The sequence below is a fragment of the Lathyrus oleraceus genome, chromosome 4, assembly GCF_024323335.1.
Source record: "Lathyrus oleraceus cultivar Zhongwan6 chromosome 4, CAAS_Psat_ZW6_1.0, whole genome shotgun sequence".
Lineage (NCBI taxonomy): Eukaryota > Viridiplantae > Streptophyta > Magnoliopsida > Fabales > Fabaceae > Lathyrus > Lathyrus oleraceus.
The window spans coordinates 46,228,919-46,301,007 of NC_066582.1; the positions used below are offsets into that span (position 1 = coordinate 46,228,919).

At 33.6% G+C, this 72,089-nt stretch overlaps 3 protein-coding genes across 4 annotated transcripts; 1 reads left to right on the plus strand and 2 right to left on the minus strand.

Annotated features, from left to right (window-relative positions):
- Nucleotides 1-13,066: 13,066 nt before the first annotated feature.
- Nucleotides 13,067-19,830, plus strand: LOC127138804 (alkaline/neutral invertase A, mitochondrial). Of its 2 annotated transcripts, none has more exons than XR_007808845.1 (6): nucleotides 13,067-14,164; nucleotides 15,220-15,385; nucleotides 15,593-15,804; nucleotides 18,085-18,677; nucleotides 18,851-18,899; nucleotides 19,137-19,216. XR_007808845.1 is itself a non-coding variant. In XM_051065340.1 (6 exons), the coding sequence occupies exons 1-6, from the start codon at nucleotides 13,418-13,420 to the stop codon at nucleotides 19,461-19,463; spliced, it is 1,995 nt and encodes a 664-aa protein (XP_050921297.1). In that variant the 5' UTR covers nucleotides 13,070-13,417; the 3' UTR covers nucleotides 19,464-19,830. The 2 variants fall into 2 exon arrangements, 1 of the variants encoding a protein (XP_050921297.1); XM_051065340.1 differs by having other exon boundaries at nucleotides 13,070-14,164; nucleotides 18,085-18,578; nucleotides 19,137-19,830.
- Nucleotides 19,831-20,797: 967 nt separating this feature from the next.
- Nucleotides 20,798-23,970, minus strand: LOC127138805 (gibberellin 2-beta-dioxygenase 2-like). The gene is made up of 3 exons (XM_051065341.1): nucleotides 23,559-23,970; nucleotides 21,738-22,089; nucleotides 20,798-21,316 (listed from the first exon to the last, which is right to left on the minus strand). The coding sequence occupies exons 1-3, from the start codon at nucleotides 23,933-23,935 to the stop codon at nucleotides 21,068-21,070; spliced, it is 978 nt and encodes a 325-aa protein (XP_050921298.1). The 5' UTR covers nucleotides 23,936-23,970; the 3' UTR covers nucleotides 20,798-21,067.
- A 27,159-nt stretch (nucleotides 23,971-51,129) lies between these two features.
- Nucleotides 51,130-53,386, minus strand: LOC127138806 (transcription initiation factor TFIID subunit 9). The gene is made up of 3 exons (XM_051065342.1): nucleotides 53,220-53,386; nucleotides 52,567-52,849; nucleotides 51,130-51,591 (listed from the first exon to the last, which is right to left on the minus strand). Exons 2-3 carry the CDS (start codon nucleotides 52,834-52,836, stop codon nucleotides 51,313-51,315), a joined length of 549 nt encoding a protein of 182 aa, XP_050921299.1. The 5' UTR covers nucleotides 52,837-52,849; nucleotides 53,220-53,386; the 3' UTR covers nucleotides 51,130-51,312.
- Nucleotides 53,387-72,089: the final 18,703 nt, after the last annotated feature.

A 72,089-nucleotide genomic window follows, 5' to 3' on the forward strand; every position in this document is an offset into this window, starting at 1 on the left:
AAAAAATACTCATCCTTCTTACCTTTCCACAAACAAGGGTACTTTAATCACACAAACAACAACACGATGCATTCAATTCACACATCGATACAATAATTCAATTCATATAGCCTTTATGTATACAGAGTGACTCATAACTCGACTATATGCATGTGGTACCAATTTAGACATAAGAGGTTTGTTATTGATCTCACCTACTCAACAATGGTTCCTCATTCAAACCGGATCCCCACTTCTATAGCCCTGATGATCACCAGTCCCCACTTTTAAACTCACGAGTCGCCTATTTCAACACACTGACACCAAATGATACATGACATACATGTAATGCAAGAACACAACACAACACTTATGGTTCCACTTCTAACCATAAACAACAATGAAATACAACATTTACAGTAGTTTCCACTTCTGAACTACTCACCTTAACATAACCATTATAATTACATTCACAAATTGACAACTCACGTGTATAATCATATTTATACAACACATCACAATTTGCACATATAATTATGATTCACTAATTATAATTATACAAATAATTGGAATATTATTTAACTCATCATAATATTCCATCACAATAATTTAACCTCAACAAAACACCTCAAACAGTAGCTAAACTGCACGCGAAAACAACATAAAATTATAACCCATCATATAATTATACACATATTTCAACAACATATACTCATACATTGAATAAAATATTCACATGATACTTAAGGAATATCGATTCTATTCACCACCCTACAAACCACGACAAAACAACAACAAACAGACGCTGGAATCAGAGATAGACGACGATTCAAGTCGATATCAGCAACTTTGTGTTGTCATGCTCGCTAAACGCAGATTCTGCTAGCTAAACGCAGGCCTGTTAATCGCAGTTTTTGTGGGCTAAACATAGACACACAAAACAACAAAACTAAAAACGTAAATTTCACCATTGGAGCCTCATCAAAGCTCCGATTTTGACCCCCAAATCAATCAGAAAATAACAAATACATGTTATACACAACACGACCATCGGGAGAAGAAATCTGAGAAATATACACAAACAATAACTGCATTTTTAAACCTGTTTTAACAATAATAGAATATAAGTTTATGATTTTAGTTGGCACCAATGGTGGAAGTCTAACCCTAGTAAGGTGATGCGTGATGATCATGTGGTTGGAACTGCACTACGAACTTGTAGATTTCTGCAATTAGTTCTTCTAGGAATTTAATGTCTTTGCTTGCAAAACATCTTTTCGAAAAGGAGTCGCAACAAATTAATATGTAGTTTGGTTTGGGGAATCTTCTATGATCTAGCATTTATTTCTTTGCAAAATTATTTTTTTCTTAATTCAATTCTTCAAATACTTCACACCAAGGAGATAATATAGAAATAAGGGTTAATAATATAGGTGAATTTTGGTTTACCCCATGTAAAAAAAAATGTAAAAATATCATTGTTGTACAAGACTTTATTGTTTTATTCTTGTAAAATTGTTTTTTCTAAAATTAACATTGTCATACGAAGTTTGTGTTGTTTTAGACTCTATGATTATAAAACTAATATTGTTTAGCTTATCTTTATAACTCTTTGTGTAAAAATACACACAAAGACACATCTACATTTTCTGGATGTGTTGTTTTGCTCCAAGCATGGGGTTGGTCCAGACTACCGTCCCTAGCGCCCGTCAACCACAACCCGCTTACATTCCTGTACGCAAAAAAGTAAGTTCTTAAAAATTGACTATATTTACTTACTTTACCAATTATTATCTCTAAATAATATTTTTACTTTTATGGTGCAGATGGTCGACACGTGGTATGAGTTACAACAAATATCCTAGACACTATATTACCCAGTATCGCAATCTCTTGGATCACCTTCGACCAACAGATGTATTCTCATTAACCTAATTAATTTGTAATAATTTGTTAATTTCTTCTAACAAATTTATAATCTAGCATATGTTCACATTTAAGTTCATTTGGCGTCCATATCTAAACTTGGATCATGACCATGAAATCAACGAACAAGACGCAGCCGTTTGTACTGCATGCACACCGATCATAAGATTCACCACTGTGGAGATGCACAATAGTGATTATGTTAAATTGTAGTTCGGTATGCTTCAATACATCCCAGATCCCCCGACAAACCTCAGATAATGGCATCTACGAAAACTTAACGACCAAAGGAACTTTAACCCTTGGTAAAGCTTCGCTAGATCTGAGTGTCGAAAATTGAAGTAACGCCAAGACCATGTCTTAACTGACACTGTGATGCCAACCAGAGAAAAACTAAGTCATAATTATATGGTTTGGTACAGATCGATTGGATTTGAGTTCATCGTCGATGATATTACCTATACAACCCACGCCAGGAAACTTACGCACAAGAAGGTTCAACATCTAACCCCCAACAACATTGTCAGACCGGTTACTCACAACCCCCTATCCATCAAACTTTCTGAACCACAAACACACAAACCTACGATCATAACATGTCAAACACCCAACCACAATACCAAGAGTATACCCCATACCACCACCAACAAGTAGATCCTCATCAAGACACTTAACATCGCTATGCACCCAACACATCACCCTACCATAGCCTCCTTAGCCAAAATATCCAACGATCATTTAACACCAAAGGGTCCCTCCTCCTACTATAGCCAAGAAGCTCAAACATCACAAAATCAAAACCTGCAACAATCATATGAATATCAAACACCACAACAATCATTTCACCATTTCCTCGATGCTTCATTCACACCAATGTCGTCATTCAATCGTCCCGGTCGCCCTCCGATAACTCAAACACAATCCAACTACTCTGGCATGGGTCATGAACTCAGTTATGGCGGTAGCGCTTCAATGCATACAAAGACTATGCGGATTTGTCTAAATATCTTAGGCAATCTCTTGTAGTTGGTGGTGATGTTCATGGCCCCCCAAATACTCAAACACCTGGGGTGAATCATTAACGTGGGTTAGGGTCATGCGTTCGGATAGTTAGGGGATGTGGGACCCGAGGTCGGTTAGGTCATCCTGATCAACGACATTAGCCTTTTTGTGTAAACGCGTATTAATATCAATATCAATTGGTTCGATTTCGACTTTCATCTAAATTGTACAATTTTTTTCAAAAAAAGTTATGAAACACACAGGCGACAGACCAATTGGCGTCTCCTTTATAATTTAATACATAGGCGCTAATTGGATTGACAGCACTAGGTGCACTAGTCAATCCAATTGACCTCACCTCTCTATGTTTAAGAGCAGACGCCAATTGATCTGGCGCCACCTCTTAAAAATGGGTTGTTTCGAAAAATAATCTAAAAATTAAATTATTTGAGATTTTTTTTTTAATTTAAATTATTCGGATAACAAAGTCGCACTTGTGACCCCATTTACGACACGATAGATTCAAATACTAGTGAGAAGAAGTCTTTTTAAAAATAGTCTATCACTTTAAAAACTTACAAGCATAACGTCTCCGCATAAGGAAAAATTTTAACCAATGAAGATGGTTTTACAATAAAGTACAATCAATCAACAACAGAGAAGCATATTTCAAACTGTGTCCTATCGACATGCAATTTTTTAAATGACTATTATTTATTGCGTAATTATGTACTATATTGTCCACAGTTTAACCTCTTTGTCTCTATAAACTCTTTCTCACTCCTCAAAGCTTCAAGTTTAGGTATCTTCCTCTTTTTATTTTCATTATTTCCTACTATATGGAATGAAATTGAAAAATATTAATTGAATAGCTCAGTTCTCATAATTGAAGACCATTGACACTTGAATGTATATCACTGTAATTTTTAAAAATATTCGTCAAATTCAATGAGATGGAAAAGAGTTCAAAAAAATTTACTAAATAAAACCATTATATTTCAGAAATCATAGAGCAAAGAAAATAAAAGCATGATAAACTAGTGAAAGAATGATAAACTAATTAGTTACTATTTTATAATGAGTTTAAATATGATTATTAACTAGTTAATTACCTGAGAAGTGTTTTTAACCGAGGAAGTTCTACCCCATCTCTCAGAGTCCCATGAAATGTAGCTATTGAAAGCAAAACTTGAAATGTGAATGCAACTTCAAATTCGTGCATTACATATGTGCAGCCCAATAATATTGAAAGGGCTCTTCAATTACTTACAGATCCAAAAAGTATAATCCACCAATATATTATCAAAATTGTAATTAGGAAAACAAAACAAGATCATTGGTATATTAATAAAGGTAATGTTAATTTGTATTCTATCTTATTAGCAAAATTTGTTATAGCAAAATTTATATTAACATAATTAATTTTATATTTTTATTAAATTCAATTCACAATTTCCAACATAATATTATTTTATTTAATTTTTATCTTGTGCCCCTAGAATATAAATTAGCAATAAATTAAATAATGAGTAATGATAACTTGTGTCCTAAAGACACATGTTAAGAAATTTATTAATAGAAAATTTATATTGAAAAAAATAATAAAAGAATTAATTACAAGTTTTTGATAAAATCAATACACAATTTTCAAAACAATATTTCTACATTTAATTTTTAATTGTGTTCCAAGACACAAATTAACATTACCCTTAAAGAATATCCAACAACTGAAGAATCAAATGCCCAAATCCTTGAACTAATTTAGTAAATAAAAATATTAAACAACATGAAAACTTATATCTAGAGGAGAGGACCCAAAGTATAATCAGCGGTGAGAATAAATGTTATGATGTCAAATTTTGTGAGAGAAGCATAACGGATACGTATGCACTAATCAGACATTGTACAATTAAGAACTAGCAAAATTTTCACTGAACGCAACAATGGTTGACGCTGCTACAGGGTTAATAAGAACAGAGATGTAAACATTATTACAAAAAGTGTTTTTAAGATCGGACGCGAAATGCATTTTAAACACCGGAGAAAAGTAACTGCTTATCACCTCGGTTTTTTAAACACCGATGAAAACCAACTGCATATCACCTTGGTTTTTTAAACACCGAAGAAAAAATTAATTTGCACATGGGTTCGAACCCCAACATCTACATTTTAATTATCTACAAAACTAGTATTTCATACATCTCAGTTTATAATAAAATCGGGGGATAAGATAGATTGTTTTTCTTTAATTGAAATTCATTAAATTATTTACATAGAAAATAAATAAAAATAATTTGTTTACAAACTATAATGTGTATCCAAAATATTATATTATTTATACAGAATATTAAAATAAAAATTAATTTATCTTTGAAGATCATATGTTGGATCTTCGACTCCTTGATATTTGGGCAAGATCAAATGCTTCACCTTACAGTTATTTGTTTCTGATATAAAACAAAAAAAATAATTAGAAAAAAAGGTTAAAAATGAATATTTAAAAACACAAATCTTGAAACCAAAGAATTTTATGCACTTGCAATCCATTATAGAGAACTCTTAATGACAAAAGTTAAAGTGGAGGATGTAGATAGTTTCAAGAGCTTGATGATGTTTCTTTATGAATTATAGATTTCATAAGGTCTTTATAATGGAAAAAATTTAGGTTTCACGCAGATCATTAATGATAGTGTCTTGAGCATTGATAATCATGAAATGGACGGCAACGATTTGTTTAAGGACGGTGATCAATATCGAAAATTATCATGCTAAGTTATCCTTTTGGTTTTGTTAAAATATGAGGTGAACATGATTTTTTTTAAATTACATTGTTTACACAGAAGAATTTTGGTGTAAGAAGTTGTGTTCCAAATATTGCACGCATCCAATTTTTATGAGTTATCTGTTCCAACCATTTAATGCATCCAACTTCTAAAGAAATTATTTGTTCTAACTTTGAAAAAATATTTTTCTTTTGAGTTTGAAGTGACTACATATAAGTTAGGATTGAGGTAAAATCTGTTTAACGAGTGTTTTTATAGTAAAATCTGATTATCTTATCCCTTAGTTATTAAGGAAACCGACGGGATAAATCATTTAGTTTACAAAAAAAAAATTATAATAATAATAAAAAGTTCTTGAATTGTTTTTCATCAGAGTTTATCTTCCTCTTACCATTTTTAACTTCTTAAAGGAAATGATAATCATCTCTAGGGAGGAAATGACTTTCCTCATACCATATGAAAGAGTTTTTTTTTGAACTTTTCTCTTGGAGTCATAAACTATTACTATTTGTTGTCGTGTTTTTAATTAATGAAATATTTCCTTTCATATTAAAGGTTATTCGTTTCTATTGATAACAAAAATTTTGAGAACTATTAATTAACAAGAAAAAAAGAAGAAAAAAAAACTAAGAAAAAAGAGAAGATCGGAAGGCGCCAAGTGAGAAATCATTAAAAAAAATGTTAAATGTAGTTACAAAGATTCGAAGCGTGTCCCCATATAACTATATTACCTCGGTTTGATAAAAATTATGGAAAATGTTATTTTTAAAAAATCAAATATATCGCTCTCAAGATCTATACACTCGATTTTTGGCATGTTCGTGGTGAAAACTTCGTCATAAAAAATGTTATTTGTTGTAGTGAGAACTTAATTGAGATTGAAGAACTTCGAGAGATTGAACGATTCTAAAAGATGAACATAAATGGAGAGATGAAAGGTTTGGAAGAAATTAATGGATAGATGAATGGAGCGATTGAAAATTGGAATTTAGGATTTTCAGTGAAGTTAAAGACAAAAGGATTTTAATTGTGGTTTGGTAGACATCATGAAATTAAAGAGGGAGGGATAAAAATTTAGGATTTTCAGTAAAATATCATCAAGGAAAATATTAGAGTTTTATGAAATTGGTGAAATATTCGAGAAACTGAGATATAGATTCATTAGGATAAATAAAATGTTAAAATATACTAGTTCTTTGCAACCAACCAACGAATAGTAATAGGTTATTATTAACTTCGAACACACTAAAAATATAATAAAAGGGAATTAAAAAAATAATATAAATAAAATAAATTTTTTTATTATATGAAAAAGAAGGGGAAAGGTTAAGGGTAGGAGGGAAAAGAAAATTATTCAGAGAGAAATGAAATTTTTTTCTAAATTTTTAATTTCTTTATAGATTTTAATTTAATATTTAATTTATAAAAAAATCAATTAGAAAGGATGTATTAACATAATTGATTGTGACACATTTTTTATTTAATAATTATTATAAATTTAGAATAAATAATAACAAAGAATAAATTATTATTACGAAAAAATGAAAAATAGCGCATTTCTATAATATATTGTTTATTTTAAAATTTTATGGTAAGTAATGTCGGTCTAAACCGTCGATATACGAGCAATCTGTTTTAAAAACCGCCATAACCTACATAAATAGTGACAGTTTTATTAAAACGCCGTTATCCATGTTTGTTTTAAGTGTTATATTTTTATTTAATAAAAAAAATTAAAGGCGTAGAGTATTTTTAAAATTATGTAGTATGATAATATGTATTTTATTTATCTAATATTTAATAAAAATGTTAGTGATTTAATGGTGAAGGTTACGTCCTTTCACCCCAGGATTTGGGTTTGATCCCTAGTTTAAGGATAATCTTACAACAAAACTCTCTTTTATATAAAAAAATATGATGTCCAAAATTTAAAAAAGATTAAGAAAATTCTAGAACATTTTAAATATATGGGTCAAAAGGTGAATTTTGAAATGAGGGGAGAAGAATAATGCCTCGTTTTGATTAAAATATGGGGACAAAAAATATATATAAAGGTACATATAAGCCAAATAAATTAAATATTCCAACAATATTCTCAAAAAGAGTTAAAATATTTGATATTTACTTATGATTTGAATGCAGTGATTAATCATACTTTCAAGAAAATCAATGTAAATATGGTATTCCTATTTTAAAATATGACGTATATATATTAGTTAATTTCACCTTCCATTATGAGACATCATAATCACATTGGACGATATCTTCGGCCTCACGTTCATATCATTACAAGGTGATTAATTTTTAAAAACAAATATGAATATTGAATTGGTTGTAGATTTAGTGCTAGAGTTTTTGAAGCTCTTTAGGAGTTTTCCTTCGTAACTATAAGTAGGTGGGTGGTTATATGCCCCGTAACAGAAATGTTATTTTTTAAAAATATTTTTTCTTGATTTGTGGCTCTAAGGATGAGTTACATAACATATTGAGGGGGAGATTAGAACGGTGTACTAAATTTAGTGATGTCAAGATATATATAAATAGTGATATGATGCTTTCTATAATGTATTCATATCTGATTTGAGTCCCAACTCTAATACTTTTTCTACCACTTCATCATATGACCGACTCTTTAACTTTAATATTCTCTAATGCACGTGAACTGCATCCAATAGGATTGAAACTTCCTTCATCTTATATTGTACCAATTCGCAAGTGTAAGATAAACCATGTTTCGTTCTAATTTAAAAACCTACCAAGCTGGAATTATTTTCTTAGGAAATGCATAGATGTTTTTTAGATACAAATCCATGATAGCTCCCATTAAATGGAATGTTGTTAATATGCTCTATGTGTACTTTTCTCAAACTATGTTTGTAACTCTATCATATTGTGGGTGCTCTCTATCATATTGTGGATGCTCTCTCAATATTTAGACAAGTCTCCATTCCTATGTTGCAACAATATCTACTAAGGTTAATGTGCATACTTAACTCTAATATATCATGTAGTGTTATAATTGTAAATGGTTTTGCTTAGGGCGATTCCTTTAGAGGTTCCATAAAAGACGACATAGAAATGTTGCGTAAAGGAAGGTATCGCGTCGCCTCAGAATTATGTGGAACAAGCTATTGAAATATAAACAGATATCTCGCGCAAAGGGTGGTATGCCTTTTCCCATTGTTATGTTAAAAGAAAACATACAACAACACTTATGAAACAAGCTATTTAAACATAAGCAAATTTTGAAACAAAACAGCATCAACAACATACAACAATGTTTATCAACAACATATATACCTTTATCAACAACATATATACTTTTATCAACATACATAACAATAACATCAACATAACTAACATAAACTAGCATGACATTGTAATCCAACAAAAATTTATCAACATACATAACAATAACATCAACATAACAACAACATACGCGAAGAAGAGAAAATAAGAAAAAAAATATTTGTCAACAACAACAAGCAACAACAAAACATGTGAAACCGAAGTAAATAATATGAAAAGAACAACAACAACAACATACACAAAAATATATGATTACTTCTCGGCAAGTGTATCAATAATATCAAAGTAATAAAACGATCGAATCCACATGGACTGCCTCTAAGCAAGACAAAATGTGTGCAATTTATAAAAACTAGTAAAAAGGGGGGTTTCGAGTTTCAGTGCGAAAAGTAAATAAACGAGTAAACAATGTCACGAAAGCAATCAGATTGTGTTGTAGAATCTCATATTCCTCTATTATTGATGTTTGATGCTATGTATGAATGATCTAATCACTATAAACTCACGGCTAACTAACAAAACCGTTAAAGTCGATCCCACGTGAAATAACTCACTAACCACTACTCTGAGTTTTCTATCGTTAGTCTACCAGCGTAAGCAGGGTTAAGCGGTGTATAGGACGTTAATTCTATATGGCACTACTTGGGGTCTCCTATCCATATTCAACCAACAAAGGTACAACAATTGTCCTAGGTCCAACACATAGACTAATGATCAGTATTCTCTATGTGCCCCAAATCATATTAAAAGAGTATCTCATATAAAAGTATTACGAACAAGAAACAATTGAATAAGATTATAGATCAATAGGTTAATACAATGGTCAAATCAACATAGAATCCGACAATATAGAAATAGGTTCATCATAATACAACCTAACCTAGAGGAGTTTAACTACTCATAATGCAATTAATAATACTACAATTGATAGATAAAAATAACATGAAAAGTCCCTTGAAAATATGGCATCCAATGGCTTCAAATGCTCTAAAAATCTTCACTTGTACCCTCAAATTCGTGCTTCAATCTCCAAATTTCACCACCCTTGTGAAAATGAAGAAAATCCCCTTTTAAAGGCGTCAGAATGGACCAGAACGCGTCAAAAAGAAGCCCAGAAAAGTGTCATATCGTGTGTGCGATGTTGCACGTGATTATTTTAGTAACTGCAGGCTTTTGCTCCTTTTTTCACTTCAATTTTCACTAAGTCCATAGTTTTTACACTTAGCTATTTTTTCCTCATTTGTTGGTTATTCTTCTTCATTTTAGCTTAACTTTCACTTGCTTTGCTTCGATTTTTCGACTAAATATATGTAATGACGGGCTGTCATCAATAGGTAAAATTTGTATTTATTCATAGAATGGTAGCACATAAATGGTGTAACTCCGGGAAATGTTACAAATTGAAAATGGCAATGGGAAAGGGGTTTATATTGAATCACAATGACCATTATTATCCATAATAACCATGACTCCACAAAACCTTGCTTCTAAAGAGAGCGGTTGGATTGATCTTTCCGCCTTTGACTCTTCTTGTGTCAATCAGTCTTGCTCGATGCAGTCTTTGCCTTTTCTCCCTAATTTTTGCATGGACCGTCCTTTCGGATTTTCAGTCCACCTAGATGCTCTTTTTTTTGCCTAAGTCGCCCTTTCGGGTTTTCAACTTAGCGAGCGCTCAATTTTTTTTTTTGTATTTATCCCTAACTTTTGCCTATACCGTCCTTTCGGGTTTTCAGTCCACCGGGATATCCATTTTTTTCTAAGTCTCCATTTCGGATTTTCGACTTAGTGGGATTTTATTATGCATAGTACTTTTTGACTGCATCAGAGTTCACGGGGGTGGGAGAACTCTTTGTCATCCATAGTTGTAAGGATTGGGGCTCCTCTGGAGAAGGTTTTCTTTACAACGTGTGAGCCTTCGTAATTAGGAGCCCACTTTCAACGTGAATCCTTGTATACTGGCGAGATCTTCTTGAGCACGAGATCTCCTTCTCTGTTTCTTGTCAAAAACCGTCTTGAGTCATTTCTGGGATAACTGTCTATGACATAAAGCGGTCATACGCTTCTCATCAATCAGGTTTAGTTGGTCAAATTTGTTATGGATCCGCTCGACTTCCTATAGCTTGGTTTCCATCAAGATTCTCAACAAAGGAATATCTACTTCGATTGAGAGAACTGCTACCAGCCCATATACCAAGGAGAACAGGGTTTCCCCTATTGAAGTGCAAATGGATGTCTGGTATTCATGCAGTGCGAAAGGTAGCATTTTGTCACAATCCTTGTAGGTTTTCACCATCTTCTGCATGATCTTCTTGATGTTCTTGTTCGGAGCATCAACAATGTCATTCGCCTTTGGAAGATATTGAGAAGAGTTATTGTGCTCAATCTTGAAGCTCTCGCATAACTCTTTCATAATTTTGTTGTTCAGGTTCGTCCATTATTGATTATGATCTTGCTAGGAACTCCATAGCGACAGATTATTTCTTTCTTGATGAACTAGGCGACCACTTGCTTCGTCAAGTTGGCGTAGAAAACAACTTCTATCCATTTGAAAAAGTATGCATTTTTATCAGATATTTCCAAAAATCCCGAAAAATGTATGCATATTCACCGAATTTTTATCGAATATTTCTATAAATGCGGTAAAAATGCATAAAAAACCCGATTAACACTAAAATATTACTGGTCATAAATTTTATGTCTGATAATCTCTATAAAAAATCCAAAAATCGTCAGAGATTTTGAAAAAATTCAAAATGTAACAATGCTTTTGTGAAATATCTTTTAAAATATTACAGAATTAAAATGGTAATTGCTTAGGGATTATGGGAGTGCTAGGTCAAATTGGGTGTGTGAAGATAAAATCTCTCTATAGCCCTATAGTGGAAAGAAATCTCATATCTAATTGCCACATAAAAACCCACATAGGCCGAACCTAGATTAACTTGCACCCCCACATATTTTTAAAATGACAAAAATATCTTTCTCAAAATTTAACAAAAAAAAAGGGAACCAAAAATTTGATACTACAAATGAAAATTTCAATATTAATAGAAAAATTCAATATGCGTTTTAATCTGATTTTTTTAAAAATAAATTTAACATATCATTTTTTCTTATAAATTCAATATTTTTGATAATATTCTAGATTTTTAAAAAATTTGATAATTCATATTTAATAAAAAAATTAACACTATCAGAACTTTTAAAAAATCTTATTGTTTATCGAACTTTGAAAAAAATATGGTAAAGTTGAATTTTTTAAAAAGTGTGGTAATTTTTCAAAATTTTTAAAAAATATTTAAAAAAAAAATTCTCGTTGAATATGAATTACCTGCAGTTTATAAAAATTTTAAAAAATTCTAAAAATTCGGCATTTTCTTTAAAAAAATTGATAAACACAAAAACAAAAATTAAAAAAATATAATAAAACTATAAAGATAATAACAACTCCATATATGACGGTGCCAAGTCAAAGAGACGGGTGTCCGGATAAAATCCCTTACAGCTTGAGTATGGAAATGGATTTTAGTAACTTCAACGTGCGCAAAATGATTTTTTTGTCCAAGACAAGATGGATAAGCCACGCGTTTTTGTACAGAGCCTTAATGCAGCACGTGGAAAAATAAAAACAAAAAAACGTAATATTTTCAAAAAAAACAAAAATTAAATAACCAATACAAAGACGACACGTAGACAGTTATGCGGTGTATACCGTTGGATGTGGTAGTTGCTTGTTTCTTTCTTTTTCGCTGAATAATAATAACTCGACGCTTTTTCAAAGGTGTCTCACTCATCATCCATTCAAATATTTAGTTAGACGCTTTTACCCTCTGTCCTTCGAAACACGTCATCATTTCACGTGGTTTTCCCAATTTGTCCTCTATTCAAAAGTTGCGGAAGATAGACGCAAGCAAATCATCCAAGCAAACGTGATTATTTCAATTACACATAAACTCTTTTGACTTGATTCAATGAATCAGAGATTATATCAACCTACGAAAGGGCAGAATTGTAAAATAGACAACCCAAAAACAAAACAACTTGGCATAATAGGGACAGTCAAGTAATTACACCTTTTCCCTCAACGTCGAAGTTGATACGAACTTTCGCTTATAAAATAGCGTTTTCATCTTCACTGTTCGTTTCCGCATAAATCTCAGATTCAACCTATTTCATTTCGTTAATCATCACCATCATAATCGCTTCAATCTCTGTAAGTATATTACAAAATCACTGTAAATTTTCCATTCCAATTATCTTCAGCTACCAACTTAGAAGTTAGAATAATCAATAATCACTTTCAAGATCTATTATTACTATTTTACCAACTTAGAACTTAGAATAATCACTTTCAGGATCTATTAATAGCATTCCCAAATTGCTTCATTTTCTCAACTATTTTTGTTTGATCCTATAACATGACTACTGGTAGTTGTATTGGAATTTCTACCATGAAGCCTTGTTGTAGAATCCTAACTAAGATTAGTGATTCATCAATGGTGAGGGTTTTGTCCAGATCAAGCTATTCCAGTTCAATCCATAGGCATAGATACTATAGATGTAAGAATACTAAGATTGTAGGTTATATACATGTGACTAATTTGAATCGGAGAGATTTTAGCATTATCGATTCGAATTGGGTTCACTCTAGGAATTTTAGCACAGATTTTTGTGTTAGAATTGGTAGTGTTAGACCTAGGGTTGTATCATTGATACCGAATGTAGCTTCGAATTTTAGAAACCAGTCTACATCGGTTGATTCTAATGTTAATGACAAAAGCTTTGAGAATATTTTCATTCAAACCAGTTTGAATGCAAAGCCGTTGTTGTGTGAAGAAATTGAGACTCGTGATCAAAGGAAATTGGAAGAAGATGACGGGTCGACTGTAAATTTAGATTATAATTTGAATGATTTGAGTGAGGATAAAGTTGAGAGGGAGCTTTCTGAGATTGAAAAGGAAGCTTGGGAGTTGCTTCGAAGTTCTGTTGTTACATACTGTGGGAATCCAGTGGGGACTGTTGCAGCTAATGATCCTGCTGAGAATCAACCTCTGAATTATGATCAAGTCTTTATTCGTGATTTTGTTCCATCTGCACTTGCGTTTCTGCTCAACGGTGAAGGGGAAATTGTCAAGAATTTTCTACTTCATACGTTGCAATTGCAGGTATGTTATGGCTTCAGCAACTCATTTAGTTTGTTATTACTTGTTGTTCTTCTACATTATAGTTTTTCCTGGACTATGTGTAAAGTTTTATTCAAACTTTTTAAAATAAATGCCCTCGTTGCACATTTAGAACGGTTAGACCGACTTGATTCTGTCAGCCTCTTTATCTTAGGCACTAACACTTCTGAAAAAAGGCATGTTTGTGTCGGACATCGATACGACGTTGACACTTGTGATTGCGTTTAATTTATTTATTTTTTCAAATTATTACCGGTGTCGACGTGTCGGTGTCGTGCCCGGTGTCCATGTCTGTATCTGCATCATAGTTGTGAGCACTGTTAATTTACAACTTCTATAATTTGTATAGATGATGCAATGCTATTGTCTATCAAATAATTGGACAATTCAATGGAGTTTAGAGATGTTTTTTTTCTTCTGTGTGTATATGTATGTGTCAAAGAAAAATAAGCCATGTTTCTAATTATCTCCGTTGCTTTTCCCTTTTTGAGTTGTCCCACGGATGGTTGAATAAGATATATGTCACTGTTGAAATATATAAATATATAAATATTTTCAAGCCATGAATGCATTATCATTATTTCATCAGATCTGGGAGGAAAAGTGTATTATTTTGGAGCATATTAGTTCCGGGCGGCAAAGTAGCCTTCACAATTCACATCCATATTGTAGAGCACGATAGAGGTGATCTTTGGATCGTAGGTAACCGAAATGATTCACGTAAAGTAGACACTTTTGTATACATTGACTTTACGTGTCAGAGCTCTGACAATAAAAGAGACACCTGTGTCACGTCCCGACAAGGTTGGATGTGAATCATTTTCCGGTTACCTACGATCCAAAGACCACCTCTGTCATGCTCTACAATATGGATGTGAACTGAAGGCTACTTTGCCGCTCGAAACTAATATGCTCAAACAAAAAAGTACCGAAAAGTGGGAGGAAAAGTGTATTATTTTGGGAATTGTCAACAAATGATATTAGTGAAGCTATTATGCAACTTAATACACACTTGTTCCTCATTTAATATTTGCCAGAGTTGGGAGAAGACTGTTGACTGCTACAGCCCAGGGCAAGGATTGATGCCAGCAAGCTTCAAAGTTAGAACTGTTGCTCTTGATGGAAGTAATGAAGCATTTGAGGAAGTTTTAGATCCCGATTTCGGTGAATCAGCAATAGGCCGTGTTGCTCCTGTCGATTCAGGTAATTGTTTTTCTTGTGGAAGCTAAGACATGGTACTATCACATGAAAAGTTATTGCACTGTCATTATTTGTTAATTTATCAGCTTCTTTTCCTGGGCATCTTATTATCATTTTGTTTTTCAAAATTTTCTTCACATTACTTCTCAATTTTAATATCCAATGTGAGGCCAAACTTTTAAAACTCATTTGGAAAACTGTTGCTATCAGGATTGTGGTGGATTATATTGTTGAGAGCATACGGGAAATTAACGGGCGACTATTCATTGCAAGATAGAGTGGATGTCCAGACAGGCATAAGACTGATCCTTAAGTTGTGTCTAACTGATGGATTTGACATGTTTCCTTCTCTACTAGTCACCGATGGTTCTTGCATGATTGATAGAAGGATGGGAATTCATGGTCACCCTCTTGAGATACAAGTAAGCTGATTGCTCGCTATCACTATTTATATTTGGAAGTAGTAATGGTAACTATTAAAAAATATAGTTAAGTTGGAGAGTATTAGTTTGTTAGATTTTTTAAATATATTCGATGTAAATACCTTCTAACTCATTTTAATCATATACCAAATTCGTTTTCTCCAATTCTCTCTTTCTCTTTCCTCTAAGCTGTGTTTTCTAACATTGTATTCGTTCTTTTCTTCTTTTTCCATACTACTTGATGTGGGACTTAACTTAAGAACTCCATAATACTCAAGTCCTTATGAGTTTCTTCCTTAAGTTTTAGCTTCTGCCGTATTTTTGTTAAGCATAGTTTTTGTCTCTTGCTGTTACGAAGTGGTTAAGCCTTGGGTTGTGGATTATGTGGTTCTTCCTAAATTGATGTTTGATGGTTGCTCTTGTTGGTTGGATATGATGTTCAATGTCTAGACAGGAGTTGAATAGACAAAATTCCCTTCGTTTGATTTTCAAAAACAGAGTAACTTTGCGAAAGCTTTATTCGGGAAAATTGTTTTGAAATGAATATAGGCAATTGAAAGTTTTGAATGTAACGAATCAAACACGAAAAAGGATAGTGACAATGACAAAGCAATATGTGAATTAACCTTCTACAATTCAAAGAAGGAATTTGAAATATATTAGATTAATCAACTTTACAATTTAGAATTACATCTCCACAGATTTAATCAACAAAAAGGTCAAATGATAAAGATAACTTGAAAATTTTATGTTATGATTCGATTCATGAGTCTACTCATGTGAGTAGATTCAAAAAAATACTTTGAATCGGATCACAAATCCGGCATTGAGACAAGACATGGAATTTTTCAGTCATGAGTCGATTCGCGATCACACATCCAGTGACTAAATGAAAATTTGCATAAACACATTTGAGTCAACTCATATGCAGTCTTGAATCGATTCATGAGTTCAAAATCAGTTGATTTGATTCACCAACATTCTTGAGTCGATTCATTTAAGGTTGACTTTAGTCAAACCTACATTTTATGCATGAAAATACCATTTTGACCTAGTATGAGTGTGGGGTTTCATGACCAACTCAATTATACGATAAATTTAACTAAGACAAAACATCAAAATATAAATTAACCGATAATACGCTTATGCAATTTCAGCTCTCAATATTGGGGCTCTCATGAGTCTACTCATGTGAGTAGATTCAAAAAAAAAAATTGAATTGGATCACAATTCCAGCATTGAGACAAGGCATGGAATTTTTCAGTCATGAGTCGTTTCATGATCACACATCCAATGACTAAATGAAAATTTGCGTAAACACATTTGAGTCGATTCATATGCAGTCTTGAATCGATTCATGAGTTCAAAATCAGTTGATTTGATTCACCAACATTCTTGAGTCGATTCATTTAAGGTTGACTTTAGTCAAACCTACATTTTATGCATGAAAATACCATTTTGGCCTAGTATGAGTGTGGGGTTTCATGACCAACTCAATTATACGATAAATTTAACTAAGACAAAACATCAAAATAGTAATTAACCGATAATACGCTTATGCAATTTCAGCTCTCAACATTGGGGCTCTGTGTTAGTGTTGAGGAAACGCTATAAGTAGTTCAAAAGGGCCTAGAAGTTGGTTGAATACTGTAAGGAGCTATGTGCTTTGGCCGCTACCCCTTTCATTTACAAGCTTTTTTATTAGTCAATGTGATTCAACTTGTTCCTTTCTAATTTCTAATGACTATTCTATTCTTTTTGAATTATATTGTACAAGTACAACCCAAGCTAGAAATACTTTTTTTAACTCCTTCCAGAATGCAGGGCCCGGTTATAAATATAGTTTGTTGGAGATTATCAGATTAATAATTAGTTAATATTTTGCTAGTGCCTATGAATAGGTTTGATATAATCACTTGTAAAAGACCTTTCTACTCATTTTAATCAAATACGAAATACAGTTTTCTCATAATTATCATGCTCTTTGTTATGAACCATATTTTTTAACTTTAGTTATATGCATTGTTATGCTCTTCTATTTGTTGGTACTAAAAGGAAAACTCGTGCGCTTTATAACATGATCTTCTGCTCAATATTTGGAGCAACATCCCCTTCTTTTAGTTAGATTCATTGAGTAGTCACAAGTGATGTCACTGGTTTTCTGAAATCTTTTAGTCAAGATTGCAAAACGATAGCCAACATTTTTCATATTAAAATTTAAGATTACTGTCTGAATGAACATATGCCTCTTCGCTTATAAATTTGTGTTTGAATATGCAGGCATTATTTTACTCTGCTCTACGCTGTTCCCGTGAGATGCTGATAGTGAATGATACAACTAGTAGTCTCGTGGCTGCAGTTAGTAATCGCCTTAGTGCACTCTTGTTTCACATGAGAGAATATTATTGGGTTAACATGAAGAAGATTAATGAAATTTATCGGTATAAGACGGAAGAGTATTCTACTGATGCCGTCAACAAGTTTAACATCTATCCAGAGCAAATTCCTTCATGGCTTGTAGACTGGATATCCGAGGAGGGTGGATACTTCATCGGAAATCTGCAACCTGCTCACATGGACTTTAGATTTTTCACACTTGGGAACCTTTGGGCCATTGTCTCTTCTTTAGGTACAACAAGACAGAACGAGGGCATTTTGAATTTAATCGATGCTAAATGGGATGATATCATTGGTCAAATGCCTCTCAAGATATGTTTTCCAGCGTTGGAGGGTGAGGAATGGCGTATAATTACTGGCTGTGACCCCAAGAACACGTAGGGCTCTTAAAATCTCTTGTTTTTTCACGTTTTATATCCAAAAGAGTAATTCTACAGCCGCAATCCTTTTGAAGCTAGCATTCACAAACTTTTCATGTATGTGAAACATTGAAATTAACAGCCATTATGATCCGATAACCCGCCATGCATTTTTTCATTAAAATGGTTTTGGCCGTTGCATTAAATTCGTGCTCAATATATTCGTATGTTATATGCTCGCTTTTCTTCCATTGGAAGCTACAATAATAACTTTGCACAACTCCTTGCAGCCCTTGGTCATATCACAACGGCGGATCTTGGCCAACACTTCTATGGCAGGTGAGTTCGATATTTGTTTGGATAATACCATTCATTCTATTTGTCTTCTATACCGAAAGAAATTGAAACTTGAAAGCCTATAACTTTGTTTTCCTTTCATGCACTCCTTTTCAATCATGCTTATTATGTCAATCCAAGAAGCAATTACTTACTGATTTTGGTCAATTGAGTCTTTATGATCATAGAAGAATGAGACCTTTTGCCTTAATGAGCTGACATGATACCATTAAATTACAGTTCACTTTAGCATGCATCAAGATGGGCAGGTCTGATTTAGCACAGAAGGCAGTTGATTTAGCAGAAAAAAGACTTAATGCAGATAAATGGCCAGAATATTATGATACTAGAAATGGAAAGTTTATTGGGAAGCAATCAAGGTTGATGCAAACATGGACAATTGCTGGTTTTCTTACATCAAAGATGCTTCTAAAAAATCCAGAGAAAGCATCTTTGTTGTTTTGGGAAGAGGATTTTGAAATTCTTCAGAATTGTGTCTGCCTGCTTAACAAAAGTGGTAAAAGAAAGTGTTCCCGTTTTGCAGCAAGATCTAAGACTCTTGTTTAATAATGACATGTCTTCTTCTTCTACAGTCTCTGACTTGTTTAATAATAACAGTACTAGAGTTATTACTACTACTACTGTTTCAACTTTCTTTCAACTTTCAAGGTGTTGTCACATATACAAAAGTGTTGTTGTTGATACTATAGTACGATGATGGACTTCACTTTTCAGAATTTTATCTGTATGACAGAGTTCTGTAACATCATTAACTATGTGGGGGTAACTCATTCCACGTAGATGCATATTCCTTCACTGTTTTTTCTTTCTTACTGTAACTGCATGTGCCATGTGGCTTCACTGTGTATCTGACTAGAACAATAGTCGAATTATTTTTCTTGCTGAAATAAATAGTACTCACAATATTTATTTATTTCAATTTGAAGTCACTCATCATCTATAGATTAATTAATCATATTATCTTTAATCTAACCTCTTGATCAGAATGTTTCTTGTTTGTAATATATATATATATATATATATATATATATATATATATATATATATATATATATATATATATATATATATATATATATATATATATATATATATATATATATATATATATATATATGTGTGTGTGTGTATGGAGTACTATACAAACTCTAACATCACTTACACAATTTTGCCAAATCGAATTGTAAAAATATAAGGTGTCGGTTGACTAGCACCGGATTCTGAGTAGCGAATGAACTCGACCTCGACCGCCATATTTCGGGAAGAAAAAAAATGCGTGTTTATATATGTGTCAGACATTAATATTGACATTTGTGATTACGTTCAGTTTATAATTTTTTTGAAATTATTATCGGTCAATGTGTTAGTGTTTGTGTTTCACAAATTAGGAATAGACACTTCTGAAAGAATATGTGTCAATATTTGTGATTACATTCAATTTATTTATTTATTTATTGAAAATTATAACCCGTATCAACATGTCATTATTTGTGTGTTAAAAACAAAATCACCGAAAATCATTGTTTGTGTGTTAAAAACAAAGTCATCGAAAATCATCCGTTAAGACCAATAGCCATCCGCAAAACTTCCGGCATCTACCATCATCCAAGGAGTTTAAGGGTCGAGAAGCCACTAGGAGTGCGCTCACCGTCTGCGTAATACTACATGAAGGGGGGAGAAATTTGACTTGTTTGGAGGTCAAGTTTTATCATGAAACTGTTGTAATATCTTCTCAATTAATCTCACTTTTAACAATATCAAATTATCAATAGTAGATGATAAACTAGAAAGAAAGTGGCATCCAAAGGGACACAAAGAAACCCTTTGGAGGTCTGAATTGAAAACATTAATAAGAAAAATAAATGTAAAGACAAGAGAGATCAGAGAAAGATTGTGATTGATGATTGAAGGCAGACAGGGTACAGAACTGGCAACCATCTATTAGTACTCAGTCTTACATAACTGAACAGTAGCTTTCTTTGCTATGTCAAGTTAACTTTGCAACAAATTTAGGCAAACAAAAGCATACAACCTTTCCTAGGTCCAAAAAGAACACCAAAACATGGGAACAAACAACAACAACCTTGTCCTTTACATTACACAACATTATATTCATATTAGTATTGCTAGAAACTCAACTTTTTGAATACTCATGACATGTTTGCTCTAAAAAGTTGAATTCTTGTGTCACCAAGCCTTAGAGAGTAAGTAGCTTTTTTGTAATCGGCCCAAGTAAATTGTCTGAAGAGTGAGGGCCTGTGAGGTGTAACCAAAACTGGTGGAGCAACAATGGAAGCATTTAGAGGTGGAGCCCCAAAATATGCCATTGACATTCTAGATTTGTTTGAGTTTGTCATTGCCCTATGTCTCACGCTTACAAATCTTCCATTTGTCATTACCTATCATCACATTCACAGTACACATGTATAATATCAGATCAGATACATCCATCATTCAAGCATCAGACCAGCGTGTCTCCGCAGTATAAAAAATAATTATGATCCTTATTAGGATAGATAGCTAGCTAGCTTGCAAATTTGTCTGAGATGATTATGAACAGCAAATTTGATATTCCAAAAATTCAATCTAGTAAACACTAAGTCAATAATAATGCATGTCAATTCCAATAAGTTGAAAAAATTTCCCACTTTTTCATGCTAGTGTGAGGAGGCCCCTAGTTAGTGTGAGACCCTCCCTTATCTTATGGTACAAGCAAAGTGAATCAAGAAAAGCATGTAGGGTGTATATTTTCAATACATTGAATAATTAATATAGCGGAACCGATAATAATATATAGATCAGATACATTGACGATGTTACCTGAAGGACATCACCAACATTAACACAGAGAGCTGAGGGGTCAGGGTTAATAGGAATCCATAGACCATGTTGAAGAGAGATTTGAAGACCAGAAACGTCATTAGATCTAAGAATGGTCAAGATCTGAGGGTCAGAATGCTCCCCAAAGCCAACATTGTTGGAGTGTGACTTGTCCTTGTCCTTAACTAGTGTAGGTGGGTAGTGATTGAGCCTAAGAATAGAGTCACTTTCAATATCCTTTATTAAACTGCTGAATACCTTTCTATCAGGGACCCCCAAACCTTCTGCCATTAACTCTAATATCTCACATGCCACCTCTTTCACTGCTTCTGTATATTCACTCACCCTATACCTACAAACATACCATAATGTCACATATCCAACACTAGACCAACATCTTATTCAAAAATCAAATCATGCAATGCAATCAAGTATTGACCTCTAGACCAACAGATTATGTTATACATAAATGATATTTTCTGAGATTGAACTCTGGACTAACACCTTATCTTATACATAAATAAAATTGTCCGAGATTGAACTCTAAACCAACATCTTATGATATACATAAACGATGTCATCTGAATTGAACTCTAGACCAACACTTTATGTTACACATAAGTGATATCGTCTGAGATTGGACTTTGGACTAACAACTTATGTTACACATAAATGATATTGTCTGAGATTGAACTCTTGAGCAACAACTTATATTATATATAAATAATATCGTCTGAGATTGAACTCTTGACCAACAATTTATACTCGTCTAAGATTAAACTAGTTGAGTTACCGGATTAATTAATTAATTATGGTAAGATGAACATGCATGTTCCTTAGCTGGTGGTGACTAAGATAGAAGTAACAGAACTCAAGCTTTGTCAGTGTAACTAGTACTCTATCTGCTTCTGTTTTTGACTACTCACTGCATATTTATTTATTTTTTAATTAATTTCATTTTCACCTTTTATTTACTCAATATGTCATGCTTCAAACCTTTGCAAATACTCATATATTTACATTATTTATGAATATATATATATATATATATATATATATATGGTGTTGATATACATAGGGAAAACGTTGAAACTCTGAAACTTTACCTATTCTCTCTCTGTGTATTCTTTTCTGGTCAGATACAATACAACTCATAGGAAGGTGTAGTAATTTCAAAAGAAAACGTTAAAATTGTTCAATTCAATGAAATAAAATAGTCACGGGCAATGGCATATATATATTTATCTATATCCTAGCCAATTAATATAACCTACTATAGCATGGTCCAAAGTAAAAATAAATAAATTATATATATGCATGATTTCACGTTTGTATTTTGAATTTAAACGTGTTTTTTTTAACTTATTTTTACGTAAATATAATCTAATTTATATTATATTCATCTATAAATAAAATCAATCTTAGCAAAATCAAATCGTTACTATGCCGTTTTTAATGACAATAATTTATTTTAACAATTAAAAAAATAAAGTTATGAAATTAGACTTTTAATCTAAAAAATAAAAATCAATGGTTTCAAAAAAAGTTGAGGTCTAAACTTATTATCTCAAGCTGAGTTTCAAATTAAAATGATATTTATTTTGAAACAAAAACTTTTATTTTAAAAAAAAGAGAGAGTATTTTTAAGAAAAATTCCGCAGTTTATCGTGATTATTCACGATCAACGTTGAGGATACTCGATTTCTACTCGGAAAATCGATGGTTTGAAATGAAGTATTGTAAATAGAGAGAAAGTTGGTTATATTCTGACATACTGGAGAAGAATAATGAAAAACAGAAAAGGTAGTTTTGATGAGATACCTGAAATTAGAATGTGGATCATGAATGGAAATAGTTTTAGATATTTGAGCAATGGAGGAAGTGTTAGCATTAAGAAGAAGATACTCAACTTCACCAATATCACCATTGAATCCAATATTCTTAGAACCATAAGCAGGTGAAGATAGTTTCTTTTGATTCATTGGTTTTGCAAAGAAACTAAAACCAGCTTCTTCCATTTTATCAATAGTTTCATCAAGAATGCCATGGTTTATGACTTTGAAGAAACCAAACTCTTCACTTGCTTTCACTATGAGTTTTATTACCTCACACCTTTCACCTTTTAGGTCTATTATTGGAATCACATCATTTGGTAAAATTGTTTCACTCCTATGTGGTTTTGGTGAAGCCAATACCATACCTAAACTTTCAGAGTATATGTTTCTTTCTCTAAGAGTATGAATAAGGGAAGAACTAACAGATATATTTATAGAGAATAGCTATTAAAATAATTTTAAAATATAGTAGATTTTCACACTTTTTAAAATAATAATTAATTATATTAATTTTAAAAATAAAATGGATATTATTTACTAAAATAACATTATTAATAATAAATATTTGAATAGTTATATAATTTAAAATATAATTAATAATGATAAATTAATGAAAAAAATAATAAATATCAGATATTCTAAATTGATAAATAATTTAAAATAAATAAAAATAGAATAAGAGACACTTATTATAAAATCTCAATTTTTTATTGATTTATGATTTATAAATAATTCTTTGAATCTTTGAATTAGTTTTTATAGAGTTATATATTATAGAATGATAATTATTAATGGGGATATTATAGAATAATAATTACTTTTATTAGTTAGATATTACTAGAAATATGATTAGAGTTAGATATTATAGAATGATAGTAATTATTAAAAAATATTAATTATTTTTCTGTTTTATTTTTTTGATGATAATGGGGATTAGTGAATGTGGTACTTTAAAAGAGAAGTACAAGTAGGAAAATTCTATGTTAAGGACATTGACTTTGTATACTCTGTCAGGAAGATTCTTACTTTTTTCACTTTAATTAGGATTACTTTAATAGGTTTATTACTCCAATATCATGTCTTTCTTTCAAACAAATTTTATTTTTTAGACTAACTTTATTACCATCCTTTTGACTAATCACTTCACTTTCCCCTGTCTTTCCTTACCAACTTTCACGTGCCGTTTTCTTTTTTTAATTATATATTTTGATAGGATTCATTTAATTATAAATTAAAGAATTTAATGAATATGATAGGGTAAAATAGTTTTGTATTATTTTTTTTATTTTATAATAATTAATTTATTTAAAATAAAAGAGTGTCCGAAAATAAATAAATTATTTCAATTTTTTTTTAATTTTATTCTCTAATTAATATTACTTTTATTTAATAAAAATATTATTCTTTTTCTTTCACTTATTTTTTTTAATATGCGTAAGATAATCAAATGTGTTATTCATTGTGAAACTGAGAGAGTATTATTTAATAGAAAACTAATAATGAAAAATGTTATTAATTTTTTTAAGAATATAAGCGTGATATAACGAGATATATGATCGTCATTGACCGTGTAAATACATTTACACATTGTTAGTATATCACCTTTTTTTCTCAAAATTAAATATTATATTAAAAGTAAAACTAATTTAAAATGAATTGGATATTTAATTTTTATTTCACTTTTAATATTTTTATAATATTCTATCTTAAATTGATATCCGAACTTTAAAAGTAAATTTTATTTCTTTAATTTTTTTCCAATTTTTCATCTCAATGTAAAAGAGGAAATAAAAAAAATTAAAAATGATAAAGGTGAAAATAGTTGGTGCAAGAGCGTTTTTTGCGTGGAGAAAGAATGAGAGACCGATTGAGAATTATTTATGAAGATTGTTATTGCTATATTGAATTACACTATGTACATGTATATATATACAAGTAACTAACTTCTAACCCAAGTAACTAAACACAAACTAATCATAATCGATCTGAACTATTCCTAATTTCTTTCTCAAAGTTATGAATCTATCGATCATTAATCCTTTGGTGAAAATGTCGGTCAACTGTGATTCACTCGTGTAATGTCTCGCTTCAAGTTCACTTTGATTTACCTTTTCCTTAGGAAATGAAATCTCGCCTCAATGTGCTTACTCCTTCCATGTAGAACTGGATTCTTTCCGAGATTAATGGTTGACTTGTTGTCAATCTGCAACATCAAAGTTTTCTTTACTTCAACCTCTATCTCTTCCAGCACAGATCTGGTCCAGATTGCTTGATAAACAACATATGATCTTGCTATATACTCAGTCTCACACGATGATAATTCCATCATATGTTGCTTTCTCAAGCACGTGAGATTAAGACACCAAATACTTATTCCATGCCTTAGGTGCCTGTTTGAGACCATAAAGAGCTTTGTGCAACTTGTACACTTTCCTCTTTTCCTCATGAATCGCAATCCCAAGAGGTTATGTGATATACGCGACTTCTTCTAGGGAACCATTTAAAAATGTTGATTTTATAACTAATTGAAATGTCAACCAGCCTTGCTTGCATGCCAAGACAACCACCAATCTAAGGGTTTCTAATCATGCTATGTATACATATACTTCAGAGTAGTCGAATCCTTCCATCTAAAGAAAACCTCGAGCTACTAGCCTTTCCTTGTGTCTTGTAATTGTGCCATCAGGATTATGCTTCATCTTGAACACTCACTTCACATCGATAGCTTTTGTGTGTGCTGGTAATTCAACTAGCTTCCATGTATTGTTTCTGTCGATTACTTGTAACTCTTCGACCATAATTGTCTTCCATTATTTATCCTTTAAGGCCTCACTCTAGTTGAATGGTCCAACACCTACAAGTAAAGCGAAATGAACCAAATCTCTACTGGTGTGACTTCATCATCAGTAACCACTTCACAATCTTGAAGCCTTGTTTGGAGAACACTGGTTATTTGAGGTCTTTGGCTTATGTTGGCCACACCCTCTCTATTGTCTACTTCGACTTTGATTGTGACTATAATGACAATAACTAGAATTTCTTCGTGCTCACCACTTTACTCATCAATGCCATAGCTCATCAATGGATTTTTAGTTGTATCACCTGAATTCCAATCTTAGGCAGAGTTCTCATCAATCACAATGTATTGACTCGTCATGATCTTATCATTCATTGGATTGAATAGCCTGTATGCTCCAGTCTTATGATATCCTACCAGAACCATAAGTTCACTTTTATCATCGAGTTTCCTTCTCCTAGCATCAGGAACATGCTTATAGCAAATAGAACCAAACACCTTCAGATAACTCACTTATGGTCGTTTGTCACTCCATACTTCTTCAGGAACCTTGTTTTTTAGTTTCTTGGTCGGGCATCTGTTCAGAATATAAACAACAGTAGTAACATCACGCCATAAGGATTTTGGCAAGTTCTTTTGTTTCAACATGCTTCTTGCCATATCCAATATGGTCATGTTTCTTCTTTCTGCTATTCCATTGTGTTAAGGTGTGTAAGAAGCAGTTACCCCATGATCAATACTATGTTCTGCACAAAACTCTTCAAATATTTTGGATGTGTATTCGCCGCCTCCATAAGTTCGCAGAACCTTGATCTTCTTTTCACTCTGGTTTTCAACAAGTATTTTGAATCTCTTAAAGATTTAAAATACTTCGCCTTTGCACCTGATCATATAGATCTAAATCTTTCGACTATACTCATCGACAAATGAGATGAAATACATGTTTCAACCATTTGTATGATCCCCAAATGGGTCACATACACGTGAATGTACTATTTCTAGTATGCAATGGGATCTCATTGGTATAGTTGAAACGAAAGACTTTCTGGATTACTTTCCTACTAAGCATCATTCACAAATTTTATCGGGCATCTCAAGATTTGGTATACTAGTTACCATATCTTGAGTAATCAGTTGATTGAGTGACCGAAAATTTAAATGGCCAAACCTCAAATGCCACAATCAGTTATGCTTATGGTCGACAACTGTTTTTAGGAATTGTACCTCGGTCGAACTGATCATGGTCTTAAATGTCCCGTTCTTCGACCAAGGATATTTTAAGACTAAGTTATTTTTGGTGTCTAACAATTTAAAGGCTCCATATTTCATAACCACTGAGAAATATTTTTCGATCAGTTGTCCAACACTAAGAAGATTGCACTTCATGTCAGGTAAATAGAGTACATCTATGATAATAACTTTTGCTAAATTACTCCTTTGAATGATTATTTTTCCAGTACCTTCTGCTTGTAATGAGATATTATATAAAAGCCTAACCTTGCTCTTCTTTGACTCGTTGAAATTTGTTAACCACACTCTTCAACCGGTCATATGATTCGAGCAGCCCATGTCGAGGAACCAGATCTTAGGATCGACATGCTCATCTACAACTGCAACCATAAGTACCATGCCATCAGAATCATCTGAATCTTGACGTGCAAGGTTTACTCCTTCACCATTATTGCCTTTTGTCGCTCCATTGTACTTCTTGTACCAGAAATTCTTGACCAGGTGACCCCACTTTTCACAATTACAGCATTGCACAATTTTCTTCTATTGTTGGTCTTTCTGATATGAGGTTCTTTCTCCTCTTTTCAAGGATTCAGAAGTCATATCATCAACCTTATGATTTTGAGGATTCACCCAAGACTTCTTGCTCCGAGTCTTGTCTCTTTTGCCCTTGAACTTATTAGAACCTCCATGCTTCTTCCATGTTTGAGCTTGCATTGCTTGTATCGAATCTTGAACCCCATTTTCTCTTGACAATCCTTAACTTATGTTCCTACAACGAGCCAACCAAATCTTCCAGTTTTATGGTTTCAAGACTGTTGGATTCTTGAATGGATATGATAACATGATCAAAGTGAGAGGTCAATGTACGCATTATCTTCTCAACTATCATTTTATTAGTTAGGACTTCACCATAATCTTTCATGATATGAAAAATATTTTGCACCTTCGAGACATAACCTGCAATCTTTTCATCTTCTCTCATATGCAGTAACTCATATTGTCATTGCAGTGTCTGCAATTTGACAACTTTAACCTTATCACCACCTTCATAATACTTGACAAGAATATCTCATGTCTCCTTCGCTGATTCAGTATGAAAAATTCAATCAAAATTTATCGCATCTACTACAGATTAAATACAAACACAACCTTGCAATCTTTCTTTGTCACATCCTTGTAAGTAACTCTTTGAGCATGTTTGCGTTTTGAGCAAGCTCGGGGACGCCATTAGTAATCACTTTTAGAGTTTCTTAAAAACAAACAATGATTGTATCTGTTTTCTCCATCGGACATAATTTTTACCATTAAGAATTGGAAGAGAATTGGGAATACCATTGCTACCATTCATCTTTGCAGCAAACACGATTCACGATTTCTGAAAACACAACCACTAACGTGCAGTTCTTGAATTCTCAATCAAGAAAAACGAACCAAAAACTCTAGATTGAGAATTGTGTATGAAGACTGTTATTGCTATATTAAATTAAACTATATACATTTATATATACAAACAACTAACTTCCAACCCAAATAATTAATTTGAATTTGGACTCGAGGAATTGAAATTTTGCAAGACTAAAGTAAATTCAAAGGAAGGAAATTTTGAGTATATATCTATCTATGTAGTTTTCCCGTTTCCAAATGATAGACATGTGTAGACCCAGCATTGATGTTTATGGTTACCAATATATACCAATTGTCACATTAAAATCTAGCAAGTCCTTATCATATATTTAAGTACCATTGAGTAGTAACTACTCACATATCTTTAATGGGTCATATTTTCAAATTGCAAATGTTATTGTTACACATGCCTAGCTATAGCCATGGGAGCATTCAAACATTTGTTGATTTATATATCGTTTTCTTCATTACCCTATTTGTGCCCAAATCCATAAAGCATCTCTATCTTTTGAAAATGCAATCTTTGCATTTATGATTCTTCTTTCATTTTCAATATTTTCTCTCCTCAAATTACCATGTGAATGTAATGAGATCAGATGATGGTGAAGTATGCAAAAGGCAACCATTTCTAGACAGTGTAATGAATTTGCATTTGAATACTTATTACTAAGTAAAAGCAAAAACAACTTCTTCTACATCCTCTCAAAAATCTATATATATATATATATATATATATATATATATATATATAGTTGCATTCTTATATTATGTTTTTTTATATATAAATATGATATCTTCTCTATATAAATATGATATTTTTTTATATTATGTTTTTTTATATTATGTTTTTTTATATATAAATATGATATCTTTTCTAGACAGTGTAATGTATGAATTCAAATTCTGAATAAAATAGTTATTGACTTTGTTTTATTTACCTTTTTGATTGATTGAATTTCAAATTATTAGAAAATGTATTTCCTTTAAGAACCAGAAGGTTAATACAATAAATTATAATTTTTATTCAGTAAAAAAACTTTAGTAAGTAATTCACACTAATTAACTACAGTAGGAAATTTTATTTAACATTTTTAGGTAGTAAAAACAATTATATTTTTTATAATATATCTCATAGGAACTTGTTTAGTAAGAATAAAAGCAATTGTAATATAATAAAATTAAATTTATAAAATGGTATTTATGATATAAATAGTTGAAATTTATTTACATTTCGAATCACTAAGTTTGAAATTATATTAAAGATTTTATGTTCCTTTTTAAAAACAAGAAATACTAATATTGTTAATAGTTATTAGTATTACCTCTGATCTTTTATATAAGAAAAAATTTATTTTATTATTATTTGAATAATTAATATATTTAATAATAGATTAAATATATTAATAATTTAATAAATTTAATAAATTTAATAAATAAATATTTTTTCATATTAAGAATTTAAAAAATTATATTAGAAATGAAAATTCAATTTATTACTACTTTCATAACACTCAACTCTAGCAAAAATATTACATAAGTTTTTTATTAATTTTAAGGTTAAATGTGTTTTTATCTTCTTAAATATTCGCAACTTCACTTTTAGTTCCTAAAAAAAATATTCAAAGAATGACCTTATTAATCATTTGCTTTCACATATTTGATCATTTCCGTTAAGTGCCTCTAATTAAATTTGATGTGGCACATCGTTTAAATTTAAAAATTTGCATTTAAAATTATGACTATTGCGTTAAATTACTTATGATGCATTACATACTTCATTTAAATTTTATTCTTAATTCCCAATTGTCTTCTTGTGAAAATGTTAAACGCAAAACCCTAATTTTTTTCTTCCAAAACACCACCATAAGCGTGTCTTTCGTTTTTTCATTGATGTAGTTTAAAACTTGCATTGCCAATGTCGGGTCGAAGCTTTTTTACGGTTTAAAGGTTATCCTCTTTTTGTTTCTAACAGTGTATGAAGATTTTGAAGTTGCTTTTGGTGTGGTATTTGAAGTAGGTTAGGACATTGAAAGTTGTGGTCCCGTTAAAACCGTATATCATGCACCTTTCACAATGGTTTGTCTCACATGTTTCTTTCTTTTTACTTTTATGAATTGCTTAAGGTTTCTTTTTTGCTTTATCCCACATATTTTACGGTTTCTTTTTCCATGCGCCTTTTAGATAGGTTTGTCCCGCATGTCTCGTTCTTTTATGATATTTCTCCTAGAATTATTTCCTTTAAAATCCATTCTTTTTTATATTTGTAGCAAGGAAGATAAGCATGTAGCTGTGAGAGTTGTTGTTATGTTGTGAGTGATTTGGAATAATAGAAATAATTGGATTTAGAATAACGAGATGGAGGATGCGAACAAGTTAGGTATGCAAGCTTTTAATAACTGCCAAGATTGGTTTCAAGCTCAAGGACGTATTTTTCACCTACTGACACCACTGATCATCCGCTAGTTTGGCATCCTCCGAGTGTAGGGTGGGTCAACTATAACGTGGACGCATGATTTAATAACCAAAGAGGAACTAATAATAGAGGTTGGTGTTTTCGTGACAATAAAGGAAGATTCATCAGTGCTAGAACAACTAGGGATTTTGGCATCCTATCAGTGGTAGAGGGTGAGGCGTTGGCCTTAAAGGAATCGGTCCATGCAGCCATTCACATGTAGTTGGATCGTGTCATTTTCAAGAGCGACTCTAATAGGTGGTGCAAACGCTTCATAATATCAAGGGTGGTACCTCTGAGTTTAGTTTAATTATATCTTGTATTAAGAATCTTCTACTTTCTCATAATAACTTTGAGATAAAGTTGGTAAAGTGCCAAACAAATTCGGTTGTCCAAAAGCTAGCTAAGGCGGTCAATTCTTGGTATATGCATAATGTTTTCAATTGAACTCCTCCTTGTATTGAGCATCTTTTATTTAATGATATAAATTAAGTTTGTTTGAGTCCAAAAAAAATTATTTAGGGTTTCTTTTTGCTCTGTCCAAAATATTTTACGGTTTCTTTATGATTTCCATATGTAATGTACATGAGATGGGCTTATTTAAGGTGGTATTCTACACCAATAGTTATTTTGTAAAATACCTTAAGTTAAGGTATGAAGGTGGAGATATTTATGCATACATTGAATTTGACATTGATTCCTGGTCCTATTTTGAAGCACGTGGCCTATTTAAGGGGATGGACTCGGAGTTTAATGTTGATGATGTGAAAATGTGATGGAAACATGAAGGTGGCAGTTTGGAAAAAGGTCTAAAACCCTTTAGAAGTGATGAGGATGCATCATTATTATATTTGTTTGTAAAAAAAATCATTGTGAAATTGAAATTTATACTGATCTCAAACCATTTACAAGTGAGTTCACATATATGGAGAGGTTAAGAGAAAAAAATAAGGGAGACAAAAATGTTAAGGATGTAGATCAGTATAGTGAATCAAGTGATGAATCTATCAATGGTATAAACATTGAAGACAATAAAAAAGAGAGAATGTGTGAATTTTATAAAGACTTTGATGAAAGGTTTAGTTTTGGGTTTAATGAAGATGATTGTAACACCCCAATTTTAATATTTTATTTTTAATAGAGTTTAGGAGAGTTTTAGTTTTATTAATTTAATTAGATATTAGAAATATTAAGAAAATTAGAGATATTTCATAGTTGGGAGAAAATAGAATTTAATTTAAAATTATGAGCGATGGGTGAATTGAGTAAGAGTTGTGGGTGTCGTGAGAGTTAAGGAAATAATTGAATTAGAATAATAATTTAATTTAATTAATATAGCGATATAGAATATAAAATTAAAATAAAATAAAAAATAGTAAGATCAGGATTGTGAGAAGAATTGAGGGGTGATAGGAGAATGAGTTAAATTAGTGTGAATAAATATATAAGTTGTTGTGGGAAAGTTTTGACAGTATGTGAAAAAATTGGGAGAAAGAGACAAAGAGGCAGAACGTAGAGAAAGCTTAGGAAAGAGAAGGGAGAAAGATTTCAAATAGTAAGAACTACATTGATCTCCAATTTGAGGTAGGGGGATTTATTCATATATGGGTAGTTAAACAGAGTGATAGTGAGGGGTCTTTACCCTCATGCCTTCTTCCTTCCTTTATTTATATATTTGATATTTGTTGCCAAAAATGTTTGGGAAAAACCTTTAAGGAGGATAAATGATAATATTCTCCTTTTGATTATGATGTGATATGTTATTGTTATTGTTGAGTTCTGATTTATTTTTGACCAAGTATACTGGTGTGTTTATGAGTTAATGCCTTTGATAAGGCAGAGTTGTTTGAGTATCAATGGTTACGCCATAAGGCGAGAATATATGAAATTGTATAATTTTGTAAACTGGTTTGCCAAGTTGATGTTTTGGTGTTGATTAATGAACAGTGGTGATGCCTTAAGACTGAAATATAAAATTGGAATTGTTGTACTCTATTTGTTATGCTGGTTGCCTGTGAGTTGTAGGTCTGTTCAATAGGGAAAATATAATAATAGTCGAAAAATCAAATAAGTTGTTGATAATCTTATTTTTTGTATCCTTTCAATGGTGTTGCTTATCTGTGTGTTTTTTATGATGGTTAGAACTCAAATAGGCAAAATAAGCGAGTTTAGAATTTGTTCAATAGGGAGAAAAACGCATAAATTCTCAGGTAGACATAGAAGGGGATTGATCGTCTTATTTTATGCGTGACTTGAGTTTCATAAGTCTGTTTGAGGTATCATCATTTGAGTTAGAAAGCTAACGTGATAATATGTCTTTTGAATTGGGGAAATTGGGTCTATGGGCGTTACAACAGTAGCAACTCAGTAGGTTTTATAGCATAGGCGTAGTCAATTTCAGTCATGAGTTGGTCATCATGTTTCACGCGTAACTTAAATTTCATAAGTCCATTTGGGGTGTTGATAGTGGCGTTAGAAAGAAAGTTCAATGATGTTTTTGGCTAGGATAGTACCAATTCTTGTCGTTATATTAAACTGAAACGATTGGGGTAGTAAGTCCTAAAGTATAAATTCTTAAAATACACATTCTAAGCTTTCTAGAACATATTCATTTGCTTGATTCTGACTCCATTTGATATTTTAAATAATTATTCGAATCTAAGGTATGATTAGCGGGAAACATGATATGGGGTTTTGTTTGATAAGATGTTATGTGAATTAAGTTTATAATGCTTTAGGACACAACTCCAATGTTTGATGAAAAAAATATAATTTTTATTATTATATTGAGTTTATAATGAATGCCTCACGATGAGGAAATTGTTGATGTTGAGATGTGTGGTTCGGTGGAACCATTGGTGTGGCCTTACAATGGCGATAAATATTGATGTTGAGTTTTAGGTTCAGAGAGGAATTTGTGTAGTAGGACTCTAGTACATTATTGTAGGACTCCGGTCCAGTGTTGTAGGACATTGATCCAATGTTAAATGACTTCGGTTCAGTGTTGTGATTGATAATTGATAATGGGAGTAAGAGGTTCAGATGGAGATTGTTTGCATTTGTTTATAGAATCATGCACCATGTAATATCATAGATTAGCTTAGGACTTCACTCTAGTGCTTTAAGACTTCCGTCCAGTTTTGAGGATCCCTCGGTAACATAAATTTGATATCAAGTGTTATAGGACTTCAGTCTAATGTTATAGGATGGTACCACATGCATCGGAGTAGAGAAATCACGCATTGCATAATGATCGTATGTTGTACATAATGTGGATTGATTATATGTTGATGTGTACTATCCTTGTTGTTTATACACCATTCACATATGTGAATGTATTCTCACCCCCTGTTTGTTTCATGTGTTGTTCTTTATGCCTATGGAGCAGATACTCAGGTAGAGCCCGATGAGCATTAGATATGTTTATGTTGGGATGGTATAGTTGGCCTTCTTCGTTTGTTGTTTTTGCATTGTTTAGTTTCAGTGAGTCGCGTTGATAATGTAACACTTGGGTTGGGATTATTTAGTAATGTTTTATGCGAGTTTTTGAGTTTATTTGCATTGAGATTTTAATAAAGTTAAGTACTAATTCATGAGATAATTGAAGATGTTTTTAATTGTTTAATTCTGATGCGATTATATTTTGAGAAAGATGTTATGCTATGAAAATGTGACACCCTTTTTGAGTTTTATTCATGCATTATGTTTTAAAATCGTATGTTGGGGTTTAAGGTGTTACAGTGATCCTAAAAGAGAGACTATTAATGGTATTTCCACAAGTGGATCATCGAACCGTAGGTTTGCCACATAAGAGATAGGTAAGGAACATACCATGGAAGAATATTACATGACTGATGAACTTGATAGTGGTGCAGATGGAGATAAATGTGAGGATATGCTTGTGGTGATTAGGTTTAATGAAGAAGAAGCAATTAGAAAGGATTTCATATTCAAGGTCGGAATGAGATTTTCCTCTTTAAAGCAACTCAAGAAGGCTATACTAGAGTACAATGTCTTAAATGATACGAAGGATATATTTTCCAAAAATGATGCAAAGAGGTGTAGGTTTGTTTGTACACACAAGATACATTATAACTACATTGTGTTATGTAATAGAGTTTTAAGAACTACAACATATAAGGTCAAGTCATTGTTTCACAAACACAAATGTGGAAGACAGTTCTTCAATAAAAATGTCAAGGGTGATTGGGTTGCTAAAATGATTGTAGACAGGTTGAAGGAAAAAAACTAAGATGGCGTTAAATGAAGTAGTGTCACATGTAAGGATAAGGTTTACAACTGAGATCACTACTTGTAGGGATTTCAAAGCTAGGCAGCTTGCACAAATTGTTGAAGGGGACTCAAGTAAGGAATATAGTTTTTTAAGGTCATATGGTGTTGAGTTAATAAGGGTTTCACCAGAAAATACTTTCAAGTTAAACATTGACAGTCCAGGACCTGGCTTGCAACCACGGTTTGAAAGGTGTTACACATGTTTTGATGAGACAAACAAATAATTGACATTGGCATTTAACCATTTATAAGATTATATGGATGTTACCTAAAGAAAAATATATGGTGGAATATTGTTGATAGTTGTTAGGAAGGATCCTAATGATCAGTATTTGCCTATTGGTTTTGGGGTTGTAGAGAATGAAACCAAGGACTCTTGGAGCTAGTTTATTAAGCTACTTCTTGAAGACATTGGTGATTGTGGGTGGTGATTCATTTCTGATAAGCAAAAGGTTGTAAGAACAAAAATTGTTCTACAACAGATTCCTTGATTTTGATGATAACAAAGGATGAAACCAAAAATGGCACCCTAACGAAAAGTTTCTAAGTGTGCAGGGTTCTAAAGAAAGAAGAAATGAATCTGATAATGTCATCAGATGCACAACAAGATCAGATACAAATTCTAGAGTATTAGGAGCATCTGAAGTGGAAGCACGTTCAAGAAAGTCTAGAAACTCTGACTCTGGACAAAACTGCAAAGTATCAGAAGCATCTGAACATGAAGTAAAGTCTAGAAGCTCTGATTCTGGAGAAATGTTATCTGTATATTCTGAAAGTTATCAGCGCCATCTGAACTCTCAAGAGATCAACATCAGAAGCAAGATTCCAAGATTCTCCAGAAACACAAATACTCTGATTATGGATTTGCTAATCATGAAGAAGTAACGTTCAAGTCAAGTAAAGATTTTCAAATAGATTTCCTAAACAGAGAAAGAGACGTTAATCTCCACTTCCAAGAGAGAAGATACTACTTGTGGTAAGTAGTCACTTCAAAGATGAAAAGTTAAACTGCAGAAGCTATTTAAGTGATGGAGTAAACTCAGTTTAATATCCATCAGATTCAACCACTACTTCAACTCATATATAAATAGAGCTGCAATCAATATTCAGCAACAAGAAATCAACTAGCCAAAACTATACTGAATTATTTCACGCTCAAGAAAATCATCTTTGCTCTCAAAGAATTTCACTAAGCTTTTGCTTATTAAGTGAAAAATCTGTTTTTAAGTTTGTAATACTTGCTTTCTTAGAAGCACTTTAGATTACATATCTTGTATCTTTTATTTGTTTGATTTCCTCAAGTGACTCTGTGTAGTCTGTAGACTTGAGAAGACTAAGAGATTTTCTTCTCTCTTAGGTGTTGTTTGTAATCTTTCAAGATTAGTGGATTAAGTCCTTGTTGAAGGCGAAATCACCTTGGCCGGGTGGACTGGAGTAGCTTTGTGTTATAAGCGAACCAGTATAAAATCATTGTGTGATTTTCATTTTGAAAAGCGCTTATTTTTCAAACAATTCAAACCCCCCCTTTCTTGTTTTTCTCACCTTCAATTGGTATCAGAGCTCCGGCTCTGTTATTGATTTTCTAATCAAACACTTAACCGTGTAGAGAGATCCAGTACGAGAAAAACAATGGCCCACTCAAATGAGAAAGATTCTTACAATGCCAAGCCTCCTGTTTTTGATGGAGAAAAATTTGATTACTGGAAAGATAGAATCGAAAGTTTCTTTCTGGGTTATGATGCTGACCTCTGGGACATTGTCACAGATGGATACAAACCTCCAATCTTAAATGGAGCTGAAGTTCCCAGAAGTAAGATGTCAGAAGATCAGAAACGTGTCTTCAAAAATCACCACAAGGCCAGAACAATACTTCTAAATGCTATATCATACAACGAATATGAAAAGATCACCAACAGAGAGACAGCCAAAGATATTCTTGACTCTCTGAAGATGACTCATGAAGGAAACTCCCAAGTCAAAGAGACGAAGGCTCTGGCGCTTATCCAGAAGTATGAAGCCTTCAAAATGGAAGATGACGAAGCTATAGAAGCTATGTTTTCCAGATTCCAAACTCTTATTGCAGGTCTTAAAGTGCTAGACAAAGGATACATGACTGCAGATCATGTTAAGAAGATTGTCAGAAGTCTGCCAAAGAAATGGAGACCTATGGTTACTGCTTTGAAGCTGTCAAAGGATCTGAACAATATCAGTCTTGAAGAACTTGTTAGTTCTCTCAGAAGTCATGAGATAGAACTAGAGGAGGATGAACCTCAGAAAAGAAACAAGTCCGTGGCGCTAAAGTCCAGACCTGAAAGACGGAAGTCAGACAGAACCAAAGCTCTCCAGGCAGAAACTGCAGATACTGACGACTCTGAACCTGAAGACTCTGATGATGAAGAAGAACTGTCCCTACTAACCAGAAGAGTTAAGCAACTCTGGAAAAAGAGGAACAACAACAACTTCAGAAGATCAAGACCCAGAGGGGATCGATCAGAGTCAACTTCAAAAGGTAAAGCTAACAAAGATATTACCTGTTATGAATGTAAAGAAACAGGTCATTACAGAAATGAATGCCCCAAGCTGAAGAAAGACAATCCTAGAAAAGAAAGCTTCAAGAAAAACACCTTCAGAACAAAGAAAGGACTGATGGCTACCTGGGATGACAGTGAATCTGGATCATCAGAATCTGACTCTGATGAACAGGCTAACGTAGCACTTATGGCTACCACATCCAGCTGCTCAGACGAAGAATCTGAAGAGGTATTTTCTGAACTTTCTAGATCTGACTTAGAATCATGTTTGTCAGAAACTCTTACTTCTTATCAGAAATTAAAACAAAAAGTTAAAAACATTAAAGGCCTTCTTAAAGCAAAATCTGAAGAATGTAGTAAACTTGAGACAACAATTCTAGCACGAGAAGATACAATCAGATCTTTAACGTTAGAAAGAGATGGAGCTAAAACAAAAAGCTTAGAATTAGAAGAAGCGTTGTCTCAAGCACCACAAACTTCAAATGAAATTATTTATAAATATGAAGAAGCCTTTCAAAAAATTCTGAAGAATGGAATAGATAGGAGTATTATGGCATCCATGATTTATGGAGTAAGTCAGAATAATAAAAGGGGAATTGGGTATGATCCTAAGGAAGATGAAACCTCTACCAGTAACCAAATTAAATCGCCTTTTTCATATCACTACACACACACACAAGAACACAAATTTAAAAATGCTAGAAGACCCAAAGTTGTAAGAAACTCTGGGAAAACTAATCTGAAAGGACCCAAGAGATTCTGGGTACCGAAAGATAAGATTATCTATGTTGCAGATATCCTATGCAGCAAAGTTCAGACACCAGTCATGGTACCTGGACTCTGGATGCTCGCGACATATGACGGGAAGAAAGTCTATGTTCCAAAGCCTGGAACTTAAAGACGCTGGATTTGTAGGCTTCGGAGGAGATCAGAAAGGAAGGATCAGAGGCTCCGGAACTATTGGTAATGGTACTCTTCCCTCTATATCTGATGTTCTTTATGTAGAAGGATTAATGCATAACTTGTTATCCATAAGTCAATTAAGTGATAACGGTTATGATGTAATCTTTAATCAAAAAACATGTAAAGCCATTAATCAGAACGATGGCTCTGTCCTTTTCACAGGCAAGAGGAAAAACAACATTTATAAAATAAATCTTTCTGATTTAAAAGATCAAAATGTTAAATGTTTAATGTCAGTTCACGAAGAGCAATGGGTATGGCATAGACGCTTAGGCCACATTAGCATGAGAAAACTTTCTCAGCTAACTAAACTTGAGTTAGTCAGAGGCTTACCTAAACTGAAGTTTTCTTCAGATGCTCTGTGTGAAGCTTGTCAGAAAGGAAAGTTTTCAAAAACATCTTTTAAAAAGAAAAATGTTGTTTCTACCTCTAAGCCTCTGGAACTTCTTCACATTGACTTATTTGGTCCTGTGAAAACAGCATCAGTTAATGGAAAGAAGTATGGACTAGTCATTGTTGATGATTACAGTCGCTGGACATGGGTAAAATTCCTAAAGCACAAGAGTGAGTCTCACTCTGTATTCACCAGTTTCTGTTCCAAAGTGCAAAAAGAATTTGACTCCAAAATTGTTAGAGTCAGAAGTGATCATGGTGGAGAATTTGAAAACAAAGATTTTGAGGAATTATTTGACTCTAATGGAATATCCCATGATTTCTCCTGCCCTAGAACTCCACAACAAAATGGAGTTGTAGAGGAAGAATAGGACACTCCAAGAGATGGCCAGAACCATGATCAATGAAACTAATGTAGCAAAGCACTTTTGGGCAGAAGCTGTAAATACAGCGTGTTACATTCAGAATAGAATCTCTATAAGACCTATTCTGGAAAAGACTCCCTATGAACTGTGTAAGGGAAGAAAACCCAACATCTCATATTTTCATCCTTTTGGATGCATTTGCTTTATATTAAATACTAAAGAACATCTGAACAAGTTTGATTCCAAAGCACAGAAAGGTATTATGTTAGGATACTCAGAACGCTCTAAAGGCTATAGAGTATACAACACAGAAACCAAAATTGTGGAGGAATCAATTCATGTCAGATTTGATGATAAGCTTGACCCTGAAAAGTCAAAGCTAGTTGAAAAATTTGCAGATTTGGAAATCACTCTTGTAGAATCTGAGAAAACTCCATAAGCAATTGTCACTCCAGACTCTGAAGAAATTAAATCTCCAGAAATTCCAAGGAAAGTTAAAAGTCGTATTAACGTATCTGAAGATTTGATTTTGGGAAACAAAGATGAACCTGTTAGAACCAGATCTACCTTCAGAACTTCTGAAGATATTCCTCTGGGACTAGTGTCTCTGATTGAGCCTACGTCCTGTGATGAAGCTCTTCAAGATAACGATTGGGTGGCAGCTATGCAAGAAGAGTTAGATCAATTCTCCAAGAATGATGTCTGGGATCTCGTTCCTAAACCCAGAGGCACTCATGTCATTGGAACCAGATGGGTTTTCAGAAACAAGCTGAACGAAAAAGGAGAAGTTGTCAGAAACAAAGCTCGACTGGTTGCTCAAGGTTATAGTCAACAAGAAGGTATTGATTATAATGAAACCTTTGCTCCAGTCGCGAGGTTAGAATCTATTCGTCTTCTTGTATCTTTTGCTATTAATCATTCTATTAAACTATATCAAATGGATGTCAAGAGTGCATTTCTTAATGGTTATATTTCAGAAGAAGTGTATGTCAATCAACCTCCAGGCTTTGAAAACTCAAACTTTCCAGAACATGTTTTTAAACTTAAGAAATCCTTATATGGACTTAAACAAGCTCCTAGAGCCTGGTATGAACGTTTAAGTAATTTTCTTCTGGAACAAAATTTTATCAGAGGGAAAGTTGATTCTACACTCTTCTGTAAAAACCTTAATAATGATCTCATGATATGCCAAATTTATGTTGATGATATTATTTTTGGTTCTGCTAATATCTCTGTTTGCCAAGAATTTTCTAAGTTAATGCAGGCAGAATTTGAAATGAGTCTAATGCAAGAACTAAAGTTCTTTCTGGGAATTCAAATTAATCAAACTCCAGAAGTCACGTACGTCCATCAAAGTAAATACATTAAAGACGTTCTGAAGAAGTTTGACATGACTGAATGCAACTCTGCAAAGACTCCCATGCACCCAACTTGCATTCTGGAGAAGGAAGAGGTAAGCAACAAAGTTTGTCAGAAGCTCTATCGAGGTATGATAGGCTCTCTTCTCTATCTGACTGCTACTCGTCCTGATATTCTCTTTAGCGTCTGTCTTTGTGCCAGATTCCAATCAGATCCTAGAGAATCTCATTTAACAGCTGTTAAGAGAATTCTTAAGTATCTGAAAGGAACTCCTAACCTGGGCCTGATGTATGAGAAAACATCAGAGTATAGACTTTCTGGTTACTGTGATGCAGACTACGCAGGAGATAGAATAGAACGAAAAAGTACTTCTGGAAATTGCCAGCTTCTGGGAAACAATCTAATCTCCTGGGCTAGCAAAAGACAGTCAACTATTGCTCTATCAACTGCAGAAGCAGAATATATCTCAGCATCACTGTGCACAACTCAGATGCTCTGGATGAAGCATCAGCTAGAAGATCTTCAGATATTTGAGAGTAACATTCCTATCTTTTGTGATAATACTGCTGCTATTTGTTTAAGTAAGAATCCCATTCTACATTCCAGAGCCAAACACATAGAAATAAAACATCATTTTATCAGAGACTATGTTCAGAAAGGGATAGTAACTTTGAAGTTCATTGATACAGAACATCAATGGGCAGATATCTTTACTAAGCCTCTAGCTGAAGATAGATTTCTTTTTATCTTAGAAAATCTGAACATTAAAAATTGCCCTGAGTAAAATTTGGCTCTGAACATGTAAAATGAGACTCTGGTAAAAACAAATACACTTCTGCCTCTGACTCTGATACTTCTACAAGTTAAGAAGATATCTGAGTTAGAAATCTTCAGAAACCAATCCTTTGGTATTCCTGAAGATCAGATACATCAACACGTGGAACATTAAACGTCTAACCCTAGAACTTCTAGACAGCTGTCAAAAGAAATCAAAGGTCAGAACGTTTGAAATCTCCTAGAGCAGTGTGCATACTGTTGGGATTAGACATTCATTTATTAGCTGTAATCATTTTTCCCCCAAGCGTGCTATTTTAAGTGTTGTGTCTAACGCATTCTGAGGTGTCGTTTTGCATGTGTTTTACTTAGAGTATATAAACACTTTCTCTCACATTTCACACTTATCACTCTCACTCACTCTAAAACCCTAAACCCTCTCTCGAAGCATTCTCTGCAAGTTTCTTCATCTTCATCAATCTTCATCTTCTTCTTTACAATGGATGCTCAACAACAACAACTGTTCAACTACTCACAGCAAATGGAGTCAAGTTCCACCGCTCAAACCTCTAGTATTTCAACTCCAACTGTCACCGGTGTTTCTATAACCCCTGTTTATCAAGAACCCCACATTCTTGACCGTGAACGCCACATAAACCTTTCAACTCCCTTTGAAGGTTTGGATGTATTGTGTGAATCTTTGGTTGATTTTGACAACCTAAGAAGAAATGGCGTTGATCTTACTGGTGAACTGCGTCAACAAGGGTGGGAGAACTATTTCCAACGGTTGTATGGTCCAATCTACCCTCTTCTGGTAAAGGAGTTCTGGAGACATGCAGATGCAGATGACCAATTCATTGTCTCTTTTGTTCTAGGGGTAAAGATTGTTATCACTGAAGCATCAATTGCCTCCTTGCTGAACATGGAGACAACTGGAGGAAAAAGGATTTACAACATCCCTCCTAGGTCTAAACGCATCACTGAAGTTATCAACCCAACAATATTCAAACCAAATGTTGAAGGAAACCCCTCTAAGAACAAAGAGCTACACCAGAACCTCCGAGTGTGGCTAAAAATCATTCTGGGTACTATTCACCATCGCCCAGCCTCCAACTCCTCTGATTACATAAATGCTGATCAAAAATGCATTTTATACTGTATTCAGAAGGGTATCCAGATCAACCTTCCTGTTCTCCTTTTCAGATATCTGAGGGACTCTGTCAAAGAAACCAGAAACAATATGAAGCCAAGGTCTTACATCCCTCTGGGAAGATTGCTTTCTGATGTCTTCATTGAGCATGGACTGGTAGACGATCTGGAAAAGACCAGATGTATGGATGATCTGGCAATTGATGTAGGGAAGCCTCTGAATGCCAGAAACCTCAAGAGTATGGGGATAATCAAGAAAATACAAGTCAAGCCAACTCTGGATACAACCTGGAATAGCTTGAAAGATCAGAGGAAGATGCCTCATGGCCTGGCCAGATTCTTCAAGAACGAGTCAAGAGATGCTGTTGCCATCTATCTTCAGCGTCTACTGGATGATGGTGTGGATATATCTGATTTCAGCCTCGACGACTGTCTGGACTCTGAAGAAGACTTAGTCAGATACAAGAGAGGTATTTCTGAGAAGAAGATAGCACCACCAGCAAAGAAGGCCAGACTTGAAGGAGCTTCTGGAAGCGGATCTTCAGCTCCTCTGCAAATCTCAACTGGTAAGTCTGTTCCTCCTGTCTCCTCTAATCTTCAGATGACTTCCTCTAACCCTCTCTCTTCACAACCCATTTATACCTCCTCTGACATTACACCCTCAATCACCAGAACCTCCCAACCTACACCAGTTCTAAACATAGCCAGAACTTTCATTCCTCCCTCTAAACCTGCACAAACTCACCAAAGCACCTCTTCTTCTTCATCCTCTGAACCAGAATCACCACCTTATGTTTCTGTCTCATCTGACCCTGAATTTTCTGACCCTGAATCCCCTACCATAGCCATACTATATGCTCAGAAACTTGCTTCACAACAACAAACACAAACCACAGAACCTGAAATAACTTCACCACTACAACAAACAACCACCATCCCCTCTGAAACTCAACCCTCTGAAATTCAACCATCTGATCCCCACACCTCTGATATCACCCCACCAAAAATTCCCGCTGCACCTGAAGCAGAATCTGAACCCTTAGACTTAAACCCTCTTTACGCTTCATCCCAATCTTTTGAACCTCAACCTGAACCAGAAATTGAACCAGAACCTCTCACTTTAAATCTTAGCCCTCCAAACTCTCCACCTCACACCTCTGAACCAGAACCTGAACCTGAGCTTTCTAAACCTACCCTTAAGGAAGCCATCTTTATGATTGCAGAGGCTTCAGCTCAAAAGGTTGATTCTCTGGTCACTAACTCTAAAATCAGTGATGATCCTGAATCTGTAAGGACACACTGGAACAGAGTCATTGGCTGGATGACATCTGAGTCCTTTAGGCTGAAGAGCATATCTGAACAAGTCCGAAATGACTACATCAGAAATGCTGAGGCAAGACTCCAGGAGAGACTTGCCAGAGAGGCTGAAGCCAGAAGGCTAGAGGAAGAGAGGTTGGCTAGAGAAGCAGAAGAAGCAAGAAGAATAGAAGAGGAAAGAATTTCTCAGGAAGCAGAAATCCTAAGGCAACAAGAAGCTGAAGCTAAGGCTCTGGCAGATGCAGAAGCTCAAGCTGCTGCAGAAGCTGAAGCCCAGCAGGCTCTGACTCAGGGGGAGTCTTCAACTGCTGTTCCCATGATCCTTCAAACTCTGAAGGACCTTAAGGAAGATCAGAACATCCTCCGAGACAGAATGGACAAGCAAGATACGGTCAATGAGAACATCCAGAAGATGTTTGCCATGATCTTGCAGAAATTGCCTCAGAATCCTTAGGCACTTAGGATTTTATGTCTTTGCTTGCTCTTTTGTTGTTTTGCTTCTGTCTTCTTTTTGGATCTGATGTTTTGTTCTTGATCTTTTTGAATCTGATGTTTTGTGTTTCTTTTTTTTAATGAAATGTTTTTCTCTTTAATTCAATTTTTTTTATTACTATGTCTTTTTGATTCTGACAAAAAGGGGGAGAAATCATTAAATAGCTCTGATGAAAATTGTCTAAAAACCTTATGCACTCTGCAACAATTGTAGAAATGGCTCTGATAAAAATAACTCTGATTAAATAGCTCTAACATTAAATTTAAGAAATTGCAGAAAGTTTTCAGAAATCTCATTACTTGGAAAGCTCTGGTAAGAACTTCTGAACTCCCTAGCACTAACTCAGGGGGAGCTTCTGTCTATCTGATCTTATTTCATTCATGTTTCATCTACTATTTTAAGTTGTTTTGTCATCATCAAAAAGGGGGAGATTGTAAGAACAAAAATTGTTCTACAACAGATTCCTTGATTTTGATGATAACAAAGGATGAAACCAAAAATGGCACCCTAACGAAAAGTTTCTAAGTGTGCAGGGTTCTAAAGAAAGAAGAAATGAATCTGATAATGTCATCAGATGCACAACAAGATCAGATACAAATTCTAGAGTATTAGGAGCATCTGAAGTGAAAGCACGTTCAAGAAAGTCTAGAAACTCTGACTCTGGACAAAACTGCAAAGTATCAGAAGCATCTGAACATGAAGTAAAGTCTAGAAGCTCTGATTCTGGAGAAACGTTATCTGTATATTCTGAAAGTTATCAGCGCCATCTGAACTCTCAAGAGATCAACATCAGAAGCAAGATTCCAAGATTCTCCAGAAACACAAATACTCTGATTATGGATTTGCTAATCATGAAGAAGTAACGTTCAAGTCAAGTAAAGATTTTCAAATAGATTTCCTAAACAGAGAAAGAGACGTTAATCTCCACTTCCAAGAGAGAAGATACTACTTGTGGTAAGTAGTCACTTCAAAGATGAAAAGTTAAACTGCAGAAGCTATTTAAGTGATGGAGTAAACTCAGTTTAATATCCACCAGATTCAACCACTACTTCAACTCATATATAAATAGAGCTGCAATCAATATTCAGCAACAAGAAATCAACTAGCCAAAACTATACTGAATTATTTCACGCTCAAGAAAATCATCTTTGCTCTCAAAGAATTTCACTAAGCTTTTGCTTATTAAGTGAAAAATCTGTTTTTAAGTTTGTAATACTTGCTTTCTTAGAAGCACTTTAGATTACATATCTTGTATCTTTTATTTGTTTGATTTCCTCAAGTGACTCTGTGTAGTCTGTAGACTTGAGAAGACTAAGAGATTTTCTTCTCTCTTAGGTGTTGTTTGTAATCTTTCAAGATTAGTGGATTAAGTCCTTGTTGAAGGCGAAATCACCTTGGCCGGGTGGACTGGAGTAGCTTTGTGTTATAAGCGAACCAGTATAAAATCATTGTGTGATTTTCATTTTGAAAAGCGCTTATTTTTCAAACAATTCAAACCCCCCCTTTCTTGTTTTTCTCACCTTCAAAGGTGTGTCTAATGGTCCATGTTTATTGTTTCATTTGTCAGTTTAGTTTACTGGAAAATTATGTTATTTTTTGTAGGAACTTGTGCAAGTTTTTGAAGAGCAGTACCGTGGATATGAACACAAGTGTTTGTCTTATACATTTATATGCTAACTTGAAGAAGAATTTTGGAGGTGGTACATTTTTTATAAATCTCATGATGGATGCAACCTACTATGAAACATATGAAGCTAAGATGATACAAGTTAAAGAGGTGAGCGTAGAGGCTTATGAATGGTTAAATGTTGTTCTCAAACAGAAATGGTGTAAGCATGCTTTTACCTTTTACTCTAAGTGTGATGTTCTAATGAACAATCTTAGTGAATCATTCAATGCAACTATTTTGCTAAAAAGGGACAGACCAATTATAACCATGTTTGAGTGGATGATGAATTACCTTATAGGTAGGTTTGCCACACTTAGGTAAAAGGTAGAAAAGTACAAGGGGAATATAATGTCTAAACCAATTCAGATATTATATAAAGAGATAGAAAAAAGTGTAAGTTGGTGTGCAACATATGCACGGAGATTAACATTTCAAGTGACACATGTCTTATTCACTGATAGCTTTATCATAGACTTGACAAAATACACGTGTTTATGTAACTTTTGGGACTTGGTTGGGATCCCATGTAGACATGGTGTTGCTACAATCCATATGAAAGTTGATAATCCCATTAAGTACGTACATAATTGATATCATAAGACGACTTATATGAAATGATATGATGAAGTTGTCACCCCCTAAACGGGAAAAACAAATGGACCAAGACCATTGATCTTATAATATTGCCTCCAATGTTCAAATGACGTCCAAGAAGGTCAAAAAAACTCCATAAAAGGGAACTAGGTGGGGAAAACCAAAACAAATTGAAAATATCAAATACAAGCCACGGGTGCAAGAAATGCTTAGAATATGGGCACAATACTATAACATGAAAAAAGGATAAATAACTTACAATTATTCCTGGTGTAAATACAACATCTGTTATTGAGCCTGTTGAACCACTTACACAAACAAGCCAAACTCCAAATGTCTAAACAGAACAAAAAAAAGGGTTAGTAATTGACAATTAACTATTAACACTTTCTTTTATTCTTGACAGTTATTTACTAACACTTTCTTATATTTCAGATGAGGCTCAAAGAGACTATGAATGGTAACAACGGAGGCCTAAAGGAACAAGCTTTTACATTGACAAAGAAAATGAGTCTGCACTCTTGTTCCTCCTCTGAAAACCCTAAAACACTTGCAACTCACACTAGAGTACATGTAACTCACACTACAACACTTATAACTCATGCGTCTACACCTGCAACTCAAGCATTTATTGAATAACATATTAACTTAAGAATGTTTTTGGGATAAACCCTGAAATCTTAGTAGCATTGTTGAATGATGAAGAATTTGGAGAGAATGTCATACTAGACATTCAACCAATTTGTATTGACACAAGTCCAGCCACCAAGGTCAAGTGGTGTTAAAACATTCATTGGCGCAATACCTAAAATGCCTAAGTTTACTAAGTCTACTGCATTCAAACAACCAGAAGTTGTTAAAGAATCTACTTACAAGTCAAGTAGTAGTGATCTTGTAAGTTGTGTTATGGTAATTAGTGCGTTATACTTAGTCTATTCAATTGTCCATTTTACTAACATTTTGCTATCATAATGTGTCAAAAGTATGATTCCAAAAAGGAAAAAGTCAATGATGTTTCACTTTAAAAAATAAAGAGTGGTAGACTTATGACACTCAAAACACGGGACATAGTGGGACCTAAAAAGCATGTTGAATATCCAATTATGATTCTCGAAGAAGAACACACAATTGGTGGTTGTTCTAGAAGAATAAAAAGTTGGGATGAAATTCGAAGAACATGTCTCGATAATTTTTTGTCATGAATTATGTTTTTTTTTATATTTTGACTTTGTTTGTGCTTTAAGGACTACGTATCATCATAAATCATGTAATGTGGTGATTATGTAACATCATGTATCTCTTTCGTGAAATTGATTGTATGAATTAGAATCCAACAATCCATTTTCTATCACCAACTTTTAGTTTGGTACGGTAAGAATTCTGATATTGTAACTACTCTAAGAATTATGATTTCTATCATGAAATGAAATCATCAATGTTATCTTGAGTTGTTGGAAAAAGTTCCAGTTTACAATGTCACGGGTTTTAAATTATGTTATCACAACATATTGTTTTATAATGTCATAATAAGGTTGTGTTGTTTGTAATGGCCAAATCATCAAATGATTACGCTAAAACAAGGCTAGAATATAACTAAAATTAAAGTGTTACTATGATAAATTATAATTAAAGAAAGACAAATAATAGCCCCAAATTAGGTCAACCTATGTCAAATTTAAGTCAAAATAAGTTATTATGTTGACTAAACTTTATGCATAGTTCTGTCAAATCTTGTCCAACCATAGCAAATGTCTAACTAAAACCAACATTCAATTTAAAATCTTTGCCATTACATAGATTTGAATGATGTGCAGTTTCAACATAACACCAACAACTCGATTTATTGATTAACAATGTAATTAAAATGCCCATTCAATATTTACATTTCATTACAAAGTAGACATTAAAAATAAAAGTGATTACAAAACATAACATTTTTAATTTTTCAACAAATGTCTCTGAATTTAGTTTGTACTTCAAATTCTTGTTTCTTCTTATTTGAAACTTCTTATAACTCTTTTAAATAACCCACAACTTCTTACTCATTCATATTGCTCTCATCTTCATTTTTAATTTTTGCTCCCATGTCTTTATCCCATATGAACAAATCACATGTTTCATCACCCCGCCAAAATGAACATTTCCAAAAAGTCTTCATTTATTAGATCCCTTCTTGCATTGATATGAGACCATACAACCATGACACCCACATAAGTGTCCAACTCAAATTTTTATAAATGAGGAAAACATAAAAATGACTTTAGTTGGGTTTGTTTTGGAATACGACATTGAAACGAAAATGGTTGGACTTCTACATTTCTTCGTGCAAAATTGAAAGAAAATTTGAAGTTCGAAGAATAAATTAGGATATTAAACCTGATGGTAAAATATGACTTCTTAATAATTATTTGAAAAAGAATATGTCATAATAAACATATTTTATCCAGTATGATCATTATTTAAATTGTCAACATCGAAAAAAAAAATTGTCAATTATCAATCTACGTCATCTTTAGTTAAAAGTATTTAATAGAGGATTAAAAATATGAATAAAAAATTAGAAAGGATATTTCTTAAAGAATTTAAAAAAAAAAAGTTAAAAATGAAGTTACCGATATATCACGATCATATTTAACTTTTAATTTTAAAAAAATTTAAAAATTTAAAAATCATATTTTATTTTTAGTTTGATTAACATAATCCTAGAACATGTATGTTACAGTGGGATAAAAAAACATTGTGCAGTTAAACAATCACATGATGGAAGACAAATGTTTTGAAAGGTACGCTGAATATGTTGATGCGTTGTACAATTAGGTCTATCCAAGACAACAATAATTGACTAACTCATGCATTTAAAAATATGGTACTACTATATTGTTAACTTTGTTCTAGAGTCTAGTGTTTTAAAGAATTAAAAAAAACAAAAATTATATTTTAAAAAATCATTTTAATTTTACCACAATAACAAATATTTTTTTAATCTAGTAAACTATCGATCAGAACTTCCACAATGTAGACCAATTAAACATAGGTTTGGGTAATTTAAATTTGTTGGTTGACTATGCTAATTAGAGATAGGTATGCTTTTTTCCATGCAGTAGATTAATCAATATGCATTATTATATTCCTATAGTAGCTAATTAAAGTAAAATCAGATAAATTAGCATGATACTATGTGCCAGAAAGTTCCTCCCACTTTCCCAATCCATAATACATATCACGTTTCATGTTATTATTTCTTTTAATCCTTGTTTAATTTATGAGGTTAGTGCTGTCACACTACTATGTGCTTTCGATTTTCAATGTTCTTCCATCCATAAAAACATGTTTTATATTTAGAGGGTCATCACCATTATAACAGACACGTGTCATACGTATATAAAATGGACCAGTACTTCAAAACCCTTCAAAACTTCCACAATGGTATTTCTCTTTAAGTAAAGGTTGGAATGATTTTCAAAAATGAAAAATTGCCAACCATAGAAGCAGTTTTAGTAGAGATGTGTTTGGTCACACACCAGCAAATACTAGGGGCCTCCTCTATTCTAAGTGATGGTTTTGTGGTAAAGGGTCCCCAATAGAGAGTCCTCTTTGCCAATCAATCACCAATCATCAATACATGAGAAGGAATTATTATATCACACAAATAATTACTACACATCAAAACCAACCGACGACCATTTCAGAGGCTTCGATTAAAGCAAAGTTCTGTATGAGCTTGACCCAACACAAAAATTATGTAACAGAATTCGAAACTGAGACCTCAAAGAAACAAAATATTCATCGCTACGCAAATTCTTGAAGATTAATAATACATACTATATGCATCTATTACAATTCAAAATATGAAGAATAGGATATGTTGAATCACTTCACAATATCAATTAAACTATATAGTCGCCAAATTTGGCTTTTGTTACATATCAGTTAGGAGACATATTGGAATTGAGATCAGTCCTTTTGGCGTTTAGGCAAAGGAAACGATACTCTTTGAGTTGGATTTTGTTGAGTGTCTGTCTTTTCTTCTTGGGAGGACGGGTTGGGATCCGCGTTAACAGAAGCTTCTTCCTCCTCGGTTTCTTCTATAGGTTCGGCAGACCTTTTGTTTGGAAATGCGAACTGATAGTTGGGACTAATTAACGTGTCCTGATCGGGCGGAAGTGGAACACCAGGTGCTAGACATTTTGGTAATGGCATCTTGTTGCGGTTTTTAGCCAGCTCCAGAAGCACCTTAGAGCACACAGAGGAGGAAAGAATATAAGAAAAATAATTTACACATTTACATGCATCTGCTAAGCCAATCCGGTAGGATAACTTAACAAGAAAATTGTAACAACTAGGCTGCTCAAAGCAGTGTCGTTAAATAGCAGCTAAAGCAACTCTAGCATAGCGGAATTTGAACAAACCGCTATTGTCCTACGATACACTGTGTTTAGTACAAAATATTGTCAAATAATGGCTGTAGCAAACACTATAGCAGTGCCCCATAGAGGAATCCGAACACATTACTATTTTCCGCAATCTGCGATTGACATTAATGGCTCAAAGAAAATAGACACACTTGGTCCTTTGATGGGTTTCACACAAGTGGTGGTATAGTCTAGACTCTAGATTTCGGATAAACGGGTCATCCTTAAACAACAACAACAAAAGAATATATGATATTGAACAAAGTTGCTTATGTTTGTTGTTGATTGACATGAAGCAAAATCGAACCTTCAGATACGAAAATTGGTAAACACTGAATTATGAACTATGAATCACAGACTTCGACATGGACACCGGGACACGAATACTCTGGCACCAATAATATCAAAAACATAGGACCCTACATAGGATAGTATTTAAGCTTCATCTACCCCGCTGTTATGAAAAGAGGTCAAAATAATCTAATAAAAATTGATTTGTCTTTAATTCTTCATTGATAATATTGGTTAAATACATGTCCAAAAATTGTATAAGGTAGGTTGAAGCAAAGGAAAAACCTTTTTTTTTGTGAAAAATGTATCTGAATTGTCCGACACGTGTTGAATGAGTGTCATATGGGTGCGTGGGATACTGATTCAAAGAGTGTCTAAGCAAAAAAAAACCAAAATTTTGAAGGCCGCTTGTCTGACTTTTCAGACACGTGTCGTACTAGTGTCATACATCGACGTGTGTCAGACACCACAACACGCGTGCTTCATAGATTATAAAAAATATTACCTCACGAGGGGGTGGTTGTGAGAAGCTGAAGTTAGCCTGGGATTGAATGGCAAGCTTAACATCATCAAGATCAATTGCCGACTTGCTAGCATGCTCTGAATACACTTGAGCATCTGTTAACACATCAACAACATACCGATACCATAACTCGAGAAATTTGTGAATAACGCGAGGTTCATATTCTTCTACACCCATCGATTTCAACAAACCCTCTATAATCTTCGCATCCCTTGGCATCGGCGTCGACAACTCCTCCTCATTATCTGCCATAGAACACACCCCACTGCATCCATGAAAACAACAACGCGCAATTATGATTGATTTTAGTCAAGATTCAGAGGAATTTGCATCCTAGAACCTCGAATCCCTAGACGATTCCGATATTATGATGAAACTGAATTCGCACACTAATTGACTTAACAAACTAACTAATCAAATTTAACTAATTAACTAACCCTAAGAGAACTAAAAAATTGTTTGGATAAGTTTAATAAAATAGCTTAAACAGGATAAGTGATTATGTTAAGGGATTTCAAATTAATGATTTCAATACACATTATCATGGTTTCAACAATGCATCGAATCTGAAAGCATAATAATAATAATAATAATAACAACGCGAAACTGAAGAGAAAAAAGAATTGTTAGGGTACCTGTGAGGTGGTTGAAGGTTCCGTCGATGGTTTTAGACAGTTACAGAGAAGTTTAACGCAAAGGTTGAAAATCAAAGGGTTCTTCTGATTTTCTGGTAGGTTTTGATTTGTTTTGTTTCTTTTGCTCTGATGGTAAAGAATGAAAGAGAAAGATTGGGCTTCGATTTGCTGTTATGTTGGACTCGTTTCTAATTACACCTCGCTTTTTTCTTATACACCCCTTTCTTTCCTTGTTATACTACTATTTCTCTCTCTCTCTTTGTAATACAGTTTTCTTTAGTTTCAAAATCAGATTTATGAATTTCAATCTTTTTTTTTTTAATTTTAATGTTTTAATTTTATTTTTTGTAATTTTAAAATTCAAATTATGAAATAAAAGAAATTATTTTTTTAACATAGTATGTAGAAATATTGGATTTATAAAAAAAAAAAATTCAAAAATATGAAGAAACTTCGGACATTAACAAAAATTTTCATAAAAATTTAAGGGAATATGCAAAATTGTGGAAGTAATATCGGTTTTTTGAAAAATACGATGTCTATATACCGATTTTTTGAAAAAGTCAATACAATTATACAGTTTTTTTAATAAAAATATGATGCAGTTATTCGGATTTTTTAGAAAAATCCGGTTAAGTATAAGACCTACCGGATTTTTTGAAAAATCGGATACATATCAAAATTTTCAGAAATATTTAAAAATCCGGTAGGCAGTGGTGAGATATAGAAAATAATATAATTTTTGCATTTTTTAACAAACTATATCCGATAAAATATATACATATAATGCAAAAAATGCTACAATATCAATATAAAACAAATTATGTTGAATTCCTAACTTCTTCTTGCCTTGTAAGTTATGTCCTGCATATGCTAATTCTCATGGACTTTCACTATAATTTTGTCTCCATCGGTCTGTGACGGGAGGCAAATGATAATTGCGTTTCAACTTCACATGAATCCAATGATTGTTGTCAACAAAACCAACTGCAATTGTGTCTACTCGAAGTTATGCATGGAGTTGTCACTAATGAGAAGAATGTGATGTTAAGATTCATGGAAAATGAGATCAATATGACATTGTATCTATAAGCAATAGGGTAATCCATATCAGAAATAATCACCCACTTCTCACGACTCTGTACATCCAAGCTAGCGACCCGCAACACACTCCAAACTTCTGGTACCGTGTCATATAACATATTGGAATACATTTGATGATGTTGATAAACTTCAGTATCTAGCTGCGTCTGAACAAAAGGCTAAAACTTTTTGCCTCATCCAAGTAAAGCTGTAATATCATAATTTCCATCTTTATCAATATTAACAATGTCACCAATGTATTGATGTAAGAAAACAGGAAACTGAGACAAGTAAATATGTTTTGAAGACTGGCTACACGATTGACATTGCGAAGGATCATGATGCATATCACTCTCTTCAACTTTTTTTCTTCTCTTAATTTCCTTATTTGACTTGTACACCACTAGTGGTGGACACATGGAAATTATGGATGGATGTGCTAGTTTACGAATTTTTTTCTTCATCACCCTCAGGCCTACAATATCCATTGTACTAAAATACCTCTTCAACTCTTGACACTCTTCTTCTAAATCTAATTGTGTCCCACTATCTTTTTCAGTGACCTCATACTCGTCAATGAATAATTTCTTCCAAAACATATGAATCGATTCTAACGGAATAGGCTCACCTTGTATTTGAAGACCTACAAGTTCACACACACAAGGTAACTCATGTGTTGTTCTAATGAAGCAACCACATACAACTTTGTCAGAACCAATAAATTTTACCCTTTCTAGCTCCTTTCCAATGTGTTAAATACACTGTCTTGAAACGAAGTTGTGCAATCTTAAGTAAAATGGAGTGTTATACTGATGCTCAATATTAGCAATACTTTTCTGAAATGATACTCTAATTGAACCTAATTGCAACTTCAACATGGTGTTCACAGCATCCCAATTTCTTCATAAATCTCCCTTGCTAGATGTCAAATGTCAACTTGTTTTTTAGTCTCAAGTGAGAAGACCCAACCCTAAAAAACATAAATAGAAAAAGGATGTCATTGTTTGATAATTAGTAATGTATCCTTATGCAAAGTCACATCGATGTACCTATTCGTCGTTGTGTTTCCTAAATGAGTGACTATATTAGTCTAAGCAGTAACAAATCTTTCTTTATAGGATGTCTACAAAGTTTCATGCACATATTGAACAAATTTAGGAATATCAGCATATACAACCTCAAAATGCTTCAGATGTACCAAAAACTCATACTCCATATTCGAATATATAATCATGTCCCATAAATCCATAACATGCTCATGTCTATGTGATTTGACATACTTCTTACACTCCATACTAACAGTTTTGTAAAATGGAACAGACACAACAAATGAGTTAAGTTTGGAAACATAACTTCCACAACATTTATCAACGTCAGTTCACAGTTCATTACCAAAACCTTGGGTAGCAACTTCTCTGCAGCAAACAACTCTTTCAGCTTTTATAGTTCCTGTGTGAAGTTTCCTCCCTTTCATGTTCCATATAGGAAAACCCAACCGAAAATGTCAACTTTATGGATGTAACACCAACAGTCTCAAGTGGTGGTAGCTGATACCTGTTTGTTTTTTATGTGCAATAAATAATCAACAGCTTCCAACCCAGGATTAAATAACTGAACATAGAAGAAATCGGTGCATGCAATGCATGTTTATTTTATATGTACAATAAAAAAATCAACACCAAATAAAACATATTCAACAACTCCACTGAGTTAGGATGCGTCCAAAAGATATCAACAACAACCTCTGATTCGGCCATGTTTCTGCACCAATACATGTATTTATTTCTCTTGACGAGTTAGACTCAATAGATGTTGCATCTCAATCAATGGACCCATCTTGTTAATCTTGTACGTAGATCTTGCCTTGTATACCTGTGTAACACTCGTCAGATTTTTTGGATCTCTATCTTTTAAAGCATTAATTATGTTTTTGGGAGCCATATTGTATTTCGTCATGTCGTTTATAAACTTTCTTTCATGATCTTTTAAACGACCTAATACATATGGTCATCTAAGTCCATCGCTAGTAGATGAAATTGAAACCCACACATAATAGTAATCTTCCAACCGCTCCCACTTGGCACAAATCTCAGCATAAATTGACATTTAACTTTCGTACTATAACGGCCTTCAGACACATTCTTTCTTTTGTGGTTACACCCTCTCTCACAATCCATAACCAATTTATCTTTCCTCCATTTGATCCCATTTGTGGTATCAAATCGAATAGTAAAAATAATAATACCATGTTGTTTACCAACAGGCTGTGCCCATGCCAAAACGCCAATTCGGGAGGGAAATATCTGTCAGAGATATTGTAAGCCCATTAATTTTTGAACAAGCTAAAAATAAAACATGCATCTAAAACATGTAAGAAAAAAATATTGTGTCAGTCGTGAAAAACTGTGTAAAATCTGCAGGGGAACCATCAGAATCTGGACCGCACACTTGAAGCATTATTGGATTTTAAACAAACTACAAAAAAAATCTTGTATATCAATCTTTTACAAAATCTAGTACTATTCAAAAAATGATCAAATATTTGAAATACCCGATATAAATGTACCAAAAATTTTGACACCTCCGGTACGAATACAACTACTTCCCAGTTTTTTACCACTTTTTTTGAAAAAAAAATAGTAAAACTTCTATAAAATACTAGATATTTCCAAAAATTCGGGTAGAAATGCAAGGAAATACCGCATTTCTCAACAAATTCAGTGAAAACTCATACCAATTATTCTCATTGTGACAATAGTGTATACCATCTTTCGACCTGAAATCACTATGAACCTTAAATGTGAAGTCGGGTACTTTATTATCATTCAAACATCGTTCTTATCAGGATGACCATATATATGGTTTATGGGTACTCCACAAATCATATTTTGATGGACATGAGTAACCTAGATGAGATTTGTTCCTCTTACAAATACGATAATAATATTTATGGGCTCCTTGATCGAGTATGATTGTAAAATGCATGAGCATACTCAAATAAGTTTATATGAGATATTAAGCTTATTTGTCATTATCAAATATACTCAAGTATTACTAAGTATTCTATTGTACTATACAAGGGTGACATATTTTATGTCTTGAGTTCTATATAGATATAAGGGGGAAATGAAAATTGTACACATTATCATTATTATAGAAAATTTATTTCAGATGACATGACATTTTCATTACTTAGGTAGAAATGATGTGTTGCTAGATATCATCATTGTTTATAATATTCAATATATGATTTAATATTATTGCTAAAATTACGAGAACCTTTATGGTTGCACACATAGTACTAACAACGAAACAAACTATTAAATTAAATAAGATTTAACTTAATTATGTGTTGATTAATTTAACATTATCTAATACATTAATGCATATATAGTTTATTTAATTAAATATGATTTAATTAAATAAATGAGAATTGATAATTAATTAAATTAATTATGATTTAAGTTAATTAATATTTTATTTAACTAAAATAATTTAATTAAATATAAATAATAAAATAAGAGTATTATGGTTTTAATGGCTCTATATATATAAATAGAAGATGAGCTTTTTTCTCTGAAAATCTTAATTGTCGGTTTCCACATTGTACTCGTGTGAACTTCGTAGAGATGATAATACTTTTCACGTTCGTGGTCAAAGTTAAAACACCCTTCAAGAGATATTTCGTGAATGACTTATATTTGATTGTGATTAATCATTTAATCAAGATCTATTTATTTGGATTGTTCTGTTAAGAGGATTAAAATGTGAAAATCCCCTCATAAACCCTCAATTGAAGCTATTGAGAAGATTAACATATCAAAAGTTTTTTTCAATATATGAAAATTATGATGCATCATATGAAGACGTTGTAACACTATATGAAGAATTAACTAGAGAAACCTATAGAAATTCATGCAAATATTCATGCACGTATTTATTCAAACTTCCGTCCGTAAGCTCATCAAAGGATTCAAACGAAGCATCTTACAGGAGATCAACCAAGAAATCAGACGAAGAAAATCACTTTTATTTCAAAGCTACCTATGAAGAAGACAATGATAAGGTAACATTTCTAAGGTAAGAGGGAGAATAAATTCAATAACGGGTATATACTTAAGGGTAAATTGAAGAGTCTTTAACCTTCAACAGGCTTTGTATGATTATGCACGTTTTATTGTGTTCATATGTGAATCTGAAATTTGATAATCAATTGGTGTTGTAATATGTTTTTCATGATGAAATTCATGAATATGTGTGTATGAGATTTTTTTTCTATTTTGATTATGTTAATATTTTTTCACCGGTGATGGTAAGATTTTATGATTAAACATGATTTTAACGATTAAACATGATTTTAATTAAATTTATGAAGTATGTGATGAATGTTGGTTATGTACACAATCTATGATGATATTGTGTTACTTGTTGTGAATTATGATGATGATATGTTGCTATATGAACATGATTTATGTTATTTATGATGATTATGTTAGTGTGGGATGATAGTTCGGGAAGGGAACTATTATTATTGAGTCAATGCATGTTTTGTTTATTGTCGAAAGGGGACTTTAGACATTATGTTATTGTTTCATTGATGTGTTGTGACATGCATTCATATGTCGTTATTGTTGATGAATGAGGCAAGTTGCAATCCGTGCAGGGTGTATTGGTGACTTGTCCCAAATCTGAGCAGGGTGGATTCAGGGTTCGAGTAGGATGAATCTGATTCCCGAGTGAACCAATTGATGATGATACAATACCACATGAATATGAGTTTAGTTGAGGTTATGAGTCTCATTGTATAATTTAATGATGAACATGTGATTATTATGTATGTTGATGGATTGAGTGTGAGAATAATATTGTGTGATTGTTATTGTATGAGAAGGTTTTTGAATTCTACCTTGCATTTTATACCATGAATTTATTAATATGAATTCTCATCCCCTTTACTTTGATGTTGTCAACCATGGACATCTTGTAGATACTCTTGAGTAGAGTTACTATTGTGAGTGGAAAATATATTTTGGAGTTATTTTCTTTAGTTATTGTTTTTATTCTTAGTCGTCATGCTCTAATTTTATAACACTGAGGGCGAACGATATTTCATTTATTATGTTTGATGTTGGTGTGCTTATGTGGTTGAAGTTTAATAACTATTATGTCACGGTGCTTTGCGTTGGATATTAAAATTTGTTTTTGAAACCATTTGGTGAAGGCTAAGTCCTTATAAGATTCAAATTGAAGTTTGTATGTTTTATTACCGTGATTAATATGATTCCACTCTGATGATACCCTAAGTGAAGGTGAGTATGTGATGACAGGTGTTGTGTGTTATTTATTTTCCGGTGTGTGTTTGCAAAATGCCTATGTTTTGTGAAGGGTTGTCGTTGGTGACACCTTAAATTGTCGAGTAATTCTTTATATATAAGTTTTGAGGTTTATGGTGTTACATAGTGGTATCAGAGCCTGGTTGGCCCGTCCGACCAAATTTTTCCATGATAGTTGTTCCATAGTATGCGACATATGTGTGTGTACTATCGATGAATTGTTTCTTCTAATGTTTGTTCGATGGTGTGTATAATGGCAGGAAGAAACGATTGTGTTATTGCTAATGCTTTGGAGTTAGTGGCTCAGGCGCTGCATGGGCAGCAAAATCAAGCTGGTGATGAGTTCCGCGAATATGGAAAGTTTCAGAGGAATAATCCACCAACGTTCAAGGGTAGGTATGACCCGGAAGGTGCTCATACATGGCTGAAAGAGATTGAAAATATTTTCTGAGTAATTGCCTACACTGAGGAGCAGAAGGTATTATTTAGTACTCACATGTTATTTGAAGAAGTTTAGGATTGGTGGGATAAGACACGTCAAAAACTAGAGGTTCTTGGTACTGAGGTTACTTGTGTTGTATTCAGAATGTAGTTTCTGGAGAAGTACTTTCCTGAGGATGTGCGTAGCAAGAAGAATATTGAATTCCTTGAGCTGAATCAAGGAAACTCGACTATTGCAGACTATGCTACAAAGTTTGAGGAGCTATTGAAAATTTGTCCATATTATAATATTATTATTATGGAGGGTTCCAAGTGCATCAAGTTTGAGGGTGGATTGCGCCCTGAGATCAAACAGGGTATCAGTTATCAGGAGATCCCCTGTTTTTATGTACTGGTGAATAAGTACAAAATCTATGATGAAGATAACAAGCCCGATCTATTCATTATAAGAGTATTAATGAAAAGAAAGGGAAGGGCCAGTTTCGAGAAAAGTCGTATGTGACTGTTGCGGACAATGGGAAACATAAAGATACATTTGAGAAGAAGCCAAGTGGAGGGGGGAGCTCTTACTTCGGTCCAGTGTTATAGGTGTGGTGTGATAGGTTATCATGCCAATGAGTGAACAAGTGCTGATAAGAAGTGTTACGAGTATTAGAAGACAAGGCACCTCATCGATGATTGTAAGGGTAATGTTGTGACTTTCTACAACCATGGAGAGCAAGACCATATCATTACTAGTTTCTAGAAGAAGAAGAAGACCCAGTTTGGGGAAAAGGTTTTTGCATTGTCAGGGATAAAGACTACTAGTGTTGATAGGTTGATTCGAGGTACGAGTTTTATCAATAGTATCCCTCTGATTGCTATCATTGACATGCGTGCAACACATTCTTTTATTTTGCTTGATTATGCTAAGAGATTAGATTTAAAATTATCTTATATGGTTGAAAGTATGGTTATTGATACCCCCGATAATGTTTTAGTAACTACTTCGTTGGTGTGTTTGAAGTGTCCTCTGACTATTTATACTAAGAGTTTTGTGATGGGCTTAGTCTGTCTACAGTTGAGTCAACTTAATGTTATCCTTGGGATGAACTGATTGGAGTTCAACCATGTTCATATCAACTATTTTTCCAAGACCATGTTATTTCCAGAAATCGGAGACGATGAATAGTTGATGTTTGTATATGCTAAGTAAGTATAAGAATTCTTGAAAGAAGAGGCGCATATGTTCGCTATGTTTGTTGCTTTGGGAATCGATAATAAAGCTGCGATATGAAAGCTTCCAGTTGTGGATGATTTCCTCGAAGTGATTCTTGACAATATCAGTGATTTGCTAATGGAGCACGAGGTGGAGTTTGCTATAGAATTTGAACCTTGTACTAGTCCTTATCGATGGCTCCTTATTGGATGCCCGCTTTAGAGAAGAGTGAGCTGAAGAGGCAATTAGAAGAGCTGCTTGAGAAGAAGTTTGTCTGACTGAGTGTTTTGTCGTGGGGAGCGTCAATGTTGTTAGTCAAGAAGAAGGATGGTAGCATGATATTGTGTGTTGATTATTGACAGCCAAATAGAGTGACTATAAAAAACACGTACCCACTTCCGAAGATTGATGATTTGATGGATCAGTTGGTTGGTGCTTATGTTTTCAGCAAGATTGGTTTGCATTCAGGTTATCATCAGATTCGTGTGAAGCCGAAAGATATTTTGAAGACTGCTTTCAGAATGAGGTATGGTCATTATGAGTATTCAATGATGTCGTTTGGTGTATCTAACGCGCCTAGAGTGTTCATGGAGTACATGAATCAAATATTCCATTCGTACTTAGACCAATTTGTGGTTTTGTTCATCGAGAATATTCTGATATATTCGAAGTCAGATGAAGATCATGTAGAACATCTGAGAATTGTGTTGCAAACCTTGAGAGAGAAAAAGTTGTATGTGAAGTTGTCTAAGTGTAAGTTTTGGATGAAGGAAGTGAGTTTCTTAGGTCATGTGATTTCTAGTGGAGGTACTGTCGTTGATCCATCAAAGGTTGATGTTGTATTACAATGGGAAACTCTAAAGTCTATTACCGAGATCAGAAGTTTTCTAGGTTTGGCTGGTTACTACAGAAGGTTCATTGAAGGCTTTTCGAAGTTGGTAATGCCTTTGACTCAGTTGACTCGAAAAGTTCAAGCGTATTGTGGAAGGCTTTATGAGAAAAAGGCTTTATAGAACTTAAAAAGAAATTCACATATGCTCTAGTATTGATTCTGCCTAATCTGAGTTAGTACTTTGTTGTGTATTGTGATGCTTTGATGATGGGTTTGGGTGGTGTACTGATGCAAAATAAATAATTTGTGGATTACGCTTCTAGAGAATTGAAGGTTCGAGAGAGGAATTATCCTATGTATGATCTGGAATTAGTCGTCAGTGTGTTTGTACTTAGGATTTGGAGGCATTATATGTTTGGTTCCATATTTGAATTGTTCAATGATCACAAGAGTTTGAGGCACTTATTAGATTAGAAAGAGTTGAATATGAGACATAGGAGGTGGCTCGAATTTTTTAAGGACTGTTATTTTGGTTTGAATTGTCATTCTAATAAAGCCAATGTCGTAGTTGATGCTTTGAGTAGGAATTCGTTGCATATGTTGATGCTTATGATTCGAGAGCTGGAGTTGATTGAACAATTCTGATATTTGAGTTTATTATGTGAAAGGACTCGTGACAGTGTGAAGTTGGATATGTTAATGCTAACCAATGGTATTCTTGAAGAGATCAAAGATGGTCAAAAGATCAACTTAGGGTTGGTTGACATATTAGTTTCGATTAACCAAGGTCAAGGCGATGATTTCAAAATCGATGAGAATAGTGTGATAAGATTCAGAGATTGAGTTTGTATACCAGATGTGCCTGAACTTAATAAGAGTGTTCTTGAGGAAGGTTACATGAGTGGCTTGAGTATTCATCCTGGTGCTAATAAAATGTATTAAGACTTGAAGAAGTTGTTTTGGTGTCCAGGAATGAAGAAGGAGATTGTGGAGTTCGTGTATGCTTGTTTGACTTGCTATAGGTTAAAGATTGAGCATCACAAGCCATTGGGTTTGATGCAAGTGTTGTCTATTCCTGAGTGGAAGTGGGAAAATATTTCGATGGACTCTATGTCTGGTTTTCCAAAGACAATAAAGAATTGTGATACCATTTGGGTTATTATGGATACGTTGACTAAGTCGGCTCACTTCATTCTAATTCGACTTAACTATCCATTGAAGAGGCTAGCAGGGCTGAATATTGAGAAAATTGTCAGTTTGCATGGGATTCCATCTAGTATTGTATGTGAAAGAGATTTGAGGTAACTTCAAGGTTCTGGGAGAGTTTGCAAAAGGCTTTGGTTACGAAGCTGCATTTGACTTATGCTTATAATTCACAGACTGATGGTCAGACAAAGAGGACTATCTAATCCTTAGAAAACTAGTTGAGAGCTTCTATGCTAGAAGAAGGAGGTTCTTGTGATATCTTTATACTATTGATCAAGATTACATACAACAACATTTTCCGTTCATGCATTGGAATGACACCGTTTGAGGCAATGTATGGTAGAAGGTCCGAGACACCTTTATGTTAGTATGAGTCAGGATAGGGGTTGTGGTTGGACCAAAGATTGTCCAACAGGCCACCGAGAAGATCAAAGTAATCCAAGAGAAGATGAGAGCTTCGCAGAGTTTCCAGAAGAGCTATCATGATAAGCGAAGGAAGGCACTTGAGTTCTAAGGGGGGTACCACGTGTTTTTGAGAGTTACTCCGATGACTGGTGTTGGTCAAGCTTTGAAGTCTCGAAGCTCACTCCGTGTTTCATTGGTCGGTACTAGATTTTGCATAAGATATGATAAGTGACCTATCGGGTTTTTTACCACCGTCGCTTGCTAATTTTCATGATTCATATGTCTCAGTTGAGGAGGTACATTCTGGATCCGTCTCATGTGATCCAAGTGGATGATGTGCAGGTGAGAGATAACCTGATTGTTGAGGCATCACCCATGTGGATAGAGGATCGAGAAGTGAAGCAGTTGCATGGTAAATAAATTACTTAGGTGAAGGTATCTTAGGGATGACCAACTAATGGAAACATGACTTGGGAGCTCGAGAGCCAGATGAGAGAGTTGTATTCGAATCTGTTTACTTAAGGTAATTTTCGAGGGCAAAAATTCTCTAAGTGGAGAGAGTTGTAACACCCGAGTTTTTGAATTGTTATTTTATGTGTTTATTCATGATTTGATTTTATGTTAATTTAATTATTATGTGCGATAATTGAATTAATAGGGGTGTTAGTGGTGTGTGACCTTGAGCTGGGGGTGTAAAGAGTAAATATAGGTTAGTGTAATTTATTTAGAATAATTGGAGTTTACTTTAATAATTAAATAATAGTACTTTGATTGAATTATTTAATTAAGATGGAAAAATAGAAGGTTTGGTGCCAAAGTATAGATTATGAGAAATAGAGGGGAGGAAGGAGAGATGATGTTAGTAAGTGAGGTGTGAGTTTGTGATTTCAACTAGATTAACCCTAATAATATAAATTAGGAACATAACCTAACTAAGTTTAGAAATTTTTATCAGTACATAGAAACTTTGGAAGAAAGGCTAGAGGCAAAGGGAGAACTTGAAACTTTGGGTGCAAGGAGAATATTCAAACCAGTTCAGGATCAAATAACTTGCTAGAAATTGAGGTAAGTGGGAGAATGGATTCAATAATGGGTATATGCTTAAGGGTAGAATTAAGGAGTCTTTAACTTTCAATGGGTTTTTTATGATTATGCATACTTTGTTGTGTTTATATATGAATTTGAAATTTAATAATCAATTTGTGTTGTAATCTGTTTTTCATGATGAAATTCGTGTACATGTGTGTATGTGATTTTTCTATTTTGATTGTGTTAATGTGTTTTCACCGTTGATGGGTTTTGAAGGTATCAGGATCATGATAGAAGTGGGGAATAATTAATAATTATGTTTTCTAATTGATAAATATAGGTTGTGGTGATGTTAATATGTTGATTCTATGTTGTTTTCTGATTAATTTGAGTACATGGAGTGGAATATCAGAGTTCTAATGTGAACTCCATAGCATAAACGAAATTTTGCATTCTGCAAATCGGTGGCGTGCGTCATTGCCATGAAGGGAGTCATGGTCATAACGAGTAACCCGTCATGAAGCCCATGCTCAATTTTGGATTCAGTCGTCATGCAGGTGACATATGTGTGTTATGATGTCCATTGCGGGCGCCATGCCCATGACAGGTAACCCACCATGAGCCTTAAGTAGGCGTAAATACTTGTTTTGATGGTATTAAGTGGCAAATTTCGATTTTTCGAGTTTCGTGGATGTTTTTAGTACTGTAATACACTATAAAGTACTGTTTGAAGGATGTTGGTATGATTTAACGATTAAATATGATTTTAATTGAATTTATGAAGTATGTGATAAATATTGGATATGTGCATTATCGATGACGATATTGTGTTACTTGTTGTGAATTATGATGACGATATGCTACTGCATGAGGATGATTTATGTTGTTGAATGATGATTATATTATTGTAGGATGATAGTTCGAAAGGGGAACTATTATCGTTGAGTCAATGCATGTTTTGTTTATTGTCGGGAGAGGACTTTAAACATTATGTTGTTGTTGCATTGAAATGTTATGACATGCATTCATTTGTCGTTGTTGTTAATGAAAGATGCAAGTTGCAATTGAGCAGGATGGATTATTGACTTGTCCCAAATCCGAGCAGGGTGGATTCAGGGTTCGAACAGGGTGAACCTGATTCCTGAGTGAAATAATTGATGATGATATGGTACCACATGCATATGAGTCTATTTAAGGTTTTGAGTATCATTGCATAATTTAATGATGTACACGTGATTGTTGTGTATGTTGATGGATTGGGTGTAAGAATAGTGTTGTGTGTAAGACCCCAATTTTGACCCTAAGATCCCTCATGGCATCATAACATTGCATTTGCATCTTGCCTTAAGGATCATAGCCTCTTGGCTCCTTACCCTAGGGTGGGATCTTTTGCAAGTTGGTTTGAGATCACCAAGCATGCTTGAATTGTATATTATTTCTTTTCTTATTTTGTTTACTAACCAAAAGCACAAAAATATGTCACTAACATCTTTTGTTTGTAGCTTGAGCAGTCACAAGATCCAAAGCTTCTAAGAGATCTTATGCTCATTGATGTGGCTAGTTGAAAATGAAAGCAAGCATGACAATGGTTCCTAAAGCTCCCATCCATCAAATATGCCTCCCAGGTATCACAAATCATCATTTTGATCAAAGCAAACCAAAGGGCTTGAGGCTTGTTTCCCAAGGAAACCCTAATTCATCTATTCATCAACTGTGCCTTGCTTCTTGGACTATTAGCGGAATCCTCCAAAATGTCACTAAAAACAGTAAAATGGTTTTAATCAAATGTAAAAGCTTGGCAAGATTGGAGTTCACTATTCCAAATGCTTATGATTCCTTATGATAACTATATAGATTTAAGATTATTGATGATGTTCAAGTATCCTCTCAAAGTCATTTATGTCTAAATGATATTGTGAAAATCACTATATTGATCCTTAGACGATCTCTCCACCTAACTATCAATATAGCAATCTTAATGTTTGATACTAAAGAAGAGTAATGAATAAATCTATCTCTACAACTTATTCACTACTTGAAAATCTATTTTATGTCAAGACTCAAATAATCTCTTTCAACAACTACTCAAATCTGATTTTCAACTTAGGGCAAAAACAGTATTCAATACATCAACAATCTTTTATCAACATGATGAATTAGGGTTTCCTTGGGGCACAAACAGTATTCAATACATCAACAATCTTTTATCATATATATATATATATATATATATATATATATATATATATATATATATATATATATATATATATATATATATATATATATATATATATATATATATATATATATATATATATATATATATATATATATATATATATATATATCAAATGGAATACATAAACAAATGAGAATAGCTACTACCTCCAATCTTGACAAAATGGGGTTTAGCTCCTCATCATCATTTTACAAAGCAAAATGCAATGGAAGAAAAACTTTGTTTTTCTCTCTTCAAAATATCTCCATGTATCAATGTGTGAAACAATAATGAATGTCTTAGAATAATATGTTCCCCTATCCTAAAAAGGTTGACATTTCCTTAATTGATCATTTTCATCCAAAGCAGAAAAGCTATCCCAAGGCAGACACCAAAATGGCAAAACAGCTGGTCATGAAAAACAGCACCCTTGGCCCAAAATCAGCTTGCTGGATTCGCAGCCTTCGCGGCGCGAAGGAGGTTCGCGGCGTGAACTGAAGCTATCTCAGCTTCCTTGCTTTGCAAGCTTCATCCAAAATCTTCCAAGTGGTATTCTTCCAAAATTGGGCCTCCACATTGCATTCAACACCTCTTCCATATTATGATGTTGCATTCCAAAAGCTCTCACATCCAAAATTCTACAAAACTAACAAATATGTGAAATAACTATTCAAAACAAAATAAATTAAACCTAATTGCATTTATACAAAATAGTGAGAATAAAAGTGTGTAATTACATCAAAACTTGGTAAAAGGGACCAATAAAATGATATAAAAAGTAGTACTAATTGGTCCCTAACAACTCTCCCCAACTTAGCATTTTGTTTGTCCCTAAACAAAAGTTTCCACCCTTACAACCAAAGCAATGACACAAAAGATTGAAACAAGGATTTACCAAGGACATTCAAATGGTTCAAAAGTGTTTGGCAATTTCTCAATCCACCTATCTCAGTTCTAGACAAAACACGAATAAGAGAAATGGTTGAGTGCAAAAATCATTCCAAGGAATTCAAAGCCATATATGTCAAAATTGAATCAAACTTACACACACATCATAATAATGATGAATAACATGAAGTGTTACTTTCACTCATCCAAGCAATTTAATCAATAACAATTCAAATCATGTGGTTATCATAACAAATACCAAATCATGTGAAAAATGAGAATCAAGAGGTCTTTCAAAGGTTGTAAAGTGGCTTAGGTTACAAGAAAGGATATGATTAAGAGAATTCAACAAAGTTGCCTATCCTAAGGGAGCATTCTCAAACATTCAACTCTACACAATTTCCCTTTCTTTGATCTCTATTTTTTCTTTTTCTTTTTACATCCACACAACCATGAGCATTTTCTTTGATTTTTTTTTCTTTTCTTTTTTCTTTGCTCTATGGTTTCAAGGGTGATTTCTTTTTCTTGTTTCTTTTCATATTTTCACCCTTTCATAAAAACTCACTTTTCCAAGTTTCTAATCAACTCTTTTTTTCTTTACTCTCCCCAAATTTAGATTCCAAAACCAAATTTATTCAATAATGCTCCCTACTTAGACATAACCAAAAGGCAAAATTTGCAAACAACTCGGTTTGAGGGTTCAATTGATACGAAAGAAATTAGGATTCATTTACTCCAAAATTTTCAATTGATTTTACAATGATCAATCAAATGAATCCTAAATTAAGCTCAAAGGGGTTTAACTAGGGATTACTCCTCACAAGGTTAGTTGATTCAAACTTTTTGGTCAAGTGGTTTTTCTCACAAACAATGCCTCTATCATTTTCAAAATTTTCACACAAAAATAGATTGATGCATGATTTAGCATGATAAGAATGAGTTGAAATAATGCTCGGTTTCCCGCTTTTTAGTGTACAATGGAAAGCTTCCTCACAATTGGTTAAGTCCTATTTTGATTCAAAGGTGACATACATTTCAATGAGTTTATGATATGAAATTTGCACACACCATCAAACTACTCATGTTAAGTCTAGAAAGCGATAAAGTGTACCTTGAAATGCCGACACTAATTCTTATCATCACCACTCGAAGTGTCCTATGCTTCTTTCTTTGCGAACATTTCTTGGTTGCTTTAAGCTTGACTTAAGAGTAAGAACAATTAAACAAAAATGTTGGTAAACCCATTTGATTGTAACACACTTAGATCTCAAATAGTATTCATGCAATTATCAAAACAACTAACAAAAAACAAAGTTTTGGTGAACTAGAGCCACCCAAAAGTACATCAAAAATTTTCCAAAACATAAATAATACAAAGAAAACTCAAAATGACAACAACTCCTCAAATTCACCAACTCCTCAATCCTCCTCCTCTTGGCCACCACCAACAGCTCCAAGGACGTCCTCCATCTCATCATTAGGGTTTGCACCACCTCCCATAAAATTTGGCCTGCCCTCAGGCCAATTAGCATAAGCCACATATTCCGCCTGAGAAGGAAATGTGCGGGCTTCGGGTGCAAGGAACGTGTTTTCTGGAATTGTTGCTGCATAGCATCGAAGATAAATGATTGAGACCTCCTAGAGGCCTTAAAGCTCTCGTAACAATAATTGGCAAACGCCATCTGGTCAAAGACTGGAGTAGTGCGGGGTCGGGGTCGGGGTCTGGATGACGAAGTCCCAGCTCCTTCGGTTCTATCCATTTGGCTTTGGCAGAACCTATTCAAATAGGCATCGTTAATCACACTGGTGATAGAGAAGTGTACTTCATCCGGAATAGCAACATTCGCCCGACGGCAAAGTCCCATGATCAGCCCCGGGTACGCAAGCACACCTGCTTTACCACCAAATTTGGTTCCACTTATAGCCATCTTCCTCATTTCTCCCGCTATGATTGATGCTACATCCACAGATTTTCCGATCATAATGTAGTACAACAAACACCCTACATCCAGAGGGATCGTGGTGGTGTGGCTCCTTGGCCGTGATAACACGAAATTATATCATATTTTAGGACTTAATTCCATTAAATTCTATGACTATTTATTTCGGTTTACTGCATTTTATGAGATATTACGTGGTATTTTCTTCCTATTTGTCTCAGGTAGTCTATTTTGAAAAACAAGTGAAAATGGAAGAAAAGGAGGTGCAAAAAGGAGAGAAAAGGAACCAAATGCCAAAGCCCAGCCCAAAGCGCACAAGTCACCAATGCTGTGCCTGTGACGGACGTCACAGGGTGCGTGACGAGCGTCACGCAAAGCAGCCTTGTGACGGACGTCACACATGGTGTGACGAGCGTCACACCGTTCCACTACTTTTTTGGCGCAAGTAACGCCCTCAGAAGACTTGAAGAAGAGACGTTGAGGAGTTTGTGTCCTATATCCACGCCGTGCATTTAGCCACGTTGAAGAACTTGGGAAACGGAAAGCAGTTACCAGCACCAATATAAATAGCTATCTCTAAAACCTAAAAGGGTTCCTCGGTTTTTCCACGCTCATATTGCCGAAGCTTTGCCAATTTTCTTTTTACGCCTTTTGCTTATTTTTCTTTTCCAGCAACTTAACATTGTTTATTTTATTTATTTCTTTTGCAAGTTCTACATTCTTTTCCCCTTGCAATTTACCTTTCCCTTTTTAGCATTTAGATATTTTTCGCATAATAGTTTCTACACCGGAAACTATTGTGCAACTTTTTATCGGATCTAACCTTACGTTAGATTCTAGTTTTATTTCCTTGGTTTAATTTACTGTTTAATTGAAGAATCCAAGAACAAATCCTACCGGCTTGTGGTGGAGTGTTCAAGACTATTGTATTACGCATTCAGGTTCTTTAATCATTATTTAATGTTTTGTTTTATTATTTATTTATATTATCTGCCTGGAATGAGTCTGTTTATGCATGATATGTATTCTTGTTTATTTAGCATGTCTGGCTAATTCGCCTAGATATCGGTATGTAAAGTAAGCAGAATAAGGGATCAAGACTGAGTCGGTCTATTTAAACTTAAAATTAAAATCAATCTTTTTACGGTCTCAACTTACAGGTTTAATAACAAGATTTTTTACAAAAAGTAAAGGACATAAAGAAGTTAAAATCAATAGAGCGAGAGTTTGAGGTTTTAACTGGACAGTGTAAGTTAGGCATTAATTCTAGATCAGGGCGAGAGCAAGTTTTAGAGTTAATTAAATTCTGACCTTTTCCAAAAAGTATTTTTAAAGATTGAATGTGAGGACGAGAGTTAAGCATTTGGATTTAATTGTATAACCTAAGTCAACAGAGCGAGAGTTTGAGATAAGGGTGTTTAAAACGGTCAGTATTTTCTTAAAAAGAGTTTCTGCAACTTTATTGCTTTCAAAATATGGTTTTTGACTTAATTATAAGTGATAGCTACATTAATATAGAATCATGGTTTATTCAACAGAGCGAGAGTTTGAGATAAAACCTTTAACCAATAAAGTTAACCGAAACGATTTATTTTAAAACCAAGAAACCGACAAAGACTTGATTCCCTAGTTTTGACGAACTACATACCGATATCCGTTTTATTAATATTTAATCTAGATCTTAGTTAGCTCTTAGTTTTTCCCCAAACAATCAAACAATTTTTCACCTTAGATTTACGAAGTAACCTTAGATAACGGTATATCGATTCATAAGTCCCTGTGGGATCGATATCTTTTAAAACTACGCGATAGAACTGTGCACTTGCAGTTTGTATCCCATTCTCGACTCACACAGTCGAGCGATCAAGTTTTTGGCGCCGTTGCCGGGGACTTTTATTTAATCGATATCGTAACTCTTCCGTTACGCTGTAGAGACTAAGGTTTCTTTTTCTTCTATTCTTTCTTTCGTTGATTTGTATGCCACGCACTCGCTCACAAGGCGAACTGCTCTATTTACGAATCAACGATATCGAGCTATATATCCGAGTCTTACGACGAATTCGGGAATATCGTGCTGCAAACAATCTCCCTCCTGAGAACTTCCTGATATCAAAAACATTTTTCCTTCGATAACCGAGATGGCAGAACCAGCTCGTGCTCTTAGAGATTACGCCGCTCCATCGCAAGATGAGCCGCATTCAAGTATTGCTCCACCCGCAATCGAAGCAAACAACTTCGAACTTAAACCTTCGCTGTTGCAGGCTGTGCAACAGAACCAATTCTCTGGAAATCCT

What these genes read in the sequence shown, in the direction of transcription:
- LOC127138804 (XM_051065340.1), top strand. Translation starts at nt 13,418, where the DNA reads ATGACTACTGGTAGTTGTATTGGAATTTCTACCATGAAGCCTTGTTGT. An exon ending in TGTTGCTCCTGTCGATTCAG is followed by an intron (nt 15,386 to 15,592) that starts GTAATTGTTTTT and finishes TGTTGCTATCAG; the next exon opens with GATTGTGGTGGATTATATTG. An exon ending in GGCTGTGACCCCAAGAACAC is followed by an intron (nt 18,579 to 18,850) that starts GTAGGGCTCTTA and finishes AACTCCTTGCAG; the next exon opens with CCCTTGGTCATATCACAACG.
- LOC127138805 (XM_051065341.1), bottom strand. Translation starts at nt 23,935, where the DNA reads ATGGTATTGGCTTCACCAAAACCACATAGGAGTGAAACAATTTTACCA. An exon ending in GATCCACATTCTAATTTCAG is followed by an intron (nt 22,090 to 23,558) that starts GTATCTCATCAA and finishes GTATGTTTGTAG; the next exon opens with GTATAGGGTGAGTGAATATA. An exon ending in ATGTTGGTGATGTCCTTCAG is followed by an intron (nt 21,317 to 21,737) that starts GTAACATCGTCA and finishes ATGTGATGATAG; the next exon opens with GTAATGACAAATGGAAGATT.
- LOC127138806 (XM_051065342.1), bottom strand. Translation starts at nt 52,836, where the DNA reads ATGGCAGATAATGAGGAGGAGTTGTCGACGCCGATGCCAAGGGATGCG. An exon ending in CACAACCACCCCCTCGTGAG is followed by an intron (nt 51,592 to 52,566) that starts GTAATATTTTTT and finishes GTGTGCTCTAAG; the next exon opens with GTGCTTCTGGAGCTGGCTAA.